Source organism: Oncorhynchus tshawytscha, linkage group LG05, assembly GCF_018296145.1.
Source record: "Oncorhynchus tshawytscha isolate Ot180627B linkage group LG05, Otsh_v2.0, whole genome shotgun sequence".
Classification (NCBI taxonomy): Eukaryota; Metazoa; Chordata; class Actinopteri; order Salmoniformes; family Salmonidae; genus Oncorhynchus; species Oncorhynchus tshawytscha.
Window position 1 is genome coordinate 67,234,135 of NC_056433.1, and position 65,912 is coordinate 67,300,046.

At 42.6% G+C, this 65,912-nt stretch overlaps 5 protein-coding genes across 10 annotated transcripts; 3 read left to right on the top strand and 2 right to left on the bottom strand.

The window, feature by feature from the left end:
- Window positions 1–11,430: 11,430 nt before the first annotated feature.
- LOC112251164 (regulator of G-protein signaling 21-like) lies at window positions 11,431–14,082 on the top strand. 2 transcript variants are annotated; one of them, XM_024421959.2, is made up of 5 exons: window positions 11,431–11,624; window positions 12,153–12,222; window positions 12,327–12,397; window positions 13,069–13,235; window positions 13,426–14,082. In XM_024421959.2, exons 1-5 carry the CDS (start codon window positions 11,558–11,560, stop codon window positions 13,600–13,602), a joined length of 552 nt encoding a protein of 183 aa, XP_024277727.1. In that variant the 5' UTR covers window positions 11,431–11,557; the 3' UTR covers window positions 13,603–14,082. The 2 variants fall into 2 exon arrangements, with proteins under 2 accessions (XP_024277727.1, XP_024277726.1); XM_024421958.2 differs by having other exon boundaries at window positions 11,432–11,624; window positions 12,306–12,397.
- Window positions 14,083–34,820: 20,738 nt separating this feature from the next.
- LOC112251166 (regulator of G-protein signaling 21-like) lies at window positions 34,821–37,684 on the top strand. 2 transcript variants are annotated; one of them, XM_024421961.2, is made up of 5 exons: window positions 34,821–35,119; window positions 35,467–35,523; window positions 35,935–35,996; window positions 36,154–36,320; window positions 36,506–37,684. In XM_024421961.2, the coding sequence occupies exons 1-5, from the start codon at window positions 35,034–35,036 to the stop codon at window positions 36,692–36,694; spliced, it is 561 nt and encodes a 186-aa protein (XP_024277729.1). In that variant the 5' UTR covers window positions 34,821–35,033; the 3' UTR covers window positions 36,695–37,684. The 2 variants fall into 2 exon arrangements, with proteins under 2 accessions (XP_024277729.1, XP_024277728.1); XM_024421960.2 differs by having other exon boundaries at window positions 34,824–35,119; window positions 35,932–35,996.
- Window positions 37,685–45,638: 7,954 nt separating this feature from the next.
- LOC112251167 (regulator of G-protein signaling 21-like) lies at window positions 45,639–47,637 on the top strand. Its single transcript, XM_024421963.2, has 5 exons — window positions 45,639–45,796; window positions 45,905–45,994; window positions 46,174–46,235; window positions 46,487–46,653; window positions 46,782–47,637. The coding sequence occupies exons 1-5, from the start codon at window positions 45,708–45,710 to the stop codon at window positions 46,974–46,976; spliced, it is 603 nt and encodes a 200-aa protein (XP_024277731.1). The 5' UTR covers window positions 45,639–45,707; the 3' UTR covers window positions 46,977–47,637.
- A 2,670-nt stretch (window positions 47,638–50,307) lies between these two features.
- On the bottom strand, window positions 50,308–57,763 carry LOC112251168 (ubiquitin carboxyl-terminal hydrolase isozyme L5). Of its 2 annotated transcripts, XM_024421964.2 has the most exons (11): window positions 57,158–57,763; window positions 56,558–56,621; window positions 54,809–54,914; window positions 54,187–54,312; window positions 53,999–54,060; window positions 53,643–53,773; window positions 52,890–52,953; window positions 52,682–52,784; window positions 51,724–51,837; window positions 51,480–51,578; window positions 50,308–51,258 (listed from the first exon to the last, which is right to left on the bottom strand). In XM_024421964.2, exons 1-11 carry the CDS (start codon window positions 57,231–57,233, stop codon window positions 51,214–51,216), a joined length of 990 nt encoding a protein of 329 aa, XP_024277732.1. In that variant the 5' UTR covers window positions 57,234–57,763; the 3' UTR covers window positions 50,308–51,213. The 2 variants fall into 2 exon arrangements, with proteins under 2 accessions (XP_024277732.1, XP_024277733.1); XM_024421965.2 differs by lacking the exons at window positions 56,558–56,621; window positions 57,158–57,763 and adding an exon at window positions 55,132–55,192.
- A 198-nt stretch (window positions 57,764–57,961) lies between these two features.
- Window positions 57,962–60,692, bottom strand: glrx2 (glutaredoxin 2). Of its 3 annotated transcripts, none has more exons than XM_024422766.2 (4): window positions 60,438–60,637; window positions 59,819–59,888; window positions 59,566–59,742; window positions 57,962–58,389 (listed from the first exon to the last, which is right to left on the bottom strand). In XM_024422766.2, exons 1-4 carry the CDS (start codon window positions 60,545–60,547, stop codon window positions 58,225–58,227), a joined length of 522 nt encoding a protein of 173 aa, XP_024278534.2. In that variant the 5' UTR covers window positions 60,548–60,637; the 3' UTR covers window positions 57,962–58,224. The 3 variants fall into 3 exon arrangements, with proteins under 3 accessions (XP_024278534.2, XP_042178200.1, XP_042178199.1); XM_042322266.1 differs by lacking the exon at window positions 60,438–60,637 and adding an exon at window positions 60,644–60,692 and having other exon boundaries at window positions 57,963–58,389; XM_042322265.1 differs by lacking the exon at window positions 60,438–60,637 and adding an exon at window positions 60,008–60,371 and having other exon boundaries at window positions 57,963–58,389.
- Between the last annotated feature and the right edge of the window lie 5,220 nt (window positions 60,693–65,912).

Consider the following 65,912-nt stretch of genomic DNA (forward strand, 5'->3'; position numbering starts at 1 on the left):
TTGCTGTTCACCCAGGATATGCCCCTTCACATGGAATCCGGCCCTCTCCCCATCTCCAAGGTCATTAGCCCCTCTGCTGTTTGTCTTCTGTTGCACCACACCCTCAGTATACATCCCAATTTTCATGTTTACAGAATTAAACCCATGTCTCACAGCCCTTTGTCTCCTGTTTTGTTTTGTTTCGTGAAACCTACCAGCCTTAACCATGTTTTCTAGTTTTTCCCGGTTTTGACCATTCTGCCTGCCCGGACCCTGAGACTGCATGCCGCTCTGTACCTTGCCACACAGCACTGGATTATTGACCCCTGTCTACTCTGACCCTGAGACTGCCTGCCGTTCTGGACCTTTTTCACCCCATCTGGATTACTGACCTGCCCTTGACCTGTTGTTTTGCCTGCCCCTGTACTAGTAATACACTTTTGTTACTTTGACACTGTCTGCATCTGGTTCTTTCCTGAAACGGGATACTTTCGGTTATTTGAAAACGAAATCATCTCGAAAATATCATTATTTTTCCATACACAAGCCATACTAGTTGGTTGCAATTTCAGTTTAATCCACCAGAAAAGACAGATACAACAAATATTGTGGTTAAACTCAAATATACTAATTGATTAAAAAAAAGGTGTAATCTTTGTAAATTGATGTCATAAATAGGACTGGTGGAGTTATGTCACACATGAAGCTAACACAAATATATGGAAATGGAAGGGGGAAAAGGTTTTCAAACACTTGTTTTTCACAAGGGCTATATTAGCAGGACAATAGACACGATGTAGTCCCAAAAACACATAGGGTCCAGCATATCTCTTGATGATGTCATTGAATGTCTTGATCCATGCCTGGGCCTGCAGAACGTGAAGTTCATATTGAATAATAAGATCTGTGTTGCAAGCATTATTTTTCCTTATTTTACTTTTTACAAATGTATTTTATGGCTGACAAATTCTGCCATTCCGATGAATAGGGGCTCTATGACATCAGCCTCTCTATTGTTCTCTCTATGTGTGTAACAATGGGATGGTAAATGTGATCTGAATGGTTACAATGACCTAAATATTGGAATAATGTAGGCTAATTATGGCAACTAATTGTTGCTTACTGAAACTCCCAAAGTCATACAATTGTTATAATAGGATTCGAAGCAATAGCCTACCCGCGTGTGGTCAACTTTTTCAGTACCGTTTTGTGCTGCTCTGAGACATGCATGGCGACTGGTCTTGATAAATCAATTATATATATTTTTTCACTGACTCTCCGTTAAGGTATTGGTTAGCCTACAATTAGGGTGTGGAAATGTTAGGATTATTTTGATCTTCACTCGTCAGTAGCCCCAAGGCCCTCAATCCTATATGATCAGCCATTCATACAAATTCTGCATGTGCGTTTGACCCCAGAGAATCTAGAACAGCCCTGCTCTGTTTTACCATGGGAGTTCATGTGTACTGCAGCACACAGCTATGTCAAATGTAGATGACAGTCCGCAATGATTTAAAGGATACACGTTGATTGTCATAGTTACATGTAAAACATATTTATGCAGCGTTTGGCGATGTGAATCTCCGACATCTACTAAAGATTCATTCCTCAACTGAATAATGTGGAAATGAGCAAATGATGGTGACCTGCGTTATTGTTTCATGTTAAAGACATGGCAGCTTATTATAATGGAGTGAATGTATTGCAATATGGTGAATTACAATACAACGGTCACATTGTACAGTGCCATATGTTCCTAATGTTAACCCTGAGGGTTTCGTTTTTTGTTTTTTTTTGGAATAGAAACACCATAATAGTAATCAAATTAATTCAATTACATTTCTTATCCCATATACTATGTTCTTACGAAAAAAGTTTTTAAATGATCTAGGACAGACAATATTAAAGACTGTCAGATGCTTCTCAAAGATGCCCTCTAGTGGTCAAACTAGCACTAACCAGCATTAATGCCAACAATGGCTGACATTTACATAACGTGCCATAGAATTATGCGGCAGCCCGCAAGGTGTGCTGCAGTATGACGCAACTTTCAAAGGAAGAACTATTGTAAGTTATCAACATTTTAAGCTAAACATTCTGATCTGTTGCATCAGCCTCATTGCTTTTAAAAACATGTTTGATGCTCGTGGTTGTATTAATTTGGGATCTATCGCATCCCACAAATGTCCTAGTTTATGTTTGGAATATTTATTTCTTGCACAGAAGGACAAGTTGACCAATAGAATAGGTTAACCTTTGTACTATGGGGGATAGTAGATTGACATAGACTAGTGCTTTTGCTGTTTGTTAGGCTTACTCATCTTGTTAGCTGATGAAAAGTGAATGTGGACAGTTCTTCAAACATTTTCAATATGTAGACAAGCAGTTGCATCCCTGATGTGTCTGTCTTCACTTGTGGCCTACTTCGAAGCTGAGATGTAAGAAGGGCCCGATCACGTGGCAGGCATTGGCTAATAAGAATTGAGATATCTGAGAAGATGTGAGTGAGAGGTGCTTCAGAGCACGCACTTGGGAGAATGAAATTATAATGATTATATTCAGCCAAAGGGCACAACGGACACTGACCGCAAAAGGCACTGTTTTTTTAGGGGGCATTACGGCCACACAAGGGGGATGCCGCCGGAAAATTCAAGGCATTATCAAGTGCTTGTCAAATTGGGAATGGTTAAGGGCGCTGTACTGCAGCGCCAGCTGTGCCACCAGAGACTCTGGGTTTGCGCCCAGGCTCTGTCGTAACCGGCCGCGACCGGGAGGTCCGTGGGGCGACGCACAATTGGCCTAGCGTTGTCCAGGTTAGGGAGGGTTTGGCCGGTAGGGATATCCTTGTCTCATCGCCCACCAGCAACTCCTGTAGCGGGCCGGGCGCCATGCGCGCTAACCAAGCTTGCCAGGTGCACAGTGTTTCCTCCGACACATTGGTGCGGCTGGCTTCCGGGTTGGATGCGCGCTGTGTTAAGAAGCAGTGCGGCTTGGTTGGGTTGTGTATCGGAGGACGCGTGACTTTCAACCTTCGTCTCTCCAGAGACCGTACGGGAGTTGTAGCGATGAGACAAGGTAGTAGCTACTAAACAATTGGATACCACGAAATTGGGGAGAAAAGGGGGGTAAAATGCAACAAAAAATGTTTTTATAATAATAATAATTGTGAATGAGAGACTGATGAAGTATGTGCAGCCTGCAAAAAAAAAACAAAGCAGAGCTCATCATTAGAGTTGCATCATTAAGCCTTAGAATGTCAAAAAGTGGTGTGTGCATATGTATTCACCCCCTTTGCTATGAAGCTCTTAAATAATATCTGGTGCAACCAATTATCTTCAGAAGTCACATAACTAGTTAAATAAAGTCCACATGTGTGCAATCTAAGTGTCACATGTTCTGTCACGTTTCAGTCTATATACACTTGTTCTGAAAGGCCCCAGAGTCTGCAACACCACTAAGCAAGGGACACCACCAAGTCTTCCATGAAGACCAAGGAGCTCCTCAAACAGGTCAGGGGAAACGTTGTGAAGTACAGATCAGGGTTGGTTTGTAAAAAAATATCAGAAACTTTGAACATCCCACGGAGCACCTTTAAATCCATTATTAAAAAATGGAAAGAATATGGCACCACAACAAACCTGCTAAGAGACGGCCGCCCACCAAAACTCACGGACCAGGAAAGGAGGGCATTAGTCAGGGAGGCAACATAGAGACCAAAGATAACCCTGAAGGAGCTGCAAAAGCTCCACAGCGGAGATTGGAGTATCTGTCCATAGGACCACTTTAAACTGTACACTCCACAGAGCTGGGCTTTACGGAAGAGTGGCCAGAAAAAGGCCATTGCTTAAAGAAAAAATGAAGCAAACATGTTTTGTGTTCGCCAAAGACATGTAGATGAATCCCCATACATATGGAAGAAGGTACCCTGTTCAGATGAAACTACAATTGAGCTTTGTGGCCATCAAGGAAAATTATATGTCTGGCACAAACCCAACACCTCTCATCAACCCGAGAGCACCATCCCCACAGTGAAGCATGGTGGTGGCAGCATCATGCTGGTTTTCATCATCAGGGACTGGGAAACTGGTCAGAATTGAAGGAATGATGGATGGAGCTAAATACAGGGAAATTCTTGAGGGAAACTTGTTTCAGTCTTCCAGAGATTTGAGACTGGGACGGAGGTTCACCTTCCAGCAGGACAATGACCCTAAACATAAAGCAACACTTGAGTGGTTTAAGGGGAAACATTTAGATGTCTTGGAATGGCCTAGTGGAAGCCCATACCTCAATCGAATTGAGAATCTGTGGTATGACTTAAAGATTGCTGTACACCAGCAGAACCCATCCAACTTGAAGGAGCTGGAGAAGTTTTGCCTTGAGGAATGGGCAAAAATCCCAGTGGCTAGATGTGCTAAGCTTATATAGACATACCCCAAGAGACGTGCAGCTGTAATTGCTGCAAAAGGTGGCTCTACAAAGTATTGACTTTGGGGGGTTGAATTGTTATGCATGATCAAGTTTTCTGTTTTTTTTGTCTTATTTCTTGTTTGTTTCACAATAAAAAATATTTTGCTTCTTCAAAGTGGTAGGCGTGTTGTGTAAATCAAATGATACAAACCCCCCAAAAAAAAAAAAATCAATTTTAATTTCAGGTTGTAAGGCAACTAAAATAGATAAAATGCCAAGGGGGTGAATACTTTCGCAAGCCACTGTATATGAGGACCTGTTTCTTTGTTAACCACTTAACTGCTCAATACATAATAGCCACATGTGCGCACTCCCTCAGAAATTGATTGAGGAAAATACCCTTTCTATTTTATTCAGCTTTGTTCAATTGCATTCTTCATACTATGAAATAATGTAAAATAATGCCATGGAACTCTAAGCAAATCTTGTCTGCTAAATGAACTAGCATAGCCCACAGCCATATGGCAAAGCGAGATCAGGGCCTAATATAAGGACAGGTGCGCTATTCTGTTCTTCTTAAATATATACAATTTAAGTTTATAAACACTTAGGTTGGAGTCATTAAAACTCATTTTTCAACCAATCCACACATTTGTTAGCAAATTATAGTTTTGACAAGTCGGTTAGGACATCTACTTTGTGCATGACACAAGTAATTTTTTTAACAATTGTTTATAGACAGATTATTTAACTTATAATTAATTCACTGTATCCCAATTCCAGTGGGTCGAAGGATTACATACATTATATTGACTGTGCCTTTAAACAGCTTGGACAATTCCAGAAAATGATGTCATGCTTTAGATTAGAAGCTTCTGATAGGCTAATTGACATCCTTTGAGTCAATTGGAGGTGTGCCTGTGGATGTATTTCAAAGCCTACCTTCAAACTCAGTGCCTCGTGGTTTAACATCATGGGAAAATCAAAAGAAATCAGCCAAGACCTCAGAAAGCAATGGTAGACCTCCACAAGTCTGCTTCATCCTTGGGAGCAATTTCCAAGTGCCTGAAGGTACCACGTTCATCTGTACAAACAAAAGTATGCAAGTATTAACACCATGTGAACACGCAGCCATCACACTACTCTGGAAGGAGACGCATTCGGTCTCCTAGAGATGAACATACTCTGCTGCGAAAAGTGCAAATCAATCCCAGAACAACAGCAAAGGAACTTGTGAAGATGCTGGAGGAAACAGGTACAAACGTATCTATATCCACAGTAAAACGAGTCCTATATCGACATAACCTGAAAGGCCGCCCAGCAAATAAGCCACTGCTCCAAAACTGCCATAAAAAAGCCAAATTTCCGTTTGCAACTGCACATGGGGACAAAGATAATGTGTAATTCTTGTAGAAATGTCCTCTGGTCTGATGAAACAAAAATAGAACTGTTTGGCCATAATGACCATCGTTATGTTTGGAGGAAAAGGGGGTGGCTTGCAAGCCGAAGAACACCATCCCAACCGTGAAGCATGGGGGTGGCAGCATCATGTTGTGGGGGTGCTTTGCTGCAGGAGGGACTGGTGCACTTCACAAAACAGATGGCATCATGAGGATGGAAAATTATGTGGATATATTGAAGCAACATCTCAGGACATCAGTCAGGAAGTTAAAGCTTAGTCGCAAATGGGTCTTCCAAACGGACAATGACCCCAAGCATACTTCCAAAGTTGAGGAAAAATGGCTTAAGGACAGCAAAGTCAAGGTATTGGAGTGGCCATCACAAATCCCTGACCTCAATCCAATAGAAAATGTGTGGGCAGAACTGAAAAAGCATGTGCGAGCAAGGAGGCCTACAAACCTGACTCAGTTTCACCAGATCAGTCAGGAGGAATGGGCCAAAATTCACCCAACTTATTGTGGGAAGCTTGTGGAAGGCTACCAGAAACATTTGACCCAAGTTAAACAATTTAAAGGCAATGCTACCAAATACTAATTGAGTGTATGTAAACTTCTGACCCACTGGGAATGTGATGAAATAAATCAAAGCTGAAATAAATAATTCTCTGAGACATTTCACATTCTTAAAATTAAGTGGTGATCCTAACTGGCCTAAGACAGGGAATGTAAACTTGTAATGTAAACTTTCGACTTCAACTGTATATATTTTTGCATTTTATGTTTTTTTAGACCTGTCACGGATTTCCTCCTCTTCATCTGAAGAGGAGAGGCGAAACGGATCAGAGGACCAATATGCGGCGTGGTAAGTGTCCATGGTAAATCTTTAATAAAGAAAGTACTGACACTGCATACAAAACAATAAACAAATGACGACCGTGAAGCTACAACATAGACAATCACCCACAAACAAACAGTGCAACCCAGGCTACCTAAGTATGATTCTCAATCAGAGACAACTAATGACACCTGCCTCTGATTGAGAACCATACTAGGCCGAAACATAGAAATGCCCCAAAACATAGAAAAACAAACATAGACTGCCCACCCAACTCACGCCCTGACCATACTAAATAAATACAAAACAAAGGAAATAAAGGTCAGAACGTGACAGTACCCCCAAAGGTGCGGACTCCGGCCGCAAAACCTTGACCTATAGGGGAGGGTCTGGGTGGGCGTCTGTCCGCGGTGGCGGCTCTGGCGCAGGACGCGGACCCCACTTCACCATTGTCTTAGTCCGCCTTATTGTCCGCCTCCGTGGCTTTCTCACCATGGCCACCCCTCTCAATGACCCCACTGGACAGAGGGGCAGAAGCTCTGGACAGAGGGGCAGAAGCTCTGGACAGAGGGGCAGAAGCTCTGGACAGAGGGGCAGAAGCTCTGGACAGAGGGGCAGAAGCTCTGGACAGAGGGGCAGAAGCTCTGGACAGAGGGGCAGAAGCTCTGGACAGAGGGGCAGAAGCTCTGGACAGAGGGGCAGAACCTCTGGACAGAGGGGCTCTGGCGCCTCTGGGCTGACGGGCTCTGGCGCCTCAGACTCCGGCAGCGGCGCCGGACAGGCGGGAGACTCCGGCAGCAGCGCCGGACAGGCGGGAGGCTCCGGACAGGCGGGAGGCTCCGGCAGCAGCGCCGGACAGGCGGGAGGCTCCGGACAGGCGGGAGGCTCCGGACAGGCGGCGCCGGACAGGCGGGAGACTCCGGCAGCAGCGCCGGACAGGCGGGAGACTCCGGCAGCGGCGCCGGACAGACAGGACCACCTGCAGGGAGGAGACAGAGAGACAGCCTGGTGCGTGGGGCTGCCACAGGAACCACCAGGCTGGGGAGACCCTCAGGAGGCTTGGTGTTAGGAGGCACCTGAAGGACCGGGCTGTGGGGAGCACTGGAGCTCTGGTGCGCAACCTTGGCACCACTTCCCCAGGCTGGACAACTACTCTAGCCCGGACCCTCCAGAGTGCAGGCACAGGTTGAACCGGGCTGTGGGTAAGCATGGGAGATCTAGTGCTTACTACACGCACCTCTCCCTTAGGCTCCACTCTCACATTCGCCCGACACGAGCGGAGCGCAGGCAGAGGACGCACTGCACCCTCCCAGCGCCCGGAGACACAGCACGCAGAGCCGGCGCAGGATAACCTGGACCAAAACTGTGTACCGGCGACCAGACCCGCTGAGCAGGCACCATACGCCCTGGCTCGATGCCCACACTTGCATGGCACTTTCGGGGGGGCTGCCCTATAGCGCACCGGGCTATGGGCACGCACTGGCGACACCGTGCGCTTAACCGCATAACACGGTGCCTGACCAGTAATGCGCTGCTTATAATAAACACGAGGAGTGAGCTCAGGTCTGCTACCTGGCTTAGTACCACACCTCGGCTGCCCAAAAAAAAAAAAAAAATTGGGGCTGCCTCTCGTACCTGTCGCACTGCTGTGCTGCCTCCTCATATCGCCGCCGCTCAGCTTTCGCTGCCTCCAGCTCTGATTTCGGACGGCGATGTTTCCCAGCCTGTGCCCAGGGTCCCTCTCCGTTCAGTATCTCCTCCCATGTCCAGGAGTCCTGTGATGCTGGCCGCTGTTGTTGCTGCTGCTGCTGCTGTCGTCGCTGCTGTTTACCACGCCGCTTGGTCCGAGTTGGGTGGGTGATTCTGTCACGGATTTCCTCCTCTTCATCTGAAGAGGAGAGGCGAAACGGATCAGAGGACCAATATGCGGCATGGTAAGTGTCCATGGTAAATCTTTAATAAAGAAAGTACTGACACTGCATACAAAACAATAAACAAATGACGACCGTGAAGCTACAACATAGACAATCACCCACAAACAAACAGTGCAACCCAGGCTACCTAAGCATGATTCTCAATCAGAGACAACTAATGACACCTGCCTCTGATTGAGAACCATACTAGGCCGAAACATAGAAATGCCCCAAAACATAGAAAAACAAACATAGACTGCCCACCCAACTCACGCCCTGACCATACTAAATAAATACAAAACAAAGGAAATAAAGGTCAGAACGTGACAAGACCTGTCTAAAATAAATAATGTATGTATTTTGATGGTGTAGGCTGTATTAAATTGATTTAAAATGTTGATGTTCCCAAGGTACACGGCTTGTAGGCTATGTAGGAAGCCACGAGATGCTAAATGTGTTTATGTTAATTAACGGTAAATTACAGTGACACCTGTATTTATTTGATTGACAATCACAGACTGACAAAATTTCATGACAGCCACAGCACTTTGTACTGTACTGCGGCTCTGCATGGAACTGTTATTGTGGGGTGAGCCCGCAGTCAGACTGGTGTTACTGTGAAGGGACACAGACCCACGGAGGCCGCCAGATTACTCATTACACACCTACAGCCGGAAAGCGGCAGCAAACCAGGCAGACAAAACAACACATAAAATGGGAACCCAGACAGAGAAAAGGTAAAACCTTTGTAAGTAATAACATTGTTGCTCTGGATCAGGAGTGCCCCCCACCAAACCAGATGGTATGTCCTGCCACAGAGCCAGAGAGCCAGAGAGCCAAACACTAAGGCCATGTATCAGTGGTCCTGGGGGCCGTCCTCCCAGCTGAGCTTTTAACATGAGCAACAGCGACCCACAGCCACTCTGTGCAAGGCAAACCCCACTGCCAAAGGAGAGAGGAGAGGGAGAGAATCCTAGTAGAGACAGAGCTCCCCACAGTGGCTGATGGTATGGTGGTCATGGGATGTCATCTTGGGATGGGGTGATGCATTCAATCAGGTACTGTACTACTATACACCAAATGGAAAAAGAGAGAGACAGAGAGAGGGGGGTAGAGGGGGATATGGTTGTTATTGCAACATTGGAAGTGAACAGGGGTTTCTCCCTGTAAGCTGTGTGGTCAAATGCTAACTAGGGTGTAGTGTTGCCACAGAGGAAACAGAAGAGAGTAGAGAGAGAGGAGATTAAAGCTGCTGGCTAGTCAACTCTCCAGTCAGTTTGGCATGGTAATCACCATGACTCCTTGTGAGAATACAAATCAAATGAATTAGATATGAACATCCCAGTCCTATTTCTCCTCTCATGAGAAAAATTAATTAAGAAAATAATAATTCAATTCAAATCGCTTGTTCGTTTCCCCTGTCTCTCCATCTCGTTCTGTCTCTCTATTTTCCATCTCCCATTTTCTCCCAATAGAGAGAATGGATTTGAGTGAATAGAGAGAGATTTGATCAGGAATCATTGCAATGTTATGATTTCTCTAAATAAAATAAAACATTTATTCAGTATGCATGGAGAGCAGTGTTTGTTGTTCAAAACAGGAGATGAGCTGAGCCAAACTACTTCAGGGAGTCTCTTTTACCGCTGTAAATAGCCGGAAGTTTACACACTGTTTACCTAAAAGTGTCTAAGGAGGTATAGGCTAATCAGGGATATCTTTCTGTTTACATTTACACTTGTGAAATCTTTGTTTAGCATTGTAGCTCATTTAAAAATATCATGTTTGTTGATGCAGTGTTATAGAACATTCATTATTTACTGCAGGTGTCTGCTTTAAGACTATAGATGTTGTATATTTTACAGGCATTATTTATCACTCATACTTGAGTCATTCCCTGCTGGCCCACACATCCTCTTCAGTGCACAAAGGTCAATAAATAAAGGTAAACAAATGAATTCTTCACAAGCCTCAACAGGACAGAGATTTCTCACCTTGTGAACGGATGAATAGAGGGAGGTTGGCTGGGAGATGAAAGGCTGTTTCATTCAGCTTGGCCGAAGCACTGAGCCCAATGAATAAACTGGCCTTCACCTGCCATGGCAATAGTTCAGAGGGAACTAATGCAAGACAAATACATGACAAATAGGAAAAGGGCTAAGCCAGGTTTTATATCTGCTCCTGGACACAGACCAAGTAAAATGCCAGGGGAAACCACGGAACATTAATGGTTCTGGAGGACAGCAGTGTGTACAGGCTTTTGTAAGACACCTGATTCAACACTAGCCACCTAATATATGCTCTTAAAAATAGTCCAACGTTAGTTGAATCAGGTGTGTAAGCGCTGGGCTGAACAAATACCTGCATACATTATGGAACATGGCACAGTGGCTCAAGGGAGGGAATGATCAGATCTGCCAGGTTTTGTTTGAGTAGCCAGATTCCGAGCTGCAGCAGTCTCAGCAGCAGTGTTTTACAGCACCTGTTCTCATTCTCCTAGCTGGCCCAGAGCGTCCTGCTGAGGGTCCATAAATCAGTCGTTGGTACTGGAGAGGGGTGGACAGGTAGAGACACTCTGCTGTCTCTGTCCCTGTTACTGTCATTTGTCTCGTTTTGCTCACTACACTGCCAGTTGTTCTGTCATCAGTAATTTTCAAAGCTGGGGGACGGCAGTGTCTGTCTCGGTCCCCCCATTTGGCAGAGATAGTGGTGTCTCCCTCCCTTCCTCCTCTCCTCTGCTGTCTGTCTTCATATGAGAGTGATGGGTGAAGAGTGTGTCGTTGAACTGGGTCAAACATCTCTCTCTGATTTTTCAAGCTTCCCTGATTCCCATCCTAGGAATTTCAAAGTAAAAAAGCAGAATAAAACTCTGAGTCACCTCTTAACCCTCCCATCTGCCAATCCTCCTCCCAGCCCAACATGTGGATACTTGTGTGCTCTAGCCAGAGGGGAATAGCAAACAGGGGAATATAATAGGGAAGTCTAACTAGAACTGGGAAAAACATCAGAAGTTGTTGAGCATATATATGAGTGCTGATCTTCAGGACGAACAAACTCTGCTTTTCAGGGATATTGTAATCATATGCATACATTGTAAGTATTAGCTTTGAGCTTTGCTTTGGCTGTATAGAGAAATAGAGAAATGCTTGTGACATGACCACTCCTTTCACATTCCTTTCATTCCGTACTAAACATGGTTGGTTGACTTACAGTATATTGGTTTGCTTCAGTTTTTTGCATTTCTAGGCACGAATGAGTTATGCTTCATTGTAAGTGGTTAGTAGTTCATAGATAGGTAGTCTCTATTCACATTTGTGTATAAAATACATGTTTGATACCGAACCCTGCTCATAGATGATTGGTCAAAAATATTTTTTCTCTGGCTAATACTTATTATCGATCAATGAATCAATAATCATAATGGATGACCAGTGTCTTCTTAAACGGCTGCAGATTCTGACTGCTGAAGTTATGAGGTTTCCTGTTTCTGTCCCATAATTCATAGCGAAACTGGCCAGTTGCTGTTCTGCTTTTGCATTTTTTGGGGGCAAAAAACATCTCTGACTAGACAGGCTTCCTGTGCTCTCTGTTGCCTCTGTCTTTCTTTCTCCCTCATTTTAGATCAGCTGTTTCCATCATCACTCTCTCATGTTAGATGGTCTGATATCAGGCGAAGGGGCATGTACAGGAAGTAAGTCAACATTCTGTTCTGTATAAATGTAAACCATTTAAATATCCTCATCATCCTCAAAATGAAAAATTAAGAGTCTCTAGGCTTTTTTGTTGTTTTTGTAGGGCCCCCAAGCCCCCCATCGATGAAGTTGTGTCATGGCGACAATCCCTGAAAAAACTCCAGGAGTCTAAAAGTAAGAAAATGTACTCTTCTTTACTCTCTCTCTCTAAAGTCCTACCAAAACATGTGCAGGGAAGTGGTACCAGTATAAGCCTAAAGTCAGGGGGGACAAGCTGGCTGTCGTTGTACATATTTTGTCTTGTGTCGATTAGAGTCAGTTCTCCAGCTGTGATTTATATTAAGCAATTAGTGTGAGTAATGCAGTTTGCTGTTTGTTTGTGTTCCCAAAAGACTCATGAAAAATGGTACACCTGCATGGCTTTATAAGTAGGTTAAGCATTTTGAGAAGGAACAGTAGGCTACAAAGGACAATTATTCTCCCATAAGACATCTGCAATGGTTCACTCACATCTAAAACATGTTTTATGACATTGTACATGTTTTTTTAGGCAACAAAAGTTATTATACTGTTTGGTAATTTATTTGCATTGGTCAGCAACTGTAAATGTCCCATTTAAAAATGGAAGCCCAGAACATCTGTTGGTGAGCTTGAAAAAGCATCTCCTTAATAACCCCCTGTCAATTTCCTGAACCAGTTTGACAACTTTGTGGGCTAGCCTGCTCTCTCAAACTAAACCTGTGTTCTGCAGGTCATGGTCAGTGGCCATGCTTACATGTATGTGCCTGCCTGTGTGAATGTGAGTCTGTTTCACACCATCTCCTTTTTATGTCTCTACCGTGTAGCAGGGCAGCTGGCCTTCAGAGAGTTCCTGAGGACAGAGTACAGCGAGGAGAACATCTTGTTCTGGCTGGCCTGTGAGGAGTACAAGACCATCACCACCAGCAATGAGATAGCTATAGCAGCCAAAAGGATCTACGCAGAGTTTGTACATGTCGACGCTCCCAGACAGGTACGTAAAGACATCAGATGGAATGGTGTAGCTTAATCTTCTTAATCTTCTTCTTCTTTCTTTCATTTATTTTTTTAATCGTTAGCTCTCCGCCTCAAGCTGTCTCTCAATCATTCCGTCAATGTGTCCCTCTCTCTGTCCAACATGATGGCTACACAAAGGCAATGTTTCATTCATTACTCAATTCCAGATAAACATCGACTGTGGGACCAGGCAGGAGATTACAAACAGCATGTCTCAGCCGACCCTGAGCTGCTTCGACAAGGCACAGAGACTGATATACAAGCTGATGAAAAAGGACTGTTATCCCAGATTCCTGAAATCTGAAATCTATCAAGGTCTTTTAGAACCATCGGAAGCCCGCTGAGGTTCCAGAACCAGGTGGAGAATAATACCTGTTAACAACCAACAGTCTGTGGGCTGACATGTATTCAACTCTCTCCGCTCTAACTAGCTGCCCATGTAAGTTCAGCATGGTTTAACTCTGGGCTGGAGCACAAAACACAGGGCCCATGCTCTGTAGTCTCTCTAATAATAGTTCATCATCTAGCTCAGTGGCTCCTAATCTTATTCTGAGGTGTGGCCAACCAAAATATTTTCAACGTAAACATAAAGTGGAATACTCTCCATATAAATATGCTAATATTATAGATAATAGATATGATTACAAATGTTATACAGTACTGACTTTATTTAGAGTATAAAGCATTATGTATGTTTTATAACTTATTATTATCCATTGATTATCAATGGATTGTTACTTTTAACTGTAATAATTCATGGTATTCTCCTGATGTCTATGAAAACTAGAATATGTCAGACCTGCCATTAAAGCCATGAAAAATAAGTTTCAGTCTATTTTTTTAATGTATGTGTTGTTTCTGTCTATGACAGGAATTCATTAAGCCAACCCAATGCAATGTTGTGTATGTGGGTGTATGTCATTAGGATTCAGAAAGCCAATCCAACACAATCAGTGCAGCATCAGCTGAGGTCATAGTCTCTTTCTCCCAGTCGTACCCTCATGTTGTTCTTCTTTATCTCTCAGACCCAGAGAAACCCCAAACGCTCTGTTCCCTAGGCAACCAGGCCAATGGGCCATCTTTGAGACCTCTCTCTCGCTCCTATCTCATCCTCTCTCTTGTGTGTTGTGTTTTCACACATTGTACAGTGGGATTTCATGTTGTTTACAGTTAAATTGATCTCTCGGTGTTATGTGTAACACCAGTCCAGGTATGTATAGTTTCTCCCCAGCAATGTCTGTGTACGCTATCCCTGATGCAGCGAAAATAATATATATATTTTTTAAATGAAGTAAGCTTTATGCAACATCTTTCCGAGTATGGACCCACCACACCTTTTATATCTCCCAGCAGGAGGCTATGTACTCTAGAAGGATCAACCGCCTGCCTCCACTTCAACACACCAGACACCATCTTCCCTCCACATACAGACCCCCACAAGGATATACACCTGGCATCTTCCACTTGTAAACATAGACACAATTAAATGTAACGCATACCAACCTGCTCTAGGATATGATACCATGTTCACTGCTTCCCTCAGTGAGTCCCACACATCCACACACACATCGGCACATTAATTGTGTTTCCGGCCAAACTTATACAGTTGCAAGAAAAAGTATGTGAATTGTTCAAAAAACGTCACAACAGTCGACAAACACAGTGTTAAACTAACAACACACACATTTTTATTTTTATTGAATACATAATTTAAACAATCACAGTGTAGGTTGGGAAAGGTATGTGAACCCCTAGGCTAATGACTTCTCCAAAAGCTAGTTGGAGTCAAGTGTCAGCTAACCTAGTGTCCAATCAATGAGACAAGATTGTTAGAGTTGCCCTCCAATATAAAAAACACTCACAAAATGTGAGTTTGCTATTCACATGAAGCATTGCCTGATGTGAACCATCCCTCAAACAAAAGATATTTCAGAAGATTAAGATTAAGAATTGTTGACTTGCATAAAGCTGGAAAGGGTTATAAAAGTATCTCTAAAAACCTTGATGTTCATCAGTCCACAGTAAGACAAATGTGTCTATAAATGGAGAAAGTTCAGCAATGTTTTTACTCTCCCTAGGAGTGGCAGTCCTGCAAAGATGAATGCAAGAAAACAGCGCGAATGCTCAATGAGGAGAAAAATCCTAGAGTGTCAGATAAAGATTTATAGAAATCTCTGGAGCATGCTAACATCTCTGTTGATGTAAAACACTAAATATGAATGGTGTAAAACACTAAATACGAATGGTGTTCATGAGAGGACACCACGGAAGAAGCTACTACTGTCCAAAAGCAAACGTTGCTGCATGTCTGAAGTTCGCAAAAGAGCACCTGGATGTTCCATAGCACTACTGGCTAAATCTTCAGTGGACAGATGAAACTACAGTTGAGTTGTTTGGAAGGAACACGCAACATACTATCTGTGTAAAAAAAGGCACAACACACCAACATCAAACCCTCATCCCAACTCCAAAGTATGGTGGAGTGAGCATCATGGTTTGGGGCTAATTTGCTCTCTCATTTCCTGGACAGCTTGCTATCACCGACGAAAAAAATGAATTCCCAAGTTTATCAAGACATTTTGCAGGAGAATGTTAGGCTGTCTGTCCGCCAATTGAAGGACAACAACCCAAAAAGAAGTACATCAACAACAGAATGGTTCACACCAGAAATCCCAAGAATATTGCTGAACTGAAACAGATTTGTAAAAAGGAATGGTCCAAAATTCCTCCTGGCCTTTGTGCAGGTCTGATCCGCAACTACAGAAAATATTTGGTTGAGGTGAGACTGTGATGGTACCCCTCTTATCGGCTCTTAACCAACCATGCTATTTTGTTTGTTTTTTCACTTTTTTAGTTTAAAAAAAATGTACATAATGTTGCTGCTACCGTCTCTTATGACCAAAATGTGCTTCTGGACATCCGAACTGGATTGCTCACCTCAACCTGGAAGAATAGTTATTCTTCAATGAGTCAGACTGGAGGAATATAATACAGACACCCGACCATGCCCAGATCCCAGAGAAGGAGAAGGAGACTGAGATTTCATTGAAAGAGATCAGGGTGCCTTGTGAGGATTAGGTGACAAGTGGCTAATCCGCCCTGACCTTCTGTTCTGCTAGCTAACGTTCAATCGCTGGAAAATAAATGGGATGAACTGAAAACACGTTTATCCTACAAATGGAACATAAAATATTGTAATATCTTATGTTTCACACGGCTGAACGACGACATTAAGAACATACAGCTGGTGAGTTATGCACTCTATCGACAGGACAGAACAGCAGCCTCTGGTAAGACACAGGGCGGGGGCCTATGCATTGATGTAAACAACAGCTGATGCACGATATCTAAGGAAGTCTCGCAGTTTTGCTCACCTGAGGTAGAGTATCTCATGATAAGCTGAAGACCACACTATCTACCTAGAGAGTTTCCATCTGTATTTTTCGTAGCTCTTTACATACCACCACAGACTGATGCTGGCACTAAAACCGCACTCAGAGAGCTGTATACCGCCATAAGCAAACAGGAAAACGATCATCTAGAGGCGGCGCTCCTAGTGGCAGGGGACTTTAATGCAGGGAAACTTAAATCAGTTTTACCTAATGTCTATCAGCATGTCAAATGTGCAACCAGAGGGGAAAAAAATTCCACAATATTTACTCCACACACAGAGACATGTACAAAGCTCTCCCTCGCCCTCGATTTGGCAAATCAGACCATAATTCTATCCTCCTGATTAATGCAAACAAGCAAAAATTAAAGCAGGAAGCACCAGTGGCTTGGTCTATAAAAAAGTGGTCAGATGAAGCAGATGCTAAACTACAGGATGATTTTGCTAGCACAGACTAGAATTTGTTCCGGGATTCTTCCGATGGCATTGCTGAGTACACCACATCAGTCACTGGCTTTATCAATAAGTGCATTGAGGACGTCGTCCTCACAGTGACTGTATGTACATACCCCAACCATAAGCCATGGATTACCAGCAACTTTCGCACTGATCTAAAGGGTAGAGCTGCCGATTTCAAGGAAGCTTATAAGAAATCCCGCTCTGCCCTACGACGAACCATCAAACAGGCAAAGTGTCAATACAGGACTAAGATCGAATCGTACTACACCGACTCGATGCTCATCGGATGTGGCAAGGCCTGCAAACTATTACAGGTTACAAAGGGAAGCACAGGCGAGAGCTGCCCAGTGACATGAGCCTACCAGATGAGCTAAATAACTTCTATGCTCGCTTTGAGGCAAGTAACACTGAAACATGCATGAGAGCATCAGCTGTTCCGGATGACTGTGTGATCACGCTCTCCACAGCCGATGTGAGTAAGACCTTTAAACAGGTCAACATTCACAAGGTCACAGGGCCAGATGGATTACCAGGACGTGCACTCCGAGCATGCGCTGAGCAACTGGCAAGTGTCTTCACTGACATTTTCAACCTCTTCCTGTCTGAGTCTGTAATACCAACATGTTTCAAGCAGACCACCAGGGGTGCGTGCTCAGTCCCCTCCTGTACTCCCTGTTCACTCATGACTGCACGGCCATGCATGAGTCCAACACTCTCATTAAGTTTGCTGATGACACAACAGTGGTAGGCCTGATCACCGATAACGATGAGGCAGCCTATGGGGAGGAGGTCAGAGTGATCACATTGGGAGAATGTAATGCTGATGTTTCTGCCAAAACGCAGGTGGTTCTGCAATGCAACCCATCTGTTACTAAGGCTCTAAGTGTGTGTGTGTGTGTGTGTGTGTGTGTGTGTGTGTGTGTGTGTGTGTGTGTGTGTGTGTGTGTGTGTGTGTGTGTGTGTGTGTGTGTGTGTGTGTGTGTGTGTGTGTGTGTGTGTGTGTGTGTGTGTGTGTGTGTGTGTGTGTGTGTGTGTGTGTGTGTGTGTGTGTGTGTGTGTGTTTGTGGGCATGCGTGCATGTGCGTGCATGTGTTTAGCAGATGTTTTAGTAACATAAGCATTTTGCTGCACCCACTATCTCCTAACAATGCAGTAAAATGCCAAACAAGTACACAAATAATAAATAAAATAAATATATATTTCTATATATCAAGAAATCAAGAAAATTAGGAACAAGTCTAATTAACAATCCAAATAGCATTGTAACAGTAATCCAAATGCAATTTAATTTACACAAGATCCGCTAGGAACGAGATGTACAGCAGTAGATTTGTTAGAGTGAACTATGTCAAGAATCCAGTATATTCAGTACCAGTCAAAGTTTGGACACACCTACTCATTCAAGGTTTTTTCTTTATTTGACTATTTTCAACATTGTAGAATAATGAAATAACATATGGAATCATACAAGTGTTAAACAAAAAATACAAAATAAAGAAAAACCCTGGAATGAGTAGGTGTGTCCAAACTTTGACTGGTACTGTAAATAAATATACAGTGTGTATAAACAGTGTAACTATAATGCAATGTACAGTAGATTAAATATTAGAATGAGCTACAGCTGTATGTTGAGAATGCAGTAGGGTCCAGTGGTTTATTGTCTATACCATGGAACAGCAGCGTTGGCTTTGTGAATGTGTGAGAGTCTGTGTGTGAGTGAGTGTGTGTGTTTGGATGTTTGTGTGTGTGTGTGTGTGTGTGTGTGTGTGTGTGTGTGTGTGTGTGTGTGTGTGTGTGTGTGTGTGTGTGTGTGTGTGTGTGTGTGTGTGTGTGTGTGTGTGTGTGTGTGTGTGATAGCTTGTGTGTGTGTTTGTGATAGTGAGTGAGTGTGCATCACCTGGTAGATGGCTAGTGATGGCTCTTCAACAGTCTGATGGTCCAATAGAAGCTCTCGGTCTTAGCTCTGATGCAGATGTGCTGTCTCTTTCTGTCAGACGGTGACCAAGTGAACAGTCCGTGGCTCGGGTGACTGAGGTTGTTAATGTTCTTGTATGTGCGTGCGTGCTTGTGTGTGTGTCTGTTTGTGGTATGTGCATGTGTTTCTGTCTAACTACAGAAAAGAGAAACGTTCTCTAACCAAGACGGCGTCTGCCATTTGGAATATGAAACTTGAAGACAGAACATTAATAAGACAGTAGGGTTATAAAAGAGATTAGACCAGTGATCAACATCTACATAATACCACACCAGCCCTGGGATACAACAGGGATTTAGGTCTCTACAAAACATACTATTGCGTTAAAATAATCTGTTCCTCTGTCTATCTCCCTTTCAGGGCTGGGATGATAATACAAATCTGCCTGAGCCAATACAAAGATTGGATCAAAGCAACATAAACAATATCTCTGTCAATTATAGGACAGGGCATTGTTTGGGCCTGAAGAAAAGACAATAACACAGCACAATATATTTGGAAACAAAGAAACATGACTTCAAGTTCCTAGTGTAAAGTGAAGTTTTCATTCGGTAGTTGAAGGTGACATTACATAGAGAAACACTATTTTGTCTTTATTCCTTTAAAACCTGGTTACATAAACAAGTTAGAGCAGGCAGGGACAGACAAAAACACTGTGAAATCTCACAACATGGTAGAGACTTCATGCCATGCTAATCACATGTTCCTCTGAGTTGGCAGAGGGCCAGGGACATTGGGAAGAAGGATAGTTCTGAAAGCCTCTCAATCATCTCTTGGTGTGTGTGTGTGTGTGTGTGTGTGTGTGTGTGTGTGTGTGTGTGTCTGAAAATATCTGAAACCCTACCTCTTCTTAGAGGGTCTTAAATTATCCAACAGCACTCCCCCATTTTACTATGATATCTTACGAAGGTCCTGAATTCCCTATTTGTAACATTCCACTGATATTGCCTAAAAATAAATACTTTACCCAAGACTATAATGATATTTCCCATTGACTATCAGGGTTTTTCAGATCCCCTAACAATACAGTTTGCAGGTCCATCTGAAATATTATGAGACAGTAAGTACTATTCCTGGACCTGACTCCAAAAGCGAGTCATCGATGTACAGTACCAACAAATATGCTCTATGGATTCTGTTTAATTTAATCCCATACCTATTCTGATAGACCCCTGTGATGGCTGGGTGCTGATTTGGGAGACAGACAGGGAGGGGATAGAGGCCGCGAGGCCCCAACAGATTGGCCTTCTCTGGGCTGCAGAGTAGAAGAGATAACTCCCTGGGACTTTGGGTCTGGTAAAGTAGCAGCGGAAGAACTCACGGAGGGAAGGAGATAAGGTGTCTGAGACTCTGCTGAGTCCCACAAATTGTACCTGGTCATGACTGAAAAAGGCTGAAGTCCTTTCACAGCTTACCTCCTGCAGTAGGGCTTTCTGCACTCTAATACCAAGCATTAAAGGTTTAGAAATGGGTTTCTTACATTATCTGGGAACATACCTTATCCCTAGTTCCTTCTGAACACCCCATTCTGAACAAACACACACGCACACACACTCCCCACCTCTGATTCCCTCACCCCAGATGCTGCTTTGACAGTAAAGGTTAACAGTTCAGTATATATGATGAAGGGTTTGCAGGTATGTTTGAAAAGTCAATACTTGAGGAGAGTTAGATTCAAATTTTTCAAATGAAATTATTTTAACATATTCGCTCCCTTCTCCGCATTACTCTACCACTGAATGTAGAGCTCGGTTTCTTATTAATATCCACTAGATGGCAGCAAAGACGCCATTTCAATTGCACCATGTAACAGAAGCAATAACTTTTTTCTGAACAAATGATTAATTATGAGTCAAAGTTTCAAAGAGAAATTCAAATTCATGAGCAAATGAACCATGGACCAGCTTAGTTTAAAAATATATATTATTTATCTCAACCTATACATTTAACAGGGCCCTATGCTATTGTTTCTGAATAATGCCATTGCATAAACTCTTTTCACTTTTGTTAACAAGTGAACCAAGTCTCTAGTCCTTGCAACCACACTATAGATTCTGCTGACCAAGGCCCGACAGACATGAGAATTTGAATCATAATGCCTGAGCTGTTTTTTCTATGGGGGGATTTCAGAAACCACAAAATATAACACTGTCAGTCTGACTTCTCCTGAATCTCCTGTGTTTCCTCGGATGCCAAGCCGTTTCACTTCCACCTCAGTTCAGAGGAAGTCTGTGAGGGTTTTGCAGACACAGACACCCACCCTGTCCTCAGAGCTGTGGAGAATGGTGTCCCTCATCCCAACACTTAGAGCTGTGGAAAATGGTGTCCCTCATCCCAACACTCTATAACCCTGACAATGGGTGCCAGCTCGCTGTCGTGCTTTTACCTCTCCACTGGTTTTCCTATTGCAGGAAAAGGAAAGGAGGAGAACAGGAAGCCACTTTAGACTATTGGGACCCACATTGAGTCCTGCATCACAAAACTATGACAGCCTCACCTATCGTGGGTGTGTACGTCATAAGTGGCAGCAGAATAGTAAGTGTGTGCACGTCCACTTGTTTTATGTGTCAATAAAGTTTCAGCAGCACACGGGCATTTGAAAGTTGCTTTGCATAGTTTGACAATAACATTGGCACTCCTGAGATGAGATTGTCCTCATATATTTGCAGTTTTTCCTCAATATACAATAGTTATCTGATAATATGCCTCTTTACATTGTCTACTGTACCTTCATGTTGTAACACTGTAGTAATCTGCCTTCCTGTTCTTACACTACGTAAATGGCTGTGTTGTTACCAGGTTATTATTGTAAAGATTATTTATTTAATGAGATGCTAACTCCTGCTAGCAGGTCAGATATTATTGACAGTAAGAACAAAACAAAACTGAGAACTGAGGCAAGACTGAGTCTCCTTTCTCAAAATGTTTAATATTGAAGTACAGAATTTCACAATTGACGCTATGTTGCTAAATTGAGTTCAAATCAGTAGCACTTTCACAATAGGGATTGCCAAAACACTGTAATCGGTGGAAATAAAAGGTTACATTGACATCCTGAGGCGTTAGTTCACTCATGGTTATTGCGAATGTGAGAAAGCTTGTGTTTCTAGTCATGTCAGAGATGATTAGGTGCAAGTTAATTTGAGTGCATTCTTTGTAAACCAAAATGATATTTACCAAGCACATCTAGAACCTCTTTCTTGGTACCACACCATCTTACAAGGAAGCAGACAAGACAATGACAAAACAATAACCTTACCAACTGTCTGCTGACACAATAACAAAATTACAGAACATAACAAATTGTCTCTACAAAACTTAATGCTCTACCACAAATACAACTATATGGGTTCAATGTACATTATGGACAGTGGTGTGGCCGTCCCTCTCCCAGATAGACCCAGACAGACTAACAGAGCTAACAGAGTCCTACTCTATTCACAGGCCAGGCAATTAATGAATTGACTGTTTCATCTGCTGTCTCTTAGCTACTCATTATAATTTAATTACAGCTATATTTAATTAGCCAGTAGTCTAAAGACCTCATAATAGGTGTCACAGCCTGAGGCTCCACTTGAGAGAGAGAGAGAGAGAGAGAGAGAGAGAGAGAGAGAAAGGCAGAAAGAGGAAAAGCTGCTCTAAGGGTAACTTTCTCTGCTGGAAGATACAATGGCACAGTATAGTTCCACTAAACATTTGGGAATGTCACATCAGATGTCACAATCTGAAATCCCTCTGTCAGGGTTTATGAATAAATGTTGACTTTGATTGTAAAAAAAATCTAATGAAATTTGACTGAAGTAATTGCCTGCTATAATGTGTCCAAGTGCGAGAGTAAAAATACACATTCTAAGAATTGAGCCATTTACAATGTAAATGTACTTTTCATCTGTCTGTTTGTATATTTCAAGACATGGCATATGAGGGTGCAGAGAGATACCCAATGGGTTGGATGATATTTCTAAAAAACATATACAGCACTTCAAAACAGGAAATCAACCAATCCTCCATAGTTAACACAGTGGAAATGTCAAATGATTTATTATCTAAATGTTGAAAGTGTGTGGCTTTCAGAAAGAAACAAAATGGTACAGTTTGAAGCCATGTGGCCGAGAGTGATGCTGGCGCTGGAGATGGGGGTGTGAGCAGGTGTGTCTGGCCAGGGGTGATGTTGTGGATATTTGTGTGGGTCTGTATCTTGTCATTTGTATGTGTATGTTTGGTTTTGTATTGTAAAAATAAAATACAAAAATAAAATAAAATAAATGCAGCCATTTACAGTATCAATATAGTTCTCTGTCAATCATGTTGACTGTGGACTGCAAGTCGACATGTCCCAATGTCCGCATCCTATGATGCAACATCATGGCTGACTGGTAGTTACACACCCTGTGATGAAATAATACCAAAAAAATGACAATATAGTGTTCTCTCCTGGAGGGCCGTGTATACAGACATTTGATTATTTGTAGCCTACATGTTCAAATCAAATCAAACTTTATTTGTCACACGCCGAATGCAACAAGTGTAGACCTTAACGTGAAATGTTTTTTTAGAAGCCCTGACCAACAATGCAGTTCAAGAAAGAGTTAAGAAAATATTTACCAAATAAACAAAAGTAAAATATAATTAAAAGTAACATAATAAAATAACAATAACAAGGTTATATACATGGGGTATCGGTACCGAGTCAATGTGGAGGTAATTTGTAGGTAAGGGTAAAGTGAAGTGATTAGTATATAATGAACAGCGAGAAGAAGCAGTGTAAAAACAAAAGGGGGGTGCGGCAATTTGATCAATTGTTCAGCAGTCTTACGATTTGGGGTAGAAGCTGTTTTAAGGAGCCTTTTGGTCCTAGACTTGGCACTCCAGTACCGCTTGCTGTGCGGTAGCAGAGAGAACAGTCTATGACTTGGGTGATCGGAGTCTTTGAAAAATGTTTGGTCTTTCTTCTAACACCGCCTAGTATAGAGATCCTGGATGGCAGGAAACGTGGCCCCAGTGATGTACTGGGCCGTACGCACTACCCTCTGTAGTGCCTTGCGGTTGGAGGCCGAGCAGTTGCCATACCATGCGGTGATGCAACCGGTCAGGATACTCTCGATGGTACAGCTGTAGAACCTTTTGAGGATCTGGGGACCCATGCCAAATCTTTTCAGTCTCCTGAGGGGGAAAAAGATGTTGTTGGGCCCTCTACACCACTGTCTTGGTGTGTTTGGACCATGATAGTTCGTTGGTGATGTGGACACCAAGGAACTTGAAACTCTCGACCCGCTCCACTACAGCCCCGTTGATGTTAATGAGGACCTGTTCAGCCCGCCTTTTCCTGTACTACACGATCAGCTCCTTTGTCTTGCTCACAGTGTCTTGCTCACACATGTTGCATGTGTTGGTGTCCCTCTTTACCACCCTGAAACTCAGTTAAATTAGATACACCTGAATGGAATGGATGAAAAGATTGGAAATAGAAAAATTATGGAAAAACAAACAGGAAAACACAATTACTTCTGTTCCAGGTAATCACATCAATAAACATTGGATGAGTGTCTGGATCACCCATAGTGATCTTTTCCATCCTGCTACACAAACTTCAAAATGAACTAAACCAAACACACACAGAGCTCAAAGGGTGTCGTTGTAGATTACTTCTGTTAAGAACCAGTCATACATCTCAGATTCATAATTTAATCTTCACTGAGGGTGACAGGCAGGACTTCCATGGGAACCATGTGTTACCAAAGTGTTTTCCCCATAAGATACCATTGTTGTGTTTTCTCTCACACCTTTACTCTGTTACTGATACAATGTCAACACACGGGTAGTGATATGATATGGGTCTGGTCATTGGTGTTTATGTGAGTGGAAGTAGAGTGAGAGAATGCTGCACACGCACATGTGCACACACACACAGGCATACACGTACGCTACAGTACATACTGTACCTTTGGCATGACTCATCTGTTCATCCTTGTTCAAATCTGATTCACCAAGACACGCCTCTATTTAGTTTTTCATAGTATCTGCATGTATGTATCTAATGGAAAACTTAGTTAGTTCACAATGAATCCCTAAAATATGTTTGGAATTATAAATCCACACATAACCACATTATTGGTGCAAAACACATAACACAAGAAACACAAATCAAATCACCACAAAAGGTCACATCTATGTGAGTATATTCATTATTTCTACCTGGATTTTAGTTTTTCCATTTCCACTAGCACAAACAACATGAATTTTCATATCCTCTGTGTTCATTGTGGGCACCTTTGGGACCCAGCCATTAGTCAAGCATGTCAAATGAGATACACATGAGGAGATTCTCAGTAGGTTGGTTGTCCTTCTGCTTTTACCCCTCCACATCACACACCATCTTAGTACCAGGGTTTGTAGCTAGGAAAGTTCAAAATACTCACACTAACTATAGGTAGATGTGACCAGCCGATCTCTCCACGGGAGTCCACAAACACACCACAACACTCTAGGGGGAACTCAGGGGGAAGCTTCAAAAAAATGATTTGCATGTTATGAAATTCCATATGCCTACAATTTCAGTGAGTCTTTCTATTCTTATCTATGGCTAGGGTAACCTAAGACAAAATAAAGCAGCAATAAGAAGATCAACATAATCTGAGTCACAAGCCTTGTTGCAATAGATGAGAATATCGGACCACTCCCAGTTTTACAGACACACCTTGATAGGACAGTATGATGGTTACCCATTCAGATTGCCAATGGCCATGGCCCCTTTTTCTATTACATATTATTCCCCCTCTTATGTTACCAAAGTTACCATTCACAGTAAATGACAGATGTTCTCAGGAAGTTGTATGTGGAGGAGTATAGATGTGAGTAAACCCTGACGATCATATTAAGGTGGGCAGACAGACAATGCTCCTTAACATCTTCCTGTTTTAAAATATGGTAATTTCCATTCACTGGCATGCAATGTCTTCAGAGGGAATTATTATAGTGTTGAATCATGGAAGATGTGTCTTCATAGAGTGTGATTTAGTAATATATGTAGTATTCATACTGTAATACACAAACACTGTAGGAAATATCTCTCAAAAGTTCCATTATATTGATGAATGGAAAAACGGTGGAAGAAAGTGGGGGAAAATGTGAAGAAATTTGGAATTTGAATTGTACAGGAATGTAAATGCCCTAGGGGAGTTATGGTAAGCTGTGTGTTTATACCTGAGGTAGAGTTTCTAGGGGCAGCTTGCACCAGCGAGTCCCCAATGTCACCAGAACAAACCTCTCTTGAGACTCCTGAGATGCCCATACAGTGTACAGCTATCTCCTAGGAGGAAACACTGTCATTTACGTGAAGATGCCAAAACGATTATTTTCAAAGATACGGATCAATGAATTTAAGGATCTGCTGCAAAATATGACACAGACGAGAAGGTAAGCTAATGTACAGTACCAGTCAAAAGTTTGGACACAGGCCCAGCGAGTGGTGCAGTGGTTTAAGGCACTGCAGTGTTAGCTGTGCCACTAGAGATTCTTGGTTCGAGTCCAGGCTCTGTCACAGCTGGCCGCACCTGGGGTGGTGCACAATTGGCCTAGCATCGTCTGGGTTAGGGGAGGGTTTGGCCGGGCAGGGATCTCCTTGTCCTATCGTGCACTAGTGACTCCTGTGGCAGGCCGGGCGCAGTGCATGCTGGCACAGTTGCCAGGTGTACAGTATTTCCTCCAACAGATGGCTGGCTTCCGGGTTAAGTGGGCATTGTGTCAAGAAGCAGTGCGACTTAGTTAGGTTGTGTTTTGGAGGACGCACGGCTCTCGACCTCTGCCTCTCCCGAGTCAATAAGGAAGATGCAGCGATGAGACAAGACTGTAACTACCAATTGGATCCCACGAAAAAAGGGTAAAAAAACAACAACATTTGGACACATCTACTCATTTAAGTGTTTTTCTTTATTTTCTACATAGTGAAGACATCTAAACTTTGAAATAACACATATGGAATCATGTAGTAACCAAAAAAGTGTTCATAAACAAATCAAAATATATTATATATTTTAGATTATTCAAAGTAGCCACCTTTTGCCTTGATGACAGCTTCGCACACTCTTGGCATTCTCTCAACCAGCTTCATGAGGAATGCTTTCCCAACAGTCTTGAAGTTCCCACAAAAACGGAGTACTTGTTGGCTGCTTTTCCTTCACTCTGCGGTCCAACTCATCCCAAATCATCTCAATTGGGTTGAGGTTGGGTGATTGTGGAGGCCAGGTCATCTGATGCAGCACTCCATTACTCTACTTCTTGGTCAAATAATCCTTACACAGCCTGGAGGTGTGGTTTGGGTCATTGTCCTGTTGAAAAACAAATTATATTCCCACCAAGCGCAAACCAGATTGGATGGAGTATCACTGCAAGAATGCTGTGTTAGCCATACTGGTTAAGTGTGCCTTGAATTCTAAATAAGTCACAGACAGTGTCACCAGCAAAGCACCCCCCACCATCACACCTCCTCCTCCATGCTTCATGGTGGGAGCCACACACGGGAGATCAGCTACTCTGCGTCTCACACAGACATGGCGGTTGGAACCAAAAATCTCATATTTGGAATCATCAGACCGAAGGACAGAGTTCTACCGGTCCAAAGTCCATTGCTCGTGTTTCTTGGTCCAAGCAAGTCTCTTCTTCTTATTGGTGTCCTTTAGTAGTGTTTTCTTTGCAGCAAATTGACCATGAAGGCCTGATTCACGCAGTCTCCTCTGAACAGTTGATGTTGTGATGTGTCTGTTACTTGAACTCTGTGGCGTATTTATTTGAGCAGCAATCTGAGGTGCAGTTAAATCTAATGAACTTATCCTCTGCAGCAGAGGTAACTCTGCATCTTCCTTTCCTGTGGCAGTCCTCATGAAAGCCAGTTTCATCATAGCACTTGATGGTTTTTGCGACTGCACTTGAAGAAACGTTCAGTTCTTGAATTTTTCCGCATTGACTGACTTTCATGTCTTAAAGTAATGATGGACTGTCGTTTCTCTTTGCTTATTTGAATAAACTTATACCATATAGGTATATAGCTATCTTCTGTATAGCACCCCTATCTTGTCACAACACAACTGATTGGATCAAACACATTAAGAAGGAAAGAAATCCCACAAATTAACTTTTAACAGGGTACACTTGTTAATTCAAATGCATTCCAGGTGACTACCTCATGGTTGAGAGAATGCCAAGAGTGTGCAAAGCTGTCATCAAGTCAAAGGGTGGCTACGTTGAAGAATCTTACATTTGTTCTACACTTTTTCAGTTACTACATGATTCCATGTGTTATTTCATAGTTTTGATGTCGTCACTACTATTCTACAATGAAGAAAATAGAAATAATAAATAAAAACCCTTGTATGAGAAGGTGTGTCCCAAACTTTCCACTGGTACTGTATATATCTAGGAAAGGGGCCTTTTAAGCATTCAATATATACAAACACACGAGGACAAATATAATAGAATACAATTAAATGCAGTAAGTGTTTTATTTTTACACCAATACAGAAATAAAGAAAAGCTGTTGTCAAGTTCTGACCTTTATTTCCTTTGTTTTGTATTTATTTAGTATGGTCAGGGCGTGAGTTGGGTGGGCAGTCTATGTTTGTTTTTCTATAATTTGGGTGTTTCTATGTTTCGGCCTAGTATGGTTCTCAATCAGAGGCAGGTGTCGTTAGTTGTCTCTGATTGAGAATCATACTTAGGTAGCCTGGGTTTCACTGTGTGTTTGTGGGTGTTTGTTCCTGTCTCTGTCTTTGCACCAGATAGGACTGTTTAGGGTTTCACACGTTCCATGTTTATTGTTTTGTAGTGTTCATGTGTACATTTACATATTAAAAGAACCATGGACACTTACCACGCCGCATATTGGTCTTCTGATCCGTTTCGCCTCTCCTCTTCGGAAGAAGAGGAGGAAATCCTTGACAGAAACACCCACCCAACTCGGACCAAGCGGCGTGGTAAACAGCAGCGACGACAGCAGCAGCAGCAGCAACAACAGCGGCCAGCATCACAGGACTACACAACTTGGGAGGAGATAGACAGGTGGGCGGTCGACCCAGGGAGAGTGCCGGAGCCCGCCTGGGATTCGATGGAGCAGTGCAAGGAAGGTTACAGGAGAATGAGGTTGGCGAAGGCAGCACGGCAGTGCGACAGGTACGAGAGGCAGCCCCCCAAAAAATTTGGGGGGGGGCAGACGAGGTGTGGTACTAAGCCAGGTAGCAGACCTGAGCTCACTCCTCGTGCTTATTATAAGCAACGCATTACTGGTCAGGCATCGTGTTATGCGGGTAAGCGCACGGTGTCGCCAGTGCGTGCCCATAGCCCGGTGCGCTATAGGGCAGCCCCGAAAGTGCCATGCGAGTGTGGGCATTGTGCCAGGGCGTAAGGTGCCTGCTCTGCGGGGCTGGTCGCCGGTACGCAGTTTTGGTCCAGGTTATCCTGCGCCGGCTCTGCGTGCTGTGTCTCCGGGCGCTGGGAGGGTGCAGTGCGTCCTCTGCCTGCACTCCGCTCGTGCCGGGCAAATGTGGGAGTGGAGCCTAAGGGAGAGGTGCGTGTAGTAAGCACTAGATCTCCCGTGCTTACCCACAGCCCGGTTCAACCTGTGCCTGCACTCTGGAGGGTCCGGGCTAAAGTAGTTGTCCAGCCTGGGGAAGTGGTGCCAAGGTTGCGCACCAGAGCTCCAGTGCTCCCCCACGGCCCGGTCCTTCAGGTGCCTCCTCCTAACACCAAGCCTCCTGAAGGTCTCCCCAGCCTGGTGGTTCCTGTGGCAGCCCCACGCACCAGGCTATCTCTCTGTCTCCTCCCTGCAGGTGGTCCTGTCTGTCCGGCGCCGCTGCCGGAGTCTCCCGCCTGTCCGGCGCCGCTGCCAGAGTCTCCCGCCTGTCCGGCGCCGCTGCCGGAGTCTCCCGCCTGTCCGGCGCCGCTGCCGGAGTCTCCCGCCTGTCCGGCGCCGCTGCCGGAGTCTCCCGCCTGTCCGGCGCCGCTGCCGGAGTCTCCCGCCTGTCCGGAGCCTCCCGCCTGTCCGTCGCCGCTGCCGGAGTCTCCCGCCTGTCCGGCGCCGCTGCCGGAGTCTCCCGCCTGTCCGGCGCCGCTGCCGGAGCCTCCCGCCTGTCCGGCGCCGCTGCCGGAGCCTCCCGCCTGTCCGGCGCCGCTGCCGGAGCCTCCCGCCTGTCCGGCGCCGCTGCCGGAGCCTCCCGCCTGTCCGGCGCCGCTGCCGGAGCCCCTCAGCCCAGAGGCGCCGGAGCCCCTCAGCCCAGAGGCGCCAGAGCCTCTGTCCCGAGCTTCTGTCCCTCTGTCCAGAGCTTCCGCACCTCTGTCCCGAGCTGCTCCTCTGTCCCGAGCTGCTCCTCTGTCCCGAGCTGCTCCTCTGTCCAGTGGGGTCATTGAGAGGGGTGGCCATGGGTAGAAAGCCACGGAGGCGGACAATGAGGCGGACTAAGACAATGGTTAAGTGGGGTCCGCGTCCCGCGCCAGAGCCGCCACCGCGGACAGACGCCCACCCAGACCCTCCCCTATAGGTCAAGGTTTTGCGGCCGGAGTCCGCACCTTTGGGGGTACTGTCACGTTCTGACCTTTTTCCTTTGTTTTGTATTTATTTAGTATGGTCAGGGCGTGAGTTGGGTGGGCAGTCTATGTTTGTTTTTCTATAATTTGGGTATTTCTATGTTTCGGCCTAGTATGGTTCTCAATCAGAGGCAGGTGTCATTAGTTGTCTCTGATTGAGAATCATACTTAGGTAGCCTGGGTTTCACTGTGTGTTTGTGGGTGTTTGTTCCTGTCTCTGTCTTTGCACCAGATAGGACTGTTTAGGGTTTCACACGTTCCATGTTTATTGTTTTGTAGTGTTCATGTGTACATTTACATATTAAAAGAACCATGGACACTTACCACGCCGCATATTGGTCCTCTGATCCGTTTCGCCTCTCCTCTTCGGAAGAAGAGGAGGAAATCCTTGACAGCTGTTGGTAATATATCAAGATCAGATCTTAATGTACACTACTTCCTCAATTTCCACATGATCGATATTCTTTTAAGCCGAAAAAGATAGAAAAAAGACATTCAGTGTATTCTAATACAGAAGATAAATGATGACTCCTTTTCTACAAAAATCAAGTAAGTACAGCAACATTAGAGACTATTTCACAACAATAACATGTCAAATAGTGATATTGATTTACAAAACCCATCTAATGCAAAAACGTGTCGTCAAGAGGACAGTAGAAGAATTCTACTAAGTCTTGATAAAGAGTTGAAGGACAAAAAAGTAAGGACAACTGTTTTAACTACGTTGGCCCAGAGTACATTCATTATCTTCAATAGTACAGTCTCAGACCACCTTCTGACTTTAGCATGCTAATCCCATAGGGTTCTTTGCAGCCTTCAGATCCTTCCTGCAGTCTGAATTCCGTGAGGAGAATATTGAGTTCTGGCTAGCATGCCGTGACTACAGAGAGAACACCTCACCAGCCGACCTTTCCTGGAAAAAGCAAAAGAGATCTACCAGGAGTTCCTCCATCCCCAGGCCTAGTGAGAGGTCAGTCAGGCTATGCTTCAGCTTTCACCTTGGTAGTAGCAGCTATTCAAATGCTAACATATTACAAGCTAAAGTAGCATACCCACAAATGTAGCTATAATTCCTAAAGTGTGACTAGATAATACCATGTACTTTGCTGTGGGAAAAGGCTGTTTCGTAATAGAGATAGGAAGATGACGGGCAAAGATCACAGCCTCTCATCAGAATCCGTTGACAACCATTGTAACTTTCTGACGTGGGACAATTACTCTTTCAAAATACAGATAGCAAGCAGATGGGAAAATATATGATTTGAGCAAGCTCATGCAATGAATGAATGAATTGGCAAGCTTAGGGTGGAAAGATTACCATATCGTTCAGCTCAGGCCTTTCATAAAATGTTCATTGTCATTGTTTGCGTCTCGCCCCTACAAATTAACGTTTCAGAGTACTAAACAGTACATTCGTTCAAACCTCTAGACCACATGTGTCAAACTCATTCCACGGAGGGCTGAGGAAATGCGTGTTTTTCGCTCCTCCCTTGTACTTGATCGATGAATAAGGGTCACTAATTATTAAAGACTCCCCTCACCTGGTTGCCTAGGTCTTAATTGAAAGGAAAAACTAAACACGTGCATACACTAGGCCCTCCATGGAAAGAGTATGACACCCCTGCTGTAGACTGACTGACGAGTCAAGAGTGGCGTTTGCACCAAAAGTCAAATTCTAGGGAATTTATATAGATTGGAACGACGATACAGAATGTCTAAATGGAAGGACTTAAGTTATGAATGGTTACAGAAATAATTTGCATATGGTTGCAAAAATGCAGAACATAAGTCTGCACTTCTATTAAAGTGTCCTTTGTAGTGGAAAATGAACAAATCTGTCTCTTCATTCCATGCTAATTGGACATTATATGTATGTATGCCAGCAGCATACCACCCTGCATACCACTGCTGGCTTGCTTCTGAAGCTAAGCAGGGTTGGTCCTGGTCAGTTCCTGGATGGGAGACCAGATGCTGCTGGAAGTGGTGTTGGAGGCACTCTTTCCTCTGGTCTAAAAAAATATCCCAATACCCCAGGGCAGTGATTGGGGACACTGCCCTGTGTAGGGTGCTGTCTTTCAGACTGGATGTTAAACAGGTGTCCTGAATCTTTGAGGTCATTAAAGATCCCACTTATCGTGAGAGTAGGGGTGTTACCCTGGTGTCCTGGGTAAATTCCTAATCTGGCCCTCAAACTATCATGGTTACCTAATATTCCCCAGCTTACAATTGTCTCATTCATCCCCCTCCTTTCCCCTGTAACTATTCCCCAGGTCATTGATGAGAATGTGTTAACTGACCTGGTAAAATAACAGATAAATAAAATAAATGTATCTGTCAACAATAGGAAATATGAGTAACTGTTATTTGTTTAAATCTGTTAACACAGCATGGATGTTTCAATGTATATTATACTTCCATAAATCAGGATGTAAACGTTGTCAGGAAGGTTATCATTGACTTGTCCTATGACACTGAGTAATTGTCTGTGGTCGGTGGGCAGGGAGACTCACACAAAAACATTTTCCACAGCCTGCTACCTGTAAGGCTGTTGTGCTCACATGTCAACTGTCTCAGCTAATTAGCCAGAGCTAGCCCATTAACAGTGTCATGAAGTTGGAAAAAAATTAGCCCTGTCACTCTTGACCCCTCTCTGTAGATGGCTCTATTCCTCAAAGTTGTGTCTTAAAAAGGCCATCTGGATGGCTCTAACAATAACTGTGAGTTTGACTCAGGACACCCACCAGTGGATTCAGTCATATGCCGTGATGCGTGGCAAATCACCCTGAATTTGTCCCCTTGTTAGGGACGTAATCTCATCACCAAGGAACAACTGTTTTTTTCTATGGCGACTTTTAGCAACTATGCACACTTCTTCGCTCCATCTAGATGTCCAAACCGCTGAAAGACACAAATGCCTGGAGGCTAGCTCAGCAGGATCTTCAATTGAGCATTGCATGACGATTCTGAGATAAACTACATTTTATTACACATACAAGGTTATGAATAAAAGCAGACTTCAATGGGATTGTATTATGTGAGAGTTGTTATTCTATTGGATAGAGGGAAGACCAGACAATAGTGCCTTATCTTACTATTAATTTGCTCAGTAAGCCTAGAGCATGGTATAATATACTATATTTACAAACATTCTTATTTTTTTCTTGGAGGGGCTGGGGGCAGCTGGTGTAAGGCGATGTTCTTGCTAGCTGACCAAGAGCTCACCTCTCCTATATCACCACAGCACGTAGGCGACATCGCTCCACCTTGTCCCTCACACACAGTCTGACATGGTTTTGCTCAGTCCCTAGTGGTTGTCATAACAGCCGAAGGGAAGTGGGTAATGTGCAGTGCATTTCAGACACTGTCTGAGTTACTCAATACCATCACTCAGGAACCTCTAGAATGGATACTGTTTGTATGGTGTTAATCACACAGGCGATTGCGGTGTGTTCATTTAAAACCTCTGGTCAGTTGAGCTTTACTGTATTATTTAAAGGTAGTTGTGGTGGTGTGGACGAGAGGGCACAAGGCACATTAAATATAATTGGACATGTTTTGATGTCCCTTGGTTGTGCTTGACTGCTTGTGGCCATCTTTGGGCAAGTTGAGGTGGGCCAAGTCAGTTACTGTGCAGAATGACAGACAGGCCATTGGACATGGCTGCCTACTGGTAAAGATCATTTGGCAAGTGAGGTTTATATGACTTTGGCTACTGTATGCAAAGGCTAGTTAGACGAGAGTGAAAAATCTGATGTTGCCTACTGTAATGGCTCTATATTGATCAGACCAAAAACTGCTGTTAATATTTGTCAATAGAGGAAGTTTGCCTTTGATAATCCATTCACAGGGGTTTTACCTGTAAACCATCAACCTTCAGAGAAAGAAACACAATGTGTGGTACATATGATGCTTTTGGATATAACTTAAACATCCCAATGATGTTTCAACAAGGTACCAAAACGCAGTAAGTGAAGGTCATGATTTGCCTATCACTCTCACTGTATCTGTCATTTGCATCTGAGCAGCAAAGATAAAAAAAGACTGTGGACATACAGAGCATGCTTTTAACAAGGGGACATTAGACCCTCCCTAAAAACAGAGGGAGAGAGAGAGCATGTCACAGAGAGAGGGGGAGAGAGAGTGTGTCGCAAAAAGAGAGAGTGCATGTCACAGGAAGAGAGAAAGAGAGCGTGGAGGCTTCCTCTCTCGCTACAGTTTGCTGGGCTGGGTCTGATGTTTCAGTGTTTCACCATCCAGCCCCTAAGCAACGGGGCGCCCTGCATATAAGGCCTGAAGTGGGGGGAGACCCCTCCATACAGAGAGTGATCCATCGCAGCATGAGCAGCACCAGGAGACAGAGAGTGTGGAGTTAAAACATGCCCAGCCTAATCATCACAGAGACACTGACACAAACACAGCACTTCAATATGGAGCAGGACGACAGGGGGAGGAACAAGAACCTGTGAGTTTTTTATGCAGTCAACAGCTGGGGAATTTGGAAAATGTATTGTGGAGCTTTTGTATAAGTAATAAGCTTTATATTCAATGTAGTCTAGTAATACTATGGATGTGTAATATACTTTCTAAATACAAAATACTTTGTGTAGTTTCTTTTAAAATGCTTTTACATACGTATTAGCTTAATACTACATACTATAGGCCACATATTGTATATAAACACTGCATATGTTATACTAAACCTGTAAATACCTCCTACCTAGATACTATATACTGAGATGTCCTTATACAGCAGTGGAATAAGTCTTGTTTTATGAGACGATCATGACATTTCTCTTTTTCTCTCCAAAGGGGAAAGAACTTTATTTGCCGACTGCAATGCATGTTCTCACACTCCACATCTGAGAGGTAAGGATTCTTACTCTTCCTTACACTGTCACTGCATTGATGCTAATTGTTATAATTTTGCATGTATTTTATTGTTCAAATGCCATGTGTGTTCTAGCGTCCATCTATGGTAGTGTGTGCGGATTCAAATGAAACTTCAGGACTTATGTTAACTTTGGCACAGCACAGGCACACACAAGCACACACAAGCATGCACACGCGTACACACGTACGTACGCACGCACACACGCACGCACACACACAAAGGCCCAAGTGTTTGATACGTGAAAGAACTTGATAACTGTGTTGCTATAATAATTTCTTAATTATGTTGATTCTATGTGCCCTTTTGTCCTCACGTCAAATACCAGATTATTTTTACCCAGATTTGACTCTAGTTGAGTCATCAAACACACATTTTCTTCCCAGCAGGCTAAGTTTAGAAGATACCCAACAATGGTCTCAGTCACTGGAGAGACTCCTTGAGTCTAAATGTAAGTTTTACTTCACGAGACGATCAAAATAGTTAGAGATAAGTAGCTAAATCAGATTTTTTTAAATCTAAAAATGTGGAACAAAAACTCCATGTGTGCAGGCTTGGGGCTGTATCAGTGTTTCATGTCTTGGTTTGGTTTTTATTCTTCCCCACAGATGGACTGGCCACCTTCAGAACCTTTCTGAAGTCTGAATTCAGCGATGAGAACATTGAGTTCTGGCTGACGTGTGAGGAGTACAAGAAAATCAAGTCATCGTTCAGAATGTCATCGAAGGCAAAGAAAATCTATGAGCAGTTCATAAAGGCTGAGGCTCCTAAAGAGGTAAAACTGTTATGTATTACAGTACATGGCTACATGTTAGAGATTCAAATAACCCTCTGTAACCTCATTGATGTTTCAATCTATTTCATCAACACCATCCAGTTATTAAACCACCCTCAAATGTCTCCAGACATGCTATATTAAATGCTTCTGTACTTTGTAAATCTAAATTAATCTTGTTCCAGATTAACATTGACTACTACACAAGGGAGCAGATCAAGAGTGCTGTGAAGACTCCTAACCTCCAATGCTTCGACGATGCCCAGAAGATTGTTTATGGGCTGATGGAGAGAGATTCGTACCCTCGCTTCCTGCGCTCAGACATTTACAGATCCCTCCTGGAGTCCCTCGCCGCTGACGCCGTCAAGGGATGATAGGAGAGGAGAAGATGACAGGAGAACATGAAAACAGTAACTGGAATGTTTGGGCTTCTACAGGATGGAAGGCTGACCAAGCACAGAGAGACTGGCAGGCCATGCCCTACAAAACATGGTTCCCACAATGCAGGACCACACCCTGAAACACTCTGCAAGCAGGATGAGCCAAGAGAAAAATAAAGAAGTAAAGACGGAAGGAAAAGCAGAGAGGATATGGGGAACTCTACGGTGATGCGTGTTTGACCTGGATACTGCTGTCCTATCAGTGACTCTGGGAGTGACGTGTCGTATCTTAAGTGATCAGATCGTCTTTGACAGTGAATGAATCACATAGTGAATGACGATTGAACTGAAACACAACGTCAGAGAACCATGCAGTCCCCACTCAACCGGAGGTGCTTCCTGTCTTGATAAAGACAGAGAAGAGTGTGTCCGTGTGTGCGCGCGTGTGTGTGTGTCTGTGTGCGCGTAACAGGAAGCCTATGATACTGTGATAAGACATGAGATGCAGGGTGGACTTTCACTAGCAGTACTAACCTACGTGGTCAGGAGGAATGTAATGAAAGAAGGAGCATGTATTCAGCGGATACCGGCCAAACAGAATATACTCTCCTTTACACTATGAATGTTTAGTCTCTAAAATCAATCAAGTTTTGTGAAAGGCATTTTGATATTTACACTTGTAAGGCAGTTAAAGACTTCTTTCACTGTCTATCTTTTAAGAATGACCTATTGAGAAGTATAGGTTAAGTTGTGCAATTGTAGAGAGAAGAATAGTCTATGTCCAACTTTGTATATTGAACTTAACTCCTACTTATTTGATACAGAATGTTTCTGATTGCTTACTGAGCTAGAATGTTTATTCATTCAGATTTGCATGTTGTACTATTTATAACACACAGCCACTGTTTGGATGCTGACTTTTGCAATGCTTGTTAAAAAAAAAGTTATGATTATGTAGGATGACATTAAATTATTTGCAGACAAGGTACTTGTTGTCAATCACTAATTAGCAAAAATCTCTTCGGGTTCACTCTCAACAACTAAATTAAAAACCAACATTACACATAGTGATTGCTTTAATCTTTACAGCTCATTACATAGTAAATGTCTCAGACAGTCCATGATTTATCACAACAATGTTTTACCAGCAAAACATAAGTATAATATCACTATTCCATGAAGCGTGGTATACATTTATAAATGTGTGGCAATAGTACAGCCAAATCAATGTCACATGCTAATGTTAAATCATATCCCTTGACACACCACCTTCCCAGAAAGTAGTGAGAGGGCTATTACCATATAGTAAATCATGAGTTTGAGCACACTTGATGGTCTCCAATGCACGTGAAATCTCAATGTGCAAAAATAAAATTTCGCAGTTTATTAGGTACACCCATCTAGTACCGGGTCGGACCCCCCTTTGCCTCTAGAACAGCCTGAATTGTTCGGGGCATTCCACAAGTTGTCAGGAAAATGTTCGACAAGAATGTTGGTCCATGCTGACGCGATGGCATCATGCAATTTCTGCAGATTGGACAACAGTACATTCATGCTGTGAACAGTCCGTTCCATCTTGTCCCGAGTGGAACCTGGTGTAGTCGTCTGCGGCAATAGCCCATCCGTTACACGGATCGACGAGTTGCGCATTCCAAGATGCTGTTCTGCACACCACTGTTCTACTGTGCCAATATTTGTCTTTTTGTGGCCCGCCTTTTAGAATACATGATTCTTGCCATTCTCCTTTGACCTCTCTCATCAACGAGCTGTTGTCGCTCACAGGAATGCCAATGACTGCATGTTTTTTGATTGTCGCACCATTCTCGGTAAACCCTAGACACTGTCATGCGTGAAAAGCCCAAGAGGGCAGCCATTTCTGAGATACTGGATCCAACACACCTGGCACTGACAATCATACCACACTCAAAGTCACTTAGGTCCCTCACTTTGCCCATTCTAACGTTAAATCAAAGAGTAAGTGAATGCCTCGATGCCGGTCTACCTACTTTTTATAGCAAGCCACGTGACTCACAGTCTGTAGAAGCGATTCATTTTTGTGAATGGGGCGGTGTACCTCATAAACTGGCCGGTGAGTCTATACACTTTCATGCTGCACATACATCTGCTGCTACCAGACTCTTATTTACTATGACTAATGATGCACAATTTAAAAACTTGCCCCCATATCCCCCGTTACCTGATACATGTGTAAATATTGTATTATAAATTGTGCCTTCCTGTGTTATACTTATGCTAAATGTGTCTATTCTATTCTACATGCTTTTGTTTTTGTCTGAAATAGTTATTGTCTTGTTTCAAAAGTGTCTTTTCTGCATCATGAACAACAGAAACAGGAAGAGCTGCTGAGTTTCAGTTTCTCATCACAAGACCATGGTGATTATGAGAAGTAATGTGTTTTTACAGTAAATGGATATCTGATAAGAGACTGTGATCCTTCTGTTGATAACTATGACAACATGACACTGCATGTAAAGGTGTTTCATCATGGCAATGGTAGTGGGCCTAACATGTTATTTAGCATGGCTAGAAAAGTGTAGTGTTTTATGTGACCATTGTACACCACTGTAATGTACGCCAAGTTATACATAGTTGCTTCAAATACCTTCAACCAAATTAATACATTTGAAGCACATTTGATTGTATTTGGCCTCAGAAACAAAATAGCACTAATAGTGCTTCCTGACTATGCTTAGAAATCGTAGTTGGAGACAAAATATACTTCACTGGTGGGAAACAGTGCTATATAAGGCTTTTTGGAAGCATTACTGTCTTGGTAAATCACAATAAACACACCAGACCAGTTCCCTCTCTGTGTTGTGGTCCTCAATACCTTTGGTGATTTACCTGCTAGTGCCAATTCACAATGGGAATCATGACACACACACACATACCTTTTTTCCCTCACCATTGCTTAGAGCCTGTAAGTAATCATTTCACTGTAAGGTGTTGTATTCGGCGCACGTGACAAATACACTTTGATTTGACACACAGAGACGCAGATGTCCTGTGCTAATAATGACCTAGAACAAAAATACCAAAGTGTTAATACTAAGCTCTTTTTTTGCTGCAACCACATGCATGGCCTCTGCTCAAAGTTGGTCAAAGATGGATGGATGAACGGATGCTGTGGCAGCTGAATACGTGACTCATACAGTATGAGGAAGGATTATGTACATGTGAGAGTTATTCCAAGGAAAACAGATCCCTCGCCAAGCATATCAACAAGAATGTACTTTTTAATGTGGCTATTGTCTGAGAAGTGACTTAACTTTTCATCTGATTGGGTGAGTACAGTATGCATGGGCTGGCTGGGCAGAATATTATTTACATAGGATTAGGCTACCATGTTACCAACACAGAATCAATATTGAATAAAGGCAAATCTGCAACACATTGCAGGTGTTGATTTTTTTCAGCATTGAAAAAGGTAAATATAGATAAAATGACACAGTTATTGATTTTAGAGGTTGTGATTGTGAGTCAGGCACTCTCCCTTTCCAGGTACTATGATGAACACATGTCCGGATATCATGTGGTTAACTGCCCTTAACCCTAACCTAACATCAACATCAACCCCAACTTGAACCCTAACGCTAACCCCAACCCACACACCACACTGCTGGATAAGATGGTTGTGGTTTAAATTCTGTGCAGCAGGATGGTCTAGGCCTATCTATATAACTACAGTTAAAGTCAGAAGTTGACATACACCTTAGCCAAAGACATTTAAACTCAGTTTTTCACAATTCCTGACATTTAATCAGAGTAGAAATTCCATGTCTTAGGTCAGTTAGGATCACCACTTTATTTTAAGAATGTGAAATGTCAAAATAATAGTAGAGAGAATAACTGATTTCAGCTTGTATTTCTTTCATCACATTCCCAATGGGTCAGAAGTTTACATACAGTCAATTAGTATTTGGTAGCATTGCTTTTAAATTGTTTAACTTGGGTCAAATGTTTCTGTTAGCCTTCCACAAGCTTCCCACAATAAGTTGGGTGAATTTTGGACCATTACTCCTGACAGAGCTGGTGGAACTGAGTCAGGTTTGTAGGTCTCCTTGCTCGCACATGCTTTTTCAGTTCTACCCACAAATTTTCCATAGGATTGAGGTCAGGGCTTTGTGATGGCCACTCCAATATCTTGACTTTGCTGTCCTTAGGCCATTTTGCCACAACTTTGGAAGTATGCTTGGGGTCATTGTCCATTTGGAAGACCCAATTGCGACCAAGCTTTAACTTCCTGACTGATGTCTTGAAATGTTGCTTCAATACATCCACATAATTTTCCATCCTCATGATGCCATCTATTTTGTGAAGTGCACCAGTCTCTCCTGCAGCAAAGCACTCCCACAACATGATGCTGCCACCCCGTGCTTCAGGGTTGGGATGGTATTCTTTGGCTTGCAAGCCTCCCCTTTTTCCTCCAAACATAATGATGGTCATTATGGCCAAACAGTTCTATTTTTGTTTCATCAGACCAGAGGACATTTCTACAAGAATTACACATTATCTTTGTCCCCATGTGCAGTTGCAAACGGAAGTTTGGCTTTTTTATGGCAGTTTTGGAGCAGTGGCTTCTTCCTTGCTGAGTGGCCTTTCAGGTTATGTGAATATAGGACTTTTTTTACTGTGAATATAGATACTTGTGTACCTGTTTCCTCCAGCATCTTCACAAGGTCCTTTGCTGTTGTTCTGGGATTGATTTGCACTTTTCGCACCAAAGTATGTTCATCTCTAGGAGACAAAACGCATCTCCTTCCTGAGTGGTATGACGGCTATGTGGTCCCATGGTGTTTATACTTGCATACTATTGTTTGTACAGATGAACGTGGTACCTTCAGGCATTTGGAAATTGCTCCCAAGGATGAACCAGACTTGTGGAAGTCTACCATTTTTTTCTGAGGTCTTGGCTGATTTCTTTTGATTTTCCCATAATATCAAACAAAGAGGCACTGAGTTTGAAGGTAGGCCTTGAAATACATCCACAGGTACACCCCCAATTGACTCAAATTATATCAATTAGCCTTCTAAAGCCATGACATAATTTTCTGGAATTTTCCAAGCTGTTTAAAGGCACAGTCAACTTAATGTATGTAAACTTCTGACCCACTGGAATTGTGATACTGTGAACTTTAAGTGAAATAATCTTGCACAAAGTAGATGTCCTAACCGACTTGCAAAAACTATAGTTTGTTAACGAGAAATGTGTGGAGTGGTTGAAAAATGAGTTTTAATGAGTCCAAGTCCAAAGTGTATGTAAACTTCTGACTTCAACTGTATATATTCTGTCATGTGGTTGTGTAATTTCTTCCCATGCCCTTTCTATCCTGCAGAGGACACTTTTGTATTTTATGATTTCCTCCTAACAGTGTGATTGCCAGCATGTGTGGCTGTCGTCGATGGCCACTCTCAAAGTTCCCTTTCCTCCCCACTTTAAATCCCTCAACAGCAACACAGTGTCTCCGCCGTGACTCCCACAATACCACATCCTAGAGAAATACAGTGCATTCGGAAAGTATTCAGACCCCTTGACCTTTAAAAAAAAAACATTGCAGCCTTATTCTAAAATTGATTAAATTGTGTTTTCCCCTCATCAATCTACACACAATACATTTGAGCAAATGTATAAAAAAATATTAAAAAACTGAAATGTCACATTTACCTAAGTATTCAGACCCTTTACTCAGTACTTTCTTGAAAAACCTTTGGCAGCGATTACCGCCTTTAGTCTTCTTGGATATGACGCTTCAAGCTTGGCACACCTGTATTTGGGGAGTTTCTCCCATTATTCTCTGCAGATCTTCTCAAGCTCTGTCAGGTTGGATGGGGAGCGTCGCTGCAAAGCTATTTTCAGGTCTCTCCAGAGATGTTCGATCGGGTTCAAGTCCGGGGTCTGTCTCGGCCACTCAATGACATTCAGAGACTTGTCCTGAAGCCACTCCTGCATGGTCTTGTCTGTGTGCTTAGGGTCGTTGTCCTGTTGGAAGGTGAATATTCGCCCCAGTCTGAGGTTGTGAGCGCTCTTGAGCAGGTTTTCATCAAGGACCTCTCTGTGCTTTGCTCCATCAAGGACATCTCTGTGCTTTGCTTTGCTCCATCTTTACCTGACTAGTCTCCCAGTCCCTGCCACTGAAAGACATCCCCACAGCATGATGCTGCCACCACCATGCTTCACCGTAGGGATGATGCCAGGTTTTCTCCAAACGTGACGCTTGGCATTCAGACCAAAGAGATCAATCTTGGTTTCATTAGACCAGAGAAATTTGTTTCTCATGGTCTGAGATTCCTTTAGGTGCCTTTTGGCTCTAAGCGGGCTGTCATGTGCCTTTTACTGAGGAGTGGCTTCTGTCTGGCCACTCTACCATAAAGGCCTGACTGGTGGAGTGCTGCAGAGATGGTTGTCCTGGAAGGTTCTCCCATCTCCACAGAGGAACTCTGGAGCTCTGTCAGAGTGACCATCGGGTTCTTGGTCACCTCCCTGACCTCCCTCCCTCTCCCCCGATTGCTCAGTTTGGCTGGGCTGCCAGCTCTTGAAAGCGTCTTGGTGGTTCCAAACTTCTTCCATTTAAGAATGATGGAGGCCACTGTGTTCTTGGGGACCTTCAAGGCTGCAGAAATGTTTTGGTACCCTTCCCCAGATCTGTGCCTCAACACAATCCTGTCTCTGAGCTCTACGGACAATCCTTCGAACTCATGTTTTGGTTTTTGCTCTGACATGTATTGTCAACTGTGGGACCTTACATAGACAGGTGTGTGCCTTTCCAAATCGTGTCCAATCAATTGAATTTACCCAGCTGGAATCCAATCAAATTGTAGAAGCATCTCAAGGATGATCAATGGAAACAGGATGCACCTGAGCTCAATTTCGGGTCTCACAGCAAAGTGTCTGAATACTTATGTAAATATGGCATTTCTGTTTATCTATTTTTTTATACATTTGTAAAAAATTATGGGGTATTGTGTAGATTGATGATGATTTTTTAAAATACATTATAGAATAAGGCTGTAACATTATAAAATGTGGTAAAAATCAGGTGGTCTGAATACTTTCCGAATGCACTGTTAATGGGCAATCTGATTTCAATCACTAGCCCTCTGGTATCATTCCCATGGCAAGATCCAAACACTTGTATTCTCTTTTGAGGAATTCTGCCTACTTGTAATACCACCGACTGACTATGACGTTGAGCAGTAATTAAATGACACTGAAGTAAAATATACCACTTTGTGTTTACGGAACATTTAAAACATTGTTCCCGTATTTATGCAAATTCACAGATTTTCCATTACTTTTTGTGGTGGTGCCACAGTGACATACAGTACTCCACCTGCAGTATGCTGTATTTTCTGGGTAAGGACAAACATATTCAAATCACATCCACCATGCATTTGCATGAACCCAGACATCTTCTGACAGCTTCAAATACATATTAACATCGTAAAATAAATACAAATGTGGAAAGATGCAAAGCTAGTGCGAAGCCAGGTGATGTGTGCGCTATTAAATTACCATGCTGGTGGGGCAAGAACCAGTCATTCAGGTTGGAGCACTATGCTGATAACTCACTTATCACTCTGAGTCAGTTGGACGAATACAACCATCTATTCAGGAAGATATAGTGTGTGTGTGTGCGTGTGCGTGTGTGTGTGTGTGTGAGAGAGAGAGAGAGAGAGAGAGAGAGAGAGAGAGAAAGTGCGAGAAAGAGAGAAAGGGGGTAAGAAGAGATAAGTAGGGAGAGAGCGAGAAAGAGGAGAGGGGGAGAGCAGAGGTAAAATAGTTTAGAGGTGAAAGGGTTTAGGTCATCTGTACAGAAAACAAAGTGGTTAACCTCAAAATCTGACCAGTGACCCTCCTAATTATTCCAGATAGTGGTTAACTGCATTACCTGGCACATTATTGCATCCGGTAATGTCCCTCCTCTTTCATATCAATCTAACGAAGGCAGTTACTAAGTTAATTGCAGGTTAGCTCATTTCTAACTGGAAAAAATGGGGAAAAAACTTCAAATTGTATTCGTCACGTACATGGTCTACATCAAGTATAAAAGGAGCAGCGAAATGCTTACTTTCTAGCTCCCTCAACAGTGCAGTATAATATCAAGCAATTTATTTCCAACCCCTTCTTCCCATGTTGCTATTTTGTACAACCAAGAAACAGGAATGTAAGAAAACGTGTTTGATGGGCTACAGCATTCCAATCAGTATCAGGGCCTATACTTTGTGTTGTGAAGCGGATATTGCATCATGTTCAGTCCTCCACATTATCATACTCTACATGCATTCTTTTGTTATGACATCTCCTACTGCTTGATTAGATCTGATTGGTTTAGTTAATCAAATATAAGTTTGTCTTTATAACTGCTATTGGGTGGGGGTTGGGGAGATTTGAGACGTGCACTTAGGAGCGAAATACGTTTTTAATTGTATGAAGTGTATTACAGTATTTTCCTTTGATGTTGCTGTAACTTTTATCCTGAGACTTTGAGAATTTCAGTTTAAGTGGATAGGAAAGACCCCAACTCAGAAAAGGCATCAAGGCCCCATGATAAACAAATGTCCATGTTGACAAAACAAGGTTTCAAACTCACCCTCTGACCAATCCTATCCTTGTCAGTCCTCTAAACTTTAATATGGTTTTGGAGGGCCTTGGTGTGCCTCTACGTCATTGGCTCACCGTCTCACCCTGAGTTAAAAATGGAAGCACAAGCACTCTCAGTAGTGTAAACATTTACACTAAACAGCCAATCACATTCCCTAGCACTGCCTTTTTCTCCCTCAAGCTCTTACCATCAGCGGATGGCCTAGTCAACTGTTTACATAGAGTGGGCCAATCAGGTTACAGATCTGTTACTCTAGTCTAGGCCCACCTTTCTAGCATGACGATATCAGAGAGAAACTATAAAGTGCTCTGACTGCTCTAGAGGGAGGTAGATTAACTTGCTTACTATAGTCAGGACTATATTCAGTGTTTCCCCACAGAATCATGAGAGAGTGTGTTGTATCAGAAAGGGACATGGCGTGTACAGACTGTAGGAAGGCATCAAATTTCTCTATTGATACAAAAGGAATCAAGTAAGTTATTTAATGATTAATGTTTGTATTATTAATGCTGGTTGTTATGACATTGGTCAGCAATGATAGCAGTCACATTATCCTAACAGAAAGTATTGAATTTTTCAGGAAAAGAAACTGGAGGACAAGGATACGCTATCTTTTGAAGATCACCTCTTCTTTTTCTTCTTCAAAATGCATGGCAGGAAGATCTTACAGGTGAGGCTCAGGGATTTGAATTATGTACTATTATGGAAGTAAAGTAAGGACTAGATAAGGCTCTATATTCTGATTATGATCCAACTTAATATGTATCACTATAAGCAGTATTTACTACTACTACTACAGTATGCTTCTTGTACATGTTGATCTAATATGACTGTTCTCTTCTTCCTCAGGCCAACAGTGGAGGAAGTCAACCAATGGGCACAGTCACTTGACAAACTCCTGAGTCACAAATGTAAGTGCCACCCCCTGAGTGTTATAGCTCATATGATAGCAGCATGATTGTATGAAACTGGCACAAAGGTCATTGGGTAATAATTTATACGAATTAAGTGAGTCAACTTGAAGTGAAGTACAGTTGTAACTAAACTGTACCTCTGATTGGTTGATATTTGACCCTTGACCTCAACTTAGCTTGAATGCTTCTTCCACTGCTTGCTTTGTTCTGTTCTCTCTCCCTCATTCCTTCCTCCTTCTGTCCTGCAGATGGAAAGGCAGCGTTTCAGATATTCCTGAAGTCAGAGTTCTGTGATGAGAACATAGAGTTCTGGACGGCCTGTGAGGAGTTCAGGACCATGACGTCTCTAGGGAAACTGTCGTCGAGGGCCAGAACCATCTATGAAGAGTTCATCCAGTGTGATGCTCCTAAAGAGGTGAGATTACCTTTCACTACTGGTATTTTTTTTTTTTTTTCCCAAATCACATTTATCTAATGCCATTATGTGATCATTCTAATTGTACAAAGACTTACTGTGGTTCTTGTCTCGACGTTTGGCTGCAGATCAACCTGGACTACCAGACGAAGGATGCTATCATCCAGAGCCTGCCTCTGCCCAGCCTGACGTGTTTCCTGTCGGCCCAGAAGAAGGTATTTAACCTGATGGAGAACAACTCGTACCCTCGCTTCATCCACTCTGAGCTCTACAAGGAACTGTGTGCCGTCGCCAGGGGAGAGGGGAAATATCTCAAGTTTTAAGATTACTACTCGCAAGGATTGACTATGTAGTCAAGCATTACATGAAGTTACATGGAATGTAAAACCATTTCACATTTGAGCCATGTGGCCATTGGCAATGCTGTAGCGCACTATTTATAAACAGTACTGTAGTGTAGGAAGTACAGCGAATAACTAGCTGTAAATGGCTTAGCCTTTACACTTGAAAAATGTTCATTCAACTGTGCATCCTTGGTTTTGCAGAGTCAGCCAAAACAACACCAGGACCTTTGTGCACATGATTATGCAGATCAGATGTAAAGTTGTTTTGTTATTGGCTCAAAATGGAATTGCTTATCCAGTTGTGTTTGAATGCACTTTAGTCAGTTTCACCAAACATCAGTACCGGTAAATAACTGGCTACTAACTATTTGCAATTGATTGTATACGATGTGCGCAAGTACTTTCTGGGACCAGTCATGTAGGTTTACATTGGCAACTGTTTCGCAGGAGATGAGAATGGAGGTGAATGTTTTGCATTGCATAGAGGTGTTTGCACTAAACATTGTAGCGGAAATGGTTTTAACCATTCCAATGAGTTCAGTTCATCGTGGGTGCAGCTGGACTGCAACACAATTGTTTTTCCTTATTTATCGTTTGTTAAATACATACATGTCAAATAAAATATTGTTGAATTCAGAAACAATGTATTTTCTAGTTACTGGGCCCTGAAGGTTTTAACACAGTGTTAGTAATGATAAAAAAGACCACAGATCCAACTGAAATAACAAACCATAATTTCAATATGACAGCGAATGACTGTCCATGACATAATAAACTATACAAATCAAATGTATTTATATAGCCCTTCTTACATCAGCTGATATATCAAAGTGCTGTACAGAAACCCAGCCTAAAACCCCAAACAGCAAGCAAATGCAGGTGTAGAAGCACGTTATACCGTACAACTTCCCAGCAGTAGGCCTACCTTGAGGCAGCTGAGGAATGGAATGTTTTGGTGTAAAGAGACTACATATGAGGTCTCCCCAGTCTTCTCCCTTCCAGGCCTAATATTTACTCAACAAACTCAAACATCAAAGACATAAATACCTGCATCAGATCAATTCTCTTTCTCACAACTCCTGCATGAAATCCATCTACTCTACCAGTAAAATAATGTCTGCAGAACGCGTAATTCTGCTTCCATTGGAACAGTGTGTTCCCGCAGCGGGATAGGGAGGTTCCAGTAAGATTTGTTCTGTGGTCCACATGCAAACGAGAACATCATGACTGACGTAAGGTACTGTATCTCCGTACCGCTGAGGATGTGCAGACTTTGTGTCACTTTCCTGACATGACAGAGCGCTGTTAGTAAGGATGTGCATGAGCTCATAGTAAAAGCTGACACTGAACAGACAGCCAGACACCTCTCCTCTCTGACAGCTGGCCTGTAGTACTAGGACCCATGGCTTGTGTTGATATTTCACAGGCCTAATATAGGACAATTTCTCTCCAAACACATCTCAACCCAAACAGCTCAAAAATAACTCCATACACTCCTAACATGAAGGCATAATAAGACATCCATCTAACACATTAGTCCAAACAGACCAGAAACAACTGAATATGTTTCTTAGCAACAGGCTAATAGTTTTGCAAAAGGGCAGTTCTTCCCCCCACTAAACATCCAATCAAAACTGAAAGAACTATCGTGGTGGATACTAATACACCACCATGAGAATCAGAAAACATATCCTTGCATGTCTTTCTCCCTCTGAGTTTGTGCTTAAGCTATATATGGACTCACCCATATCAGGACAACATAGTACTACAATGTATTCTCTAACTGTGCAGAGATGTCAGTGACATAGCACTTAACACCTTAAAATAACATTAAAGCTCAGTTGGTATGTATTCCAAACATACACTATCTATTCATGACACATGCACGTGGCCTAAATTTCATGAAGTAAGTGTTCCTTCTATTCTTTCGGGTGGATTGCAAAAACTTGTTTTATATGCTCCTACAGTGGAACTGGGCAGGCCTGCAAATAGCAGATTCTGCTGCTTAGGTTCTTGTATACACAGAAAGGATACACATAGAAGAGGGTAAGTTGTAAACGTCAGCCTAAGTACAGTAAATTCAAACCCAGAAAGGCATGAGTAAAGCATCAGGCACATAATTTCTTAATTATTAGTACACATGGAGCCATAAGATTGAAGAGGTTTCATGCTTGAAAATGACTCCCAAGTTTCTTACAGGTTGGCAACTTGAGAACAGGATCTACAGCACCCAACTAAAAGGAAACAAATAAATGTTCTAATCGTATCTATTGCAGAAAAACATAATTCCTCATAAGCACGCTTTAAATCATATATAAATGCATGTTCATTGGCAGAACTTTAGTGTACTTTAATGCTGTAGCCTACAGATCAGGCATACAAAAACCAAGTTACGAGTATTAGAAAATGAAATACAAATTTGGTCACACAACATGGCTATCAGTGAAAAACAGGGGAAGGACAGCGTCTGGCTGTCTGCAAGTCATGGCCCTATGCAAGGCACAATCTGCAGAAGGTAAAAGGAGGAAATGACTGTTTGATGCAGTTAGCTATAGTCTGCCAGTGTTGTGGACATGGCGGACTACAACTAGCCAACTCTGCGCCAGAATTCTGCGTCATTTTGTCAACCTAACGTCACATGGTCAAAACTCACTGCGCCAGCTAAGAGGTTCAGTAATGGTCTCTAAGGTGAAACATGACTAATGTCCTGATCTAAAGAATTTTAACCTGATTTGGTGTGCTTATTTTAGACTGAGTGGCACTTATCAAAAGGCAGTTGGATGTGACACTGTTGCTTGTGTACAGTCAATTATTGATAGGTGCAATACAGAGTTGCCTGTATATTTGTGACATCGTAGGCAGCTCTTAGTGATTAGACACAGGTTGACATTTGTCATGTCTGAGTGATTGTCTTAGATAGCCAATTTTAATTTTGCAGCTGGTCTATAATATAAACATTTAATGAAAACAAGAAAAATAGCCTTTTGGTCTTAATTTAAGGTCAGGGTTAGGAGTGTAGTTAAGGTTAGGATTAAAATCTGATTTTATGACTGTGCCAGCTAGTATCCACTGCAGAGCTGCCTCCAAAACAAGATCCATGACAAAAAATGCTAACCTGCTGATAAGGCCAGCAGCATCAAAGAATTTGGGGATCATACAACATGGGATAGAACATGATCTGTGACATGAATGACTATTTATGGGTACTAATAATGATGAGAGTTGAATACTATTAAACCTGCAAACTTACTTGCATACACACACAAACTTGAACATGTGGGCCTACACTATGACAGAATGCAATTAACAATCAAACTACAACACATTTTATTATGAAAATAAGACAGGCTCATTTAAACATCTTTCCAGGCATACATTACAGCTTAGCGGTAGACGTGGGTGGGAGTCAACACAGTTCTTGTCTATCCCACTGCCCGTGTGCTCATGTCTGTGGGGGGTGGGTATCACATGATACAATGGTGGGGAAGGGGGTCACATGAATACGACGACTGATGAGTGTGAGTGTTAGTGCTGAGCGATTTGTGCTTTTTGAGGTCGGTTCGGTTTCGGTTCAATTATAAAAAATATCGCGATTTTCGATTATTTTTTCCAACATTAAATGCATTATGAAATAGATCTTTTTAATGGAAATTCCAAAGCCAAGAATAGTCAGCATTCAATTGCCAAAACATTAAAAATAATCCATTGTCTTTGTCAGGTCCACATTGGCTAGATATCAATGGAAAAACAGGAAATTACTATGAAATACAATATTTCAGTTCTGTATATTACTAAGTTTTTATTTGATGACTTTATCATCTTTTATTCCTTAAAGTCGTCATCTCATCTCAGCTCAGGCAGTAGCTGTCTGAAGCAGCCAGTAACGTTATCTATGTGCTCCCTATAATGTACTGTCTTTAGTCATCATATTTAGCTAGCCTGCCTAAGTAGCCTATGATGCAGAGCTGTCTGATGAAATCATTTGACTAGTTCTTCAAAGTAGATAAGGCATACTTTCACAAACTGTCTCTATCCCTCGTCATTGTGGGTCTGTGTGTATCTAATTACCTTCAGACCAGCGTCCCACATAGTTCATGACTTGATTTCTGCATTGGGCTCACAAAAAACTAAATGTAATTAAAGTAATTAAACTGAAGTCGTCGATTAGTTGTTTTATAAACCCCCCCCTCCCCTCACTCAGCACTAGTGACTGTGTTCACTTGGCTTCCTGGACTTTTTTGGCACTCTGCTTCTCCTTTGCCTGTGGAGATGACATACATTAGTTAGTGCCAGTGAGCAGCTGTCTGTGAGAGGTAAATATCACCCTCTAGTGGATATAACACTATACTTCAAAACAGTTAAAAAAATACTAAAAAGTTTGCCATTTATTGCATGTACCTTGTAGAGAACCTTCAACTACCATCATACAACAAAATTATATACACAAAATTCAAGTTTCTGCATCGGCTAAAGAGATCTCACCTTTTCCACCAAAGGTATCAACTGCTGGTATTCTGCCAGTGTCTTCAGTAGTTCCATGATGAAGGGTAGATAGTTATGCTTTCGTCGGATGTTTTCGATCTACAATAAAGTAAAAATAATTATATTTAAGGCAAACATTAAAATGTGTAATAACCCCACTAAATGCCCAAATCATTGTTTTTGTTGGCTAAATGCCCATACCATTGTATTTGTCGGCTATTTGACCCATGGTCAGTGAACACACCTTGTATCGTTTGAGTTTCTGATTCTCCTCGTCAATCAGCAGCTGATACTTGGCAATTTCTGATTGGATCGAGCTGAGGAGGGTGCTGCTCTGGTCTGTGTCCATTGGCTCTTCCTGAAAAAAAAAAAAAAAGGGTGAGACAGTGTTTCCATTCGGTCAAATGTCCAACCAGATTTATATTTGTGAGACTTCCCAGCCATAACAAATATAAAACCATTTGAATGCCATCACATGTATGGTAATGCTTTTTAGGAGTGCCCACTTGTCAATATCCTGTTTCCATGTCAATTTATCTTTCCAAATGTCTGTGCCTCCATGCTTGATACAGTAGCTAGTTGACAAGCTAGCTTGATTTGTACAGTTGTCATTTTTAAGATTGCTGCTCAACCAGGCATTAGATTAAAGAGAAGGAAAGCAAATATCACTTAGTCTTAATACTCCTCGGTGTAAATGTCTGTAAGGGGGATTAATCTAGCAAACTAGCTAAACATTTCTCCTCTGCCTGCATACAGCAGTGCCTGACTCACTGGTGATGGGAAACTTTGTGTGATAGTACCATGATACCATTTTTTAAGTTTGTTAGCGAGAGTGCAAATTCAAGAGACAGGCAGAGTAGATGATGATACGATTGAAATACAACCTGACCCAAACTCCATGCATAGCAATGTGATTTATAGAGGATTTTATTTTTAGCAGGATATTTTCTGCCGGATTGCAATGTTTTTATTTTTTGGTTATTTATTCATTTTATCTGCCAAAAGCCGTCAATTACCGGCTAATGGAAAACGCTGGAATGAGACCAACGTTACTTACTGCAGTTAGACTACATCTTTCTTTCATCATTAGCAGCAATTTTAAAGGACTTGATAAATGGCCCTGGAGGGCTGGTAATTGAAAGGTCCTGGCCTGAAGGCTGCCCCATGGGCATCATGGGTAACAGTGACACCACTTACAGTACCTCTGCAAGCTGGATTTGCAGCTCCGCTATTTTCCTCTCATAAATCATCTTCCTGTCTGACACGATGGCCATCAGGTTGAAGCGGATCTCTCCCTCACTGTACCTGATAAGAGTGACGGAAGATGCACGAGCAAGCATAAACACAAACAGCATCAATATGATGCACTATTCAACAGTGGTCAAAATGTAATGGATCCAAAATATTTACTTCTGTATTCTTTTCTCAATCACTGGCCGAACTGCGTTGATCCAATCGTCCTGGTTGCATACACCTGAAACACAAAACAAGAGGGGGTGAAACTATAAATAACGTTATTAAAAAATATATACATTTCATGGTAGAGCAGTGAGTGACTAGACACATGCAAGCATGTATCCTACTTTCCCATAGTCATACAACCAAAGAGAAAATCTATAGATCAATGGCCAACAAGCATATAGTGTAGAATAGGGTTTGCCTGGTTCAAGACATCACTACCCACACTAATTCACTAGAAAAAATGCTGAATCACCATCCAAAAGAATCTGAAAGGGCAGCTTATTTCAAATTCAGTTCTCTCTACTACTTGTAAAATGATGTAGGACAATAAAACAACTTTCTCTCTCTATACATCTAAATACACTGAGTATACCAAACATTAGGAACACCTTCCTAAAATGGAGTCGTCGTCCCCCCGCCACCCTTAGAGCGGCCTCAATTCATTGGGGCTTGGAATCTACAAGGTGTCGAAAGCGTTCCACAGGGATGCTCACCCATGTTGATTCCAAAGCATCCCACTATTGTGTCAAGTTAGCTGGATGTCTTTTGGGTGGTGGACCATTCTTGATTCACACAGGAAACTGTTGAGTATGAAAAACCCAATGATCAATAAAGGATCATAGTTTTCACCTGGTCAGTATGTCATGGAAAGAGGTGTTCTTATTGTTTGTATACTCAGTGTATATGACCGTATGTGCATACCGAGGTCGATGGGCCCTTCACGTAGTCCGTCCAGCTCATAGAGCCTGCCGTTGACAGGGACATAACTCACAAAGTGGAATGCTTCCTCATCCTTCGCTGAAGACTTTGCGTCAAACTCAAACATCTGCTGTCTGAAAACAAAGAAACAATAAAATAAGAAATTGACAGTTATATCTCATTAGCAGAGCAACTAACATCGTATTAAAACCAAAGCCTTTTTTCTCCCAAACTCTGTCTATTGAAAAACTACATGCAAACAAAATGGCAGTTTGTCTGCTTACAGCCAACCCTTCGATTTGTCTTGTGATGTCTGCGGTGAGACTATCATTCTCTGAAATCAAAAAGAGTCAACTCACCTGGCAAAGCCGTTGTGAACTTGTCGAATAACTTCAGAGTTGCTGAGAGCCAGACCTTTCATCTTTATAGAAGAGAATATCATCAATGTGTGCGTGTTATGCACATCCCAAGGACAAAACACTGACTGACAATAAAGAAAGAACAGCCTGCACAAAGTAAACGCTAACCAGAATCAGGCACAACTTACAGCAGCATCGAAGCTGAGTGAGAATTCTCTGAACTCTGTGAGTGTCTCTCCCAGCAGCATGTCAGAGTGAGTGCAGTTCAGCAGCACACTCACAATGGCCTGGGTAGCACATGCGTTATTTATCACCTGAAACAACACACAAAGACATTAGACATATGAGATCCTGCCAGATGCTCTTAACCAGTGAGTTTTTATTTTTTTTATTAACTTGGCAATACAGTGAAAATCAAATTTTTATTTACAATGATGGCCTACCCCAGCCAAACCCTCCCCTGACCCGGACGACGCTGGGCCAATTGTGTGCCGCCCTATGGGACTCCCGATCACGGCGGGTTGTGATACAGCCCAGGATCGAACCCGGGTCTGTAATGACACCTCTAGCGCTGCGATGCAGTGCCTTAGACCACCGCACCGCTCAGGATCCCAAATGCAGTCAATACATTGAACCCAGTTACTGCAAGTAGACTCTTCTTCAAAATAGCTGCTATCAGCAGAATCAGTGCCAGGAAGAAAGTGACTTCTGAAAACACTTCTGAGGACTTTGAATATGTGCAAACTCTACAATACATACAATGAATATATAACTTCCCCCTAGTCAAAGATGTCTAACCAAACCATGTACCTGCTTGGCAAAGAAGATGTTGTCAAGTCTTGAATCCTGAACGATAGAGCCTGCTGGTGCCTCACCTGGCTGCCACTTGAACAGGAAGATCAACCCATGAACTGGTCTGGAGAAAGAAAGAGAAGCCTAGTAACGTAAACTCACCCCATTCCGTACAAATGTGCGCAACCGCAACATTCAAACGAGGCTACAAAGAAAACTAATGGGACTGTAGCGACTGTGTTAACGTCAAAATCGTGGGTGTGAACTAGGTTTCTATTCAAACGTTGATCGACATGGTAATGGCTCTATAGTATTGGAGAAAAGTTGAAAAAAAAACTGACCCTCCGTTACATCTTGACTTGTCATGTCGTAACGTACCGCACACATAAATCAACTATTTCTGTCTTACAATCTCTCTCCACCAGGTGTAGCACTTCTATCATCGTTTAAAAACAAGAAATGGACAGTGACGGGGGTAAGGGGGGGGACACCTAGTCATTTTTTTCGTCATCATTGCATGCGATCATCATTCTCAAAGCCGCTGTTGACTTCTAAGAACACTTTAGCACCGCCCTAAAAACCCGATTCAAATTCGACACAAACATTCAAATAGGTATGTAATGACACATATAAACTCTTTATAGTGTTCTATTTACGTTTTAGAGGCAATAAGGTGATAAGTCGGAAAGATCTAGTGAAAAAAAAAACAATTTTCCAACACAACATCTCTCCTTCTCACTACCACCCATTAGTTTCACTTCCCCACCCGCCGTTTTTAAAAAGACCAGACGGGGCTCATTGCCTGCTTGAATTATGCAGAAACAGGCAGCGTTTAGGTCATGTAATTGATTCTGTTGGAAGGGGGAGAAATTGTGCTTTACAATGGAATTGACATTACAGTTGATCTGGAAGTATTACGTTTTTGGGACCTAAAATAAGGCAAATTGTACGGACCAAGGCGATGTACGAGTTTACGTTAGCTAACACTTTTGTACATCGCGCTGTAACTTACTATTCGACCTAATTTTAGCGCCCAAAAAACGGAATACTTCCAGGTCAACTGTAATTTGACAAAAAGCAACAATTTCTCGCCTTTCCAGCAAAATCAATGACGAAACCTTCATGCTGCCCTTCTCTGCACGATTGAAGAAAGCAATGAGCTCCGTCGATCTTTTAAATATGGCTGGTAGGGAAGTGAAACCTACTGCGTCACTCGATCTTTCCAACTTAACACCTTATTGCCTCTAAAATGTAAATAAAACACATGTAAAGAATATATATAGTGTGTCATTACATACCCATTTGCAGGTTTTTAGGGCGGTGCTAAAGTTATCTTCAGAAGTAAACAGCAGCTGTCGCGGCTTTTGAGAGTCATGATGGCTTGCAGTGATGACGCAAAAATACATTCCGTTGTACTAGGTATCCCCGTATCCACTGTCCCTTGTTATTAATCTGCACGACACAGAATGAGTTGCATTATGCGTGATGTACGTTACGACAGGTCACAATTTAACGTACAGCGTCAGAGGGGTCCGTTTTTTAAACTTTTCTCCAATACTAATCGAGCTATTACCATGTCAATCAACGCATGAATAGAAGCGTAGTTCACACCCCAGATTCTGATGCCAGCAGTCCCATTAGTTTTCATTGCAGCCTGGTTTGAATGGGTTGCGCAAATTTGTACGGAATGGGATTAGTCAACAGCATCACAGCGATATTATGCATTTGTGAAGTGTTTCGAAGCAAAGAGATTAGGGCATGGTTTACTTCAGGTTTTCAAAGTTCTCTGGTTCCATACTCCATATTTCTTCAACCTGAGCTCCTTTACAACCTGGGTTAGTAGAAAGGGGAAATATGGGTTAGTTACTATGATAATTTAAAGCAATAGCTAACTAACTATATGGATAGAGGACAGGACACTAGCTATTCAATTTAACTAGTCTAGCCATTTGAATTCGTAGAGGATTGCATCAACTATGACCAGTTTATCTAACTAGTTAGGCCTTAATGTGTACAATATTCAACTGGAATAGCATGCAGTAAAAATGTGTCAACTTTTAAAGGAATTTCAGTAGTCAGCTAGCTAACCCAGATACAGTGGGTGTCATGCTAATGCTATTTCATCGTGCTTAGTTAGCTACCACGCTGCAATAAATGACGCCATCTAGTTAGCTAGCAGATAGCTAGATGGTGTTCAATCTGTTTAACAAATAGTTATGTTTATGAAATTTGCTGCACTGCAAACTAACACTACGGTCACAAAGGATGTGAGTAGCCAAGGCTACTTAATTATCTCAGACTTTGCTATGGCTTGTTGGCAATCTTGCTAGAAAGTACTAGTAGCATGCTAGCATATAGCACACTCACCAAAGCCTTTGATCAATTCTGTGAAAACCCCAGGATCACTTTCCATAAGACACCATTCTCCTGCGCTTCCAGTCATTTTTATTTATTTCAAGAACAACCGTAGGGCAAGTAATTTTATTGCAGTAGACAAGCCTATATCTGTAGTGGCTAGTTAGCTAGTAAAATGAATCAATCCGCTGCGTAAATTGTGTTCAAGCGAAATCTCCCGGCATGTCTTTCAACAGGAATCGTGTGCAAATCGCGCAAGGGGGGCTGTCTGTGCAAATTATTTGTCATCATAGGCCTACTTTTATGTTCTACATACTATTATATATAGTTGTCATTCCATTGGGCATTTCAAATGTTGCCACAACGTTACTAAAAATAACACATTGTTGCTTTTATTATGAAGCGCTACCATAATTTTAGCCAGTGTATCATGTTAAATTAGTTCGTGTATTTCTTACTTCACAGGCATGCAAATAATTAGGCACAGTCCTCATTTAAAAGATTGTGGAGTTTAATAGAATCCTGACCAGTTCACTGGACGTGCTACCTGTCCCAGACATGCTGTTTTCAACTCGAGACAGCAGGTGTGGTAGAAATCCTGATCGGCTATGAAAAGCCAACTGACATTTACTCCTGAGGTGCTGACTTGCTGCACCCTCGACAACTACTGTGATTATTATTTGACCATGCTGGTCATTTATGAACATTTGAACATCTTGGCCATGTTCTGTTATAATCTCCACCCGGCACAGCCAGAAGAGGACTGGCCACCCCTCATAGCCTGGTTCCTCTCTAGGTTTTGGCCTTTCTAGGGAGTTTTTCCTAGCCACTGTGCTTCTACACCTGCATTGCTTGCTGTTTGGGGTTTTAGGCTGGTTTTAACACTTTGCGTACAGCACTTTGAGATATCAGCTGATTTGATTCATTAAAATACTCTGAATGTAGACGAAGGGTGACGATAACAAGTGTGCATCTTGATAAATAAACCACAGAGAACCCATATATATAATGTATCACACAAAGTCGAGGAAACATTAAATAAACACAGGATAAATTACAGTGAGAATTAGAACGGTTAGTCATTTGGTGGACTCGAACTGTCCGCTGCCCGAGCCTTCAGTGTTAATTTTCACGCAGCACGGGGCACATTGTTCTATCAGAGGCAGCAGCTTTCCCTTCTGGTGTAGTTCCTTTGTGTCAGAGCCTCCTCCAATGCAGTTTCCATTGATGAAGACCCTCGGAACCTGTAACCACAAGTAACCCCATTAAAAATAACACAACACACTAAATGGTGCTCATTAAACTACACAGTGTCTCCTGACCCCTCCTGTCTCAGCCTCCAGTATTTATGCTGCAGTAGTTTATGTGTCGGGGGGCTGGGGTCAGTTTGTTATATCTGGAGTACTTCTCCTGTCCTATTCGGTGTCCTGTGTGAATCTAAGTGTACGTTCTCTAATTCTCTCCTTCTCTCTTTCTTTCTCTCTCTCGGAGGACCTGAGCCCTAGGACCTGAGCTCCAGGACTACCTGACATGATGACTCCTTGCTGTCCCCAGTCCACCTGGCCATGCTGCTGTTCCAGTTTCAACTGACCTGAGCCCTAGGACCATGCCCCAGGACTACCTGACATGATGACTCCTTGCTGTCCCCAGTCCACCTGGCCATGCTGCTGCTCCAGTTTCAACTTCCACCTGACTGTGCTGCTGCTCCAGTTCAACTGTTCTGCCTTATTATTATTCGACCATGCTGGTCATTTATGAACATTTGAACATCTTGGCCATGTTCTGTTATAATCTCCACCCGGCACAGCCAGAAGAGGACTGGCCACCCCACATAGCCTGGTTCCTCTCTAGGTTTCTTCCTAGGTTTTGGCCTTTCTAGGGAGTTTTTCCTAGCCACCGTGCTTCTACACCTGCATTGCTTGCTGTTTGGGGTTTTAGGCTGGGTTTCTGTACAGCACTTTGAGATATCAGCTGATGTACGAAGGGCTATATAAATAAATTTGATTTGATTTGATTAAACTAGAGCTCAGTTCAGCTGTTCTCTGTGTGCATAATAATAAGAACAATGTCCCTACTGGTCTGGTGCCAGTTGTGTTAACTTGGTGCTATTGCTATCAACAACAAGATAGCAACATACAGTCAGGTCAAATGTCAGACTCACCAGTAGAATCAGCAGATACATACTGCACATCTATGTTGCGTACATATGGCATTTAGGGTAAAAACATGAACAGTCCTCAATCAACAACCTACTTTTCACTTTGAGGGTTACAGAGAATGATCTATTATACTAAAGCTAAGGTGGCATATGTGAGATTGCTATGTGCTGAATTACATATCACATTCTATGTAAAACACCATGGCAAAATTGATTGGAGAATGCAAATTGGTCATGATATAAACATGAGGTTGTTTCATACTGTTCTGGCACCGGTCATCTGCGCCAAGGCCTCTTGTAGTCGTCTTCCATCATTGTGTTCATCCAGCTCTATCACCTTGTATGTAGCACCAATTTCATTGAATACATTTTTTGCCATTTTGCAATATGGACAAGTGGTCTTGGAAAATATGACAATGCAGTTATGAGACACCACCTCCTGAAGAGAAGAAAATCAATGTCAGACCAAGTCACCAACACACACAGAATCATGAGATAAAAATGTTAAATCTTACCTGTAGAAACTGACCACATGCTGTTGTGCTTGACAGACCACTTGAGCTGAAGGATGTGAAGTTTCCCATCCTGAAAGGACACACACAGGTTGTTAACTAGCCAACGTTGTCAGTAAATAGATAACTAGCTAGCTAAAGCACCGATACAGACATGCACCAACCCATCAATGAAAATATTGTAGCAATAACCTTAAACATTTCAAGGCATGTGCAGAAGATATTATCCCCATTATCAGTGATAATAGAACAATCAAACAGGTGAGACTCAGTTTGTATTTTGTGTCCATTCTGATGTCAACAAGCTATCTGTAGCGTTCGCTAGCAACCCGTCGAACATTCACAGCAAGGCACTGGCTGTGTACTAATCTGAAGGATTAGTTTGCGGTGGGATAAGGATTATCGCAACCATCAATTAACGTTAGCTAACGTTACCTATTTTCACGACACTCGTAAACATTAGCATGTTGGTCACATTTGATTCGCTAGCTTTTAAGTTTCGCCGTCCAAATATATTACGATAGTTTAAAATGAATAACACATGGCTGCCTACATACATTATATTATACTGACATTATTATTTAATATTGGCATTTCAATGTTAAATAGCAGGGAAAGTGACCTTCGGCAACCGTTCCATACAAATCTGGACAGGAGTCCTCCTCGCGCTAACATCATTAGCAAAGAAACCGCAAATAACATAAAATCAAACGGTTGGCCGAGGTAGAACATGCGGCTAATATACACTCAGTAGTGTAGAAAAACATTAGCGTTTGTGTGTGACCACTACTTCCACTTGCGATTTTACAATTGGCCGCACATGCTTACCTTGACTACCGGAAGTACATTATTATACAAGAGGGGTGGATCAAAGATATGTATAACTAAACCAAGAAAGTTCATCTGTGTCAATTACAGTGGGAGGAAATGAAGCGTAGTGGGCAGAACAAGCAAGGAGGTGGGCAAAGCCAACCACAAACGATCGAGATCCTATTGGTGCGTTGTAGCATGTATTTGTATATTTCTGTTAGGGAACGCCTCTGTGAAGTGTGCGTGTGCACAAATTCGATTCGACTTTGCGCTCCTTCTAAAAAAAGCTATTTTTTAACTAACTTTGGCAAACCGTCAAGTCTTTACAAATTAGTGTACTGTTTTCGTTACATATTTTAAGTTTGGGAACAGAAAAATGTATTGATATCAGATGTTTCATCGATTACAAAATTAGCAGAATGTCGGCCCAGTTTCACCTAGTTCCATCCTCTCCCATTATCTGCGACTGGACTTCCTCTCACTACCATATTTGGTGGTGAAAAAACGTAATTTTTCTTCTTCTTCTTTGAGATTGGGTTGGCAGATCGCATCCAACTTTTAATGTGCATACACCGCCACCTACTGGAGTGTGAGGCCAGTCACGGCCTACCTAAATTCAATTCTCCTCATGAGTCCTGTTCCTCTAAGAAAGTGAAACAGAGCACTGAACACCACTTCCCTCTCCCACTACACCCACTGTTCCCTCTCCCCCAACCAGCCTTTCTAACATTTTCATGCAATCTCTTTTTAGAGATTAATGGCGCCGGATGGGATGCCTGCCGTTTTACGGGCTCCTAACCAACTGTGCTATTTTGTTAGTTTTTTCGCATGGTTTGTAACTCATTTTGTATACAATGATGCTACTGTCTCTTATGACCGAAAAGAGCTTATTGACATCAGAACAGCGATTACACACCTCAAACTGGATGAAGATTATTTTCTTTAATGAGTCCGACGCGGAGGATATAGTGCTTTGTCGTGACGATGCCCAAATCACCGTCATCAGCGTGAAGAAAATTCGGAGAAAGTGGGGGAGGAGGGTACCATCTAAGAATTCGCTTACGAGTAAGTAAACGACCCTCTGTATTATTGGCCAATGTGCTATCATTGGAAAACAAACTGGACAATCTACAGGTAAGACTATCCTACCAACGGGAATTTAAAAACTGTAATATCTTATGTTTCACCAATACTTGGCTGAACGACGACACAGATAATATAGAGCTGACAGTGTTTCGGCAGGACAGAGCAGCTATGTCTGGTAAGACGAGAGGTGGGGGTGTGTGTCTATTTGTCAGTAATCGCTGTTGCGCAATGTCTAATATTAAAGAATTTTCGACGTATTGCTTGCCTGAGGTAGAATGCCTCATGATAGGCTGTAGACCACACTAGCTAACAAGAGAGTTCTCATCTATATTATTCGTAGCCATCTATTTACAACCACAAACCGATGCTGGCACTAAGACCACACACAACGAGCTATATAATGCCATAAGCAAACAAGGAAATGCTCATCCAGAAGTGGTGCTCTTAGTGGCCGGGGACTTGCAGGAAAACTTAGGTAAAACTGATTTAATTTCTACCAGCATGTCACATGTGCAACCAGAGGGGAAAAAAACTCTAGACCACCTTTACTTCACACACAGAGACGCATACAAAGTTCTCCCTCACCCTCCATTTGTCAAATCTGACCATGATGACTCGCTCAATACGGAAGTGGTCAGATGACGTGGATGCTACGATAAAGGACTGTTTTGCTAGCACAGACTGGAATATGTTGCGGGATTCATCCATAGGCATTGAGGAATATATCACCTCTGTCACCGTCTTCATCAATAAGTGCACCGATGACATTATCCCCGCAGTGACCGTACATATGTACATTTCCCAACCAGAAGCCATGGATTACAGGCAACATACGCACCAAGATAAAAGCTAGAGCTGCCGCTTTCAAAGAGTGGGAAACTAATCCAGACGCTTATAAGAAATCCCGCTATGCCCTCCGACGAACCATCAAACAGGCAAAGCGTCAATACAGGACTAAGATTGAATCCTACTACACCGGCTCGTACGGTCGTCGGATGTGGCAAGGCTTGAAAACTATTAAGGACTACAAAGGGAAACCAGCCGCGAGCTGCCCAGTGACACGAGCCTACCCCAACCCCTCCATTTACACTGCTGCTACTCTCTGTTTATCATATATGCATAGTCACTTAGTCATCTACATGTACATACTACCTCAATTGGGCCAACTGACCAGTGCTCCCGCACAGTGGCAAACTGGGCTATCTGCATTGTGTCCCACCCACCACCCGCCAACCCCTCTTTTATGCTACTGCTACTCTCTGTTCATCATATACAGGTATGCATAGTCACTTTAACCATAATCTACATGTACTGTACATACTACCTCAGTCAGCCTGACTAACCAGTGTCTGTATGTAGCCTCGCTACTTTTATAGCCTCGCTACTGTATATAGTCTGTCTTTTTACTGTTGTTTTATTTCTTTACCTACCTGTTGTTCACCTAATACCTTTTTTGCACTATTGGTTAGAGCCTGTAAGTAAGCATTTCACTGTAAGTTCTGTTGTATTCAGCGCACGTGACAAATAAACTTTGATTTGATTTAAATTGAAATGCCTTTTATGCTCGCTTCAAGGGAAGCTACATTGAAACATGCATGAGAGCACCAGCTATTCCTGACGACTGTGTGATCACGCTCTCCGTACCTGATGTGAGCAAGAACTTTAAACAGGTCAACATTCACAAAGCCGCTGGGCCAGATGGATTACCAGGATGTGTACTCAAAGGATGCACGGACCAACTGGCAAGTGTCTTCACTGACATTTTCAACATCTCCCTGACCGAGTCTATAATAACTACATGTTTCAAACATACCACCATAGTCCCTGTGCCTAAGAAAATGAAGTTAACCTGCCTAAATGATTACCGCCCTGTAGCACTCACGTCATGAAGTGTTTTGAAAGGCTGGTCATGACTCACATCGAAACCATCATGCCAGAAATCATAGACCCACTCCAATTCACATACTGCCCCAACAGATCCACAGATGATGCAATCTCAATCGCACTCCACACTGCCCTTTCCCACCTGGGCAAAAGAACACCTATGTGAGAATGCTGTTCATTGACTACAGCTCAGCGTTCAACACCATAGTGCCTACAAAGCTCATCACTAAGCTAAGGACCCTGGGACAAAGCACCTCCCTCTGCAACTGGATCCTGGATTTCCCGCAAAACACCAGTCTCAATGTCAACAGTGAAGAGGCGACTCCGGAATGCTGGCCTTCTAGGCAGATTTGCAAAGAAAATGCCATATCTCAGACTGGCCAATAAAAAGAAAAGATTAAGATGGGCAAAATAACACAGACACTGGACAGAGGAACTCTGCCTAGAAGTCCAGCATCCTGGAGTCGTCTCTTCACTGTTGACATTGAGACTGGTGTTTTGCGGGTACTATTGAATGAAGCTGCTAGTTGAGGACTTGTGAGGAGTCTGTTTCTCAAACTAGACACTCTAATGTACTTGTCCTCTTGCTCAGTTGTGCACCGGGGCCTCCCACTCCTCTCTCTATTCTGGTTAGAGTCAGTTTGAGCTGTTCTGTGAAGGTAGTGCACAGCGTTGTACGAGATCTTCAGTTTATTGGCAATTTTTCACATGGAATAGCCTTAATTTCTCAGAACAAGAATAGAATGACAAGTTTCAGAAGAAAGTTTTTTGTTTCTGGCCATTTTGAGCCTGTACTCGAACCCACAAATGCTGATGATCCAGATACTCAACTAGTCTAAAGGCCAGTTTTATTGCTTCTTTAATCAGAACAACAGTTTTCAGCTGTGCTAACAAAATTGCAAAAGGGTTTTTTGGGAAAAAAATGTGAAATGCTTCAGTCTGGTTTTAGACCCCATCATAGCACTGAGACTGCACTTGTGAAGGTGGTAAATTACATTTTAATGGCATCGGACCGAGGCTCTGCATCTGTCCTCGTGCTCCTAGACCTTAGTGCTGCTTTTGATACCATCGATCACCACATTCTTTTGGAGAGATTGGAATCCCAAATTGGTCTACACGGACAAGTTCTGGCCTGGTTTAGATCTTATCTGTCGGAAAGATATCAGTTTGTCTCTGTGAATGGTTTGTCCTCTGACAAATCAACTGTAAATTTTGGTGTTCCTCAAGGTTCCGTTTTAGGACCACTATTGTTTTCACTATATATTTTACCTCTTGGGGATGTTATTCGAAAACAAAATGTTAACTTTCACTGCTATGCGGATGACACACAGCTGTACATTTCAATGAAACATGGTGAAGCCCCAAAATTGCCCTTGCTAGAAGCATGTGTTTCAGACATAAGGAAGTGGATGGCTGCAAACTTTCTAGTTTTAAATTCGGACAAAACAGAGATGCTTGTTCTAGGTCCCAAGAAACAAAGAGATCTTCTGTTGAATCTGACAATTAATCTTAATGGTTGTACAGTCGTCTCAAATAAAACTGTGAAGGACCTCGGCTTTACTCTGGACCCTGATCTCTCTTTTGAAGAACATATCAAGACCATTTCAAGGACAGCTTTTTTCCATCTACGTAACATTGCAAAAATCAGAAACTTTCTGTCCAAAAATGATGCAGAAAAATTAATCCATTGCTTTTGTCACTTCTAGGTTAGACTACTGCAATGCTCTACTTTCCGGCTACCCGGATAAAGCACTAAATAAACTTCAGTTAGTGCTAAATACGGCTGCTAGAATCCTGACTAGAACCAAAAAAAATTGATCATATTACTCCAGTGCTAGCCTCCCTACACTGGCTTCCTGTCAAAGCAAGGGCTGATTTCAAGGTTTTACTGCTAACCTACAAAGCATTACATGGGCTTGCTCCTACCTATCTCTCTGATTTGGTCCTGCCGTACATACCTACACGTACGCTATGGTCACAAGACGCAGGCCTCCTAATTGTCCCTAGAATTTCTAAGCAAACAGCTGGAGGCAGGGCTTTCTCCTATAAAGCTCCATTTTTATGGAACGGTCAGCCTACCCATGTCAGAGACGCAAACTCGGTCTCAACCTTTAAGTCTTTACTGAAGACTCATCTCTTCAGTGGGTCATATGATTGAGTGTAGTCTGGCCCAGGAGTGGGAGGGTGAACGGAAAGGCTCTGGAGCAACGAACCGCCCTTGCTGTCTCTGCCTGGCCGGTTCCCCTCTTTCCACTGGGATTCTCTGCCTCTAACCCTATTACACGGGCTGAGTCACTGGCTTACTGGGGCTCTCTCA

Excerpts from the sequence above, each read along its gene's own strand:
- LOC112251164 (XM_024421958.2), top strand. The coding sequence starts at position 11,558 with ATGAGTGCTGATCTTCAGGACGAACAAACTCTGCTTTTCAGGGATATT. Across the intron at positions 11,625-12,152 it reads TGTAATCATATGCATACATT|ATCAGCTGTTTCCATCATCA; the intron begins GTAAGTATTAGC and ends CCCTCATTTTAG. Across the intron at positions 12,398-13,068 it reads AAAACTCCAGGAGTCTAAAA|CAGGGCAGCTGGCCTTCAGA; the intron begins GTAAGAAAATGT and ends TCTACCGTGTAG.
- LOC112251167 (XM_024421963.2), top strand. The coding sequence starts at position 45,708 with ATGAGAGAGTGTGTTGTATCAGAAAGGGACATGGCGTGTACAGACTGT. Across the intron at positions 46,236-46,486 it reads CAAACTCCTGAGTCACAAAT|ATGGAAAGGCAGCGTTTCAG; the intron begins GTAAGTGCCACC and ends TCTGTCCTGCAG. Across the intron at positions 46,654-46,781 it reads AGTGTGATGCTCCTAAAGAG|ATCAACCTGGACTACCAGAC; the intron begins GTGAGATTACCT and ends GTTTGGCTGCAG.
- glrx2 (XM_024422766.2), bottom strand. The coding sequence starts at position 60,547 with ATGTTCTACCTCGGCCAACCGTTTGATTTTATGTTATTTGCGGTTTCT. Across the intron at positions 59,889-60,437 it reads GTATGGAACGGTTGCCGAAG|GATGGGAAACTTCACATCCT; the intron begins GTCACTTTCCCT and ends GTGTCCTTTCAG. Across the intron at positions 58,390-59,565 it reads AGATGACCGGTGCCAGAACA|GTTCCGAGGGTCTTCATCAA; the intron begins GTATGAAACAAC and ends TTGTGGTTACAG.
- LOC112251168 (XM_024421964.2), bottom strand. The coding sequence starts at position 57,233 with ATGACTGGAAGCGCAGGAGAATGGTGTCTTATGGAAAGTGATCCTGGG. Across the intron at positions 56,622-57,157 it reads AGAATTGATCAAAGGCTTTG|GTTGTAAAGGAGCTCAGGTT; the intron begins GTGAGTGTGCTA and ends CTACTAACCCAG. Across the intron at positions 54,915-56,557 it reads GAGAACTTTGAAAACCTGAA|ACCAGTTCATGGGTTGATCT; the intron begins GTAAACCATGCC and ends TTCTTTCTCCAG.
- LOC112251166 (XM_024421960.2), top strand. The coding sequence starts at position 35,034 with ATGCCCAGCCTAATCATCACAGAGACACTGACACAAACACAGCACTTC. Across the intron at positions 35,120-35,466 it reads AGGGGGAGGAACAAGAACCT|GGGAAAGAACTTTATTTGCC; the intron begins GTGAGTTTTTTA and ends TTCTCTCCAAAG. Across the intron at positions 35,997-36,153 it reads GAGACTCCTTGAGTCTAAAT|ATGGACTGGCCACCTTCAGA; the intron begins GTAAGTTTTACT and ends TCTTCCCCACAG.